The 72,089-nt window shown below is 35.9% G+C and overlaps 1 pseudogene across 1 annotated transcript; it reads right to left on the reverse strand.

The window, feature by feature from the left end:
- Positions 1–28,936: 28,936 nt before the first annotated feature.
- LOC308551685 (RNA polymerase II elongation factor ELL2 pseudogene) lies at positions 28,937–30,832 on the reverse strand (annotated as a pseudogene). Its single transcript has one exon. The product of its transcript is annotated as an RNA polymerase II elongation factor ELL2 pseudogene (transcript).
- Between the last annotated feature and the right edge of the window lie 41,257 nt (positions 30,833–72,089).

Below are 72,089 nucleotides of genomic sequence, written 5' to 3' on the forward strand. Positions count from 1 at the left end.
ACCGTATATTACTTATATTTTTTTACATTATTAGCACAATACTTAAAATATAACCTTATTTAAAGTCTCAATGTCTAAAATTAAATGGATGTTTATATTACAGGCTCATGGACACATTTTATAATTTTGTTTCTAAACCAATACTACTTTCTTTTTCTGAAATTGTTCTCACTTTGGACATTGAGAGGTCTTTTTGTTCCTTTATATTGAATTTATTTGGGTGACACTGGTTAACAAACTTATACAGGTTTAGGTGCACAATTCCACAGCACATCATCTGTACACTGCATTGTGCTTTCAAAACCCCTAGTCAAGTCTCCGTTCATCACCATTTGTACCCCCAATACCCTCCTTCACCTTCCCCCAACCCCCTTACTCCATCTCTTACAATCACCACACTGTTTTCTGTGTCCATGAGCTTTTCTCTTTTTTTTCTCTGTCCCTCCACCACACAGTCCCCCCACATCTGTCAGCCTGCTCTCTATCTATGAGTCTGTCTCTATTTTGCTTGTTAGTTCATTTTGTTTATTATATTCCACATATGAATGAAATCATATAAAAAGAAATTATAGGCAAATTTCACTAATTGGACATTTGTGTGTTTATTTCAAATCTGTACTTCCCATTATTACTATTTTATAGAATGTTATTTAAATTAAGATTTTTTATTGTGCTTATCACTGGTTAATAGAAAAATTTCCTATTAGTCATATCCACTCCATAATTATCTAAGAACTGTACTTGTCTTTCTTGTTATAAGGACAAATTATCACATCTACTTCTTAGTACACTTTACCCAGGTTGTCTTCCAGAAAAAGATGAATTTCCAATACTGTCTTAAGGAGAAATAGAAAACTACTTAAAGTGTATAATCCTTGAAAAATTCAATTAGTTAAAAAAATTTATTCACAGCAAAACATTTTATGAAGACAATGCAATCTCCATACAAAAATCACTAAAGACAATATAAAAAGAAATTATAGGCAAATTTCACTAATTGAACAGGAAGTGGATATCCTCCCAGCCCCACAGAAACAGGCACCATTGTTCTGGTTCCCCTGGTGGAATAGTTTTGGTGGAACAAAGTGGATATCTGATCTTCTAGCCCATGCTTAGTAGAGGCAGGTGATGTTCTGACTGCCTGGCCACATTAATGTAGGTGGGACTGAGCAGGGAGCTCATCTTCCATTCTCCACCTAGTGGAATCAAGTGCAGTTGTCAGCAAAATTCAGCAAGGTGAGCCTCAACTCCTACCTAACAACAATGAGACTTAATGAGGCTGTGTGATTCAGAGCAAATCAGCACTCTTTCTCATTCCTGTCTCAGCTGTCAGTAGGATCAGCCAGGTAACTGAACCTCCACCCTCAATTGGCAGGAACAAGACTGAGCAAGGTGGTATGAGCAGAGTTGAAACTATCATTTCCCCTACAGCTAGTGTCAATGGGACCCAATGGGGAACTTAACATCCACACCCAACCGGCAATAACAGGCTCAGACTGAACGATATTGTTGAGGCAGTGCTAGTCCGCACTTGTATGCTCTTCCTCCCTACCCTTGTGCCAGTGGATATGGAACTGAGTGCCCACACTTAGTCAGCATCAGTGAGGCATAAAGAGGCATTGCAAGTTGAACCCACTCAACCACTAGGGCCTTGCACTATACCTTTTCAGGGGAGCTCCCTACTAAGAGAGAATGTTAAACTTTCTCCCACAGTCTCATAATACAACATCTTTCTTAGTCTGTTTAGACTGCTATAACAGAATGCCATAGGTTAGGTAGCTTATAAACAACAGAAACTTATTTCTTACAGTTCTGGAGGCTGAGAAGTCCAAGATCAAGGTGTTGGCAGATCTAGAATCTGGTGAGTGTTTGCTTACCTGGTTCATAGACAGCAGTCTTTTTGCTCTGTCTTCCCATGGAGCAAGGGCAACATCCAAAAAAATCCAGAATTTGATTTAAAAAACCCCATTCCTTATATCAAGATACAGGGTAAAGAAATCACATCACAAATGAGAAAAAGCAACCAACAGACACCAAAGCCATACAGAGTATATTCTCCAACTACAATGGACTCAAACTAGAAATCAATAACAGAAAGACAACCAAAAGTTCTCTAAGGATTGAAAGTTAAATAACACACTTCCAAATAACCTCTGGGTCAAAGAGGAATTCTCAAAGAAAATAGAGATAATACACACAGCTCAATGATAATGAAAATGCAATATATCAAATTACACAGGAGTCAGCTAAACCAGTGTACAGAGGCAGATTTAGAGCAAAATCTTTATCTGAAACACTTAAATCAGTAATATAATTTTCCATGTCAAGAAATTAGAAAAATAAGAGCAAATAAGCCCTATGAAGTAGAAGTAAATAAAAGGAACTGAAATTAGTAAAATTGAAAACAACCGAAAAGCAATGGAGAAAAGTCAACGAAACTAAAATGCTGGTTCTTTTAAAGTAATAATAAAATTGACAAACCTCTAAAAAAACTATAATAATAAAAAGGAAGACAAAATTCCAATATCAAGAATGGAAAAAGCAATATCATTACATATCCTGCAGCCATAATAAGGATAATATAAAGAATAAATAATAAGTGAATGCTATAAACAACTCTACGCACATAAATTGGACACTTAAAATAAATCGACAAATTTCTTGCAAACCACAAACTACTGAAATTCAGCCAAGATGAAATAGGCAATTTGAATAGTCTTATAACTATTAAAGAAATGGAGTTTGCAATTAAAATGCTTTTGCAAAGAAGTCTCCAGGCCCAGATTGTTTACAGAATTCTACAGATATTTAAATAGGAATTAACTCTAACTTTACATAATCTCAGCCAGAAAACTGAAGAGGAAGAATCACTTTCCAACTCACTTTTATGAGGCTAGTATTACTCTAATAGCAAAACCAGACAAAGATACAAAAAAGAAAAAGGAAAACTGTAGGCCAATATCTCTAACAGACAAGCAAACATAGATGAAAAATTCCTCAACAAAATATTTGAAAATCGAATCGGGCAAAGAAGAATAATCACCATGACCAAGTTAGTTTTATACTAGGTATGCAACACTGGTTCAACATTTGAAAAACCAATCAATGTAATTTACCATATCAACAAGTTTCAGAAAAAAAATCACATGACCATATCAACTGATAATCACCTAATTACTAACTTAATTGCATCTGCAAAGTTCCCTCATAGTGGTATCCGGGTTAGTGCTTGATTGAATAACCAGGTGATGGGAATCTTGGAGAAAAACTTAGATTTATGCCTACCACAGGTAGCAAATTCATACAAATCTCTGTGGACAAGGATAGGAATTCTAAATGGTTGAATTCTACTTCAGTTTTCTTCCTTTATTCCTCTATTCCTATGCTTATTGAATGAATGTGGTAGTCAGACTGTGCTAGATGAAATGGATAAAGAGATGAATAAGAAATAGTCCCTGAACTTGTGAATCTGGTAATCTTGTGGCAAATACCAAGAGGTAAAATTTTGCGGTGAATACCAAGAAGTCATTGAAGAAGCTTTCATTTTAGGAGGAAAAATAGGATCCCAATAGGGTGAACTGTGTAACACTGGGTACTGCAGTGGTTCCTACAGATGATGGACATTTACATACATGCCCACAGATCATAGAAGAACTATTTGGTTTGTGAAACTGAATGTTACCTAACCCTCAATTTCTCCCTTTGTTTCAACAGTTAAAAGAAGAAAGGCTCTTAAAGGAACAGTAGGAGTGACTATTATGACAGACTGTCCTGCATTAAAATAAGTGTTTGATGAAAAAAAAAAAAGGGCTCATGTAAACAGTATCTAGGCCAGCACGAAACATCCTGCTCCCAATTTAGGAAACCATTGTACTTAGGAAGCATATAATTTAAGTTGTAACACTCAAAAGGCATTAGAGTGATTGTTTTAGGTAAAGTGTTTGCCATGATTACTTTCAAAATGACTTAAGGCTTATTCACACTTAAATAGTGCAAAATTAGACAAGTATAAAACAGAGAGAATCTCAATACTCAGTTCAAGTTATGTCTCTTCCAGTAAGTGTTCCCTTACCCTGGTCTCTTTCTGCTCTTAAAGATGAGTTAGGTGCCTCTTTCTTTGTCTTAATTATGTCATAAGATTCTGTGCTTCTATCTGTCCTAGCACGTGTCTCCTGAAGGTTGGAGACTTCTGGTAGTATAAGATGGACTTCAGCTTCAGGGGATGCTACTCATTTTGTGGCAGCTCAATAGACCTTGCTAAATGCTTGAAATAGACTATGTACTTAATAAACAGCTGCTTGAAGTTCTAAGTGGGTACAGAAATGGACCCCAAGTTTTTTGACAGTGAAGGGAAAAAAGGAGCCATAGTGAATTATAAAATTCGAGGACCCATTTATATCTATCCTTACTTGATCTTTCAGAACCAGACACACAAGGACTCATATCCACTTTTTTGAAACACTTCCCTCTCTCATCCTCTTTGACAATATTCTGTCTTGATTTTCCCCTACCTCACTTGTTACCCTTCTTCAGTGTCATTGTTATTTTTCTCCTCCTTATAAAGGAGGATTGACAATTTCTCTCAACTCTATCTTGGGTCACATTTTCCTCTGTATGTTCTTTTTCATGAGTGATATTATTTATCCCTATGGTTTTAAGCATTAATTATGTTCACAAATCTGAAATATATAAGTATAGTCCATATCACTTTTCTGAATTCCAGATTTAAATATTGCATTGTCTACCTATATTTCCAATCGAATATCTAATATTTATCTCCAAAGTAACATTCAACAATTAACATCTTCATCCCAACCTTCTCAATAAAGGCAGTCATGAGAGGCTTCTCACAGACCTCTAATTACAGAGAGTATAAATGACCAAGTCCTCAGATGCTGGGCTCTGAAATCCTTCCACATAATGCTGTCAAAGACTGAGCACAGCAGGGATACTAAGGCAGAAATGGTTATGGGGGATATGGGACTCAACTGATAGCTGGCATTGGCTTAAGTTCTTCCTTAAGTTCTACCTTAAGTTAAGACCTTGCCAAAACTTCCCTAGACTGTACTGCATGATATGATTCCACTTAAACCTCCTTCTTTTATTCTTTCCTCTACTCCAGGTTAAATCTACACTGGGACCTAATGACTCTCCCAACCTTTCCTAGTTCCCTCCCCATTTCTTCTCACAAGTATTTATGCTAATAAAATCCATGTGTGTTTAATACTATCTGGGAGTCTGACTTTTAGAGAACCCAGGTTTATGAAAGTGGTACCAAAAATAGATTGGTCTGAGAAAACAGGCAATAAAATGGAGAACTGGTAATGGCTCATCCATTGTTCTGCAGATGAAAAGGTGGGGCCTGGTGGGAAGGTAAGTTAGACTAGTCCCCAGCACGTGTTGAGGGTTTAATTACTAAAGATTTCTCAGGGGGATTATCTGGAAAAATGCCCCAGTGGAGGAGACTCGTGTCAGGTATAATTATGTAGACATTTGAAGAATACAGGGAATACAATGCCCTCAAAACATCAGTTCATTGATTCATGCTAACTTGTATCCATACACTACAGAAAGATAATAAGAGACTAAAAATGTCAACAAGCAGTTAATAGCTTAGTGTGAGAGGCAGAGACCCCATAGATAACTGGTAGCATATAAAACAACCCTTATCACTTACAGTGAAAGAAGACACTTAGCTGAACAGCAGGTTGAAGACCTAAGTTTGAGAGTATCAGAGATCCAAAGATATTTCAGTGTTTAGGCAAGGAAGGTCAGTTATGCAAAGAGCAGAGTTATGAAGTCCTGATACATGGGATACAGGTATCCCCTAAGGAAGTTGGCTCTGCAACTGCTTGACCCCTAGAACTTCTAGGCTTGAAAGGTAGCTCATCTGTCTCTAAAAGGAGCTAGTACTTCTGACATGCAAGATTTACAAGGCAACTGGTTCTTGTCTCAGAATTTGCCTCCATCTCCTCTCTTGGCTACCAGTCTCATAACTAGAATTAAATCCTAGTATAACCTGATTGGGGATATAGGGAAGGGAAGATATTATACATACAAAGAATTATAATAATAATATAATTATAAATATAATAATTATAATTATTATAATATTAGCTTGTAACATTGGCAGGGACCCCAGAATTGGATCAACATTTCTCAATATTTTCCAAATAAAATTTAAAGGCTTGCACTTTATATGATCATATGAAGGTGCTATAACTTATTTTATCCCATTCCTCTATAGTTAAGGTTTATATTTTTCTGTTTTTTCTTATTATACAATAAGTTTGGGAGTACTATCTTTGTTCATTAATGTATATTTGTAGTTCTGATTATTTCCTTACTATATAATCCTTAAAGTGTAATTTTGATATCATAATGTTTGAGAATTCTTAAGGTTGCTATAGATTGTTGTTTCCATAATTTTATAAAATTTACACTAATTTATAGTTCCACCAACAATATTTGGTACTTGTTTCAAAATGCCTTACCATCATTGAGCACCATATGGCTTAGTATCTTTTATAATTTAATAGAGGGAAAATTGCATATCATTGCTTTTTAATTTTATAATTTTTTATTTCATTTTTCAATGTTTATTTTATAGTTTTAATTTCTAATTTTTGATGTATATAGCCATGAATTTTTTTTAGTTCCTACTTTTAAAATCAGCAACTCAGTTTTCTTATTAATATCTAGTTCTAATCATGAAATAATAGATGCTTGTAACATTTCCAACCAAGTAGTATATAAAGCAAAAATTCTCCTTCCCTATAAGTATCTATTGTTGACATTGTTCTTAATAGTACAATCTTATTTTATTTCATATAACATGTTTGAGCAATAATTGACATTGAATGGACAGGCCAGGGTTCTTACTGCAGACTCTACCATATATTTTTGTGTGACCTTGAAAATGCAGAGAACATGTTTTATTCTAATGCAGAGACAGCAGGTGCCCAACCCCTTCATCCATTCACTCATTTATTCATTCTGAAGACTATTCTTTTAGTGAGTACCCCCTGGGAAGAACTTGGAAATTTTCCATCCCTACCTCTCTCCCAAAGCTGCTGGATGTGTGAAGTTTAACCATTAGAGAATAATTTTAGAGGTGGTTAATCTGGGGACAGAGCAATCATTAGGTTTAACTATAAAGAGTCAAGCAACAGGCTAATAGCTGCCTCCTCTTCATTCCATCACATCCTTTCAGTCCCCTCCAATACACCAAGTGGGGCTTTGGAGAAAATTCCTTTCCTAGAGTTTCTCATCCTTTCTTATTTTACAGCTTTCTAATTTATATTGAGAGAATTATGGTAAAGTTTTATGAGATCATTTAGGGGTAAAGGATGGTTGCTCTCCTGACCATTTGTAGTTAAGAAGCTCAGGGTACAATTTATTTCATGCCAAGTCATCTCATGAAGCATTGGGGTAAGGGTCCCATCACCTTTCTCCTGAATAGGAGTCTTTTTCTGGGTTGTAGGTGAGTCTGGGGCCTGGATGTGTTTGTCCCAGGATAAGGGTGATAGGATCTAACAGATTAGCATGAGGGAAGTGAATGAGTTATGCAAATGCAGGATTAGGTCCTGAATTTAAAATTTTGTTCATCCCAGAGAGTATTATGCTAAGTAAAATAAGCCAGTCAGAGAAAGACGCATGCCATATGATCTCACTTATATGTGGAATCTAAGGAACAAAATAAACAAACAAAATAGAAACAGATTGACAGCTGTCAGAGGGGAAGGGAGAGGGGGCTGGGTGAAAAAGGTGAAGGGATTAAGCAAAACTACAACAACAATATGGTCTTTATCAGAGGGAAGGGTTAGGGGGAAGCAGGAGAGGGTAAAGGGGGATAGATAAGTGGTGATGGAAAGAGAGTTGACTTAGGGTGGTCAACAAACAATACAATATACAGGTGTTGTATTATAGAATTGTGTACATTAAACCTATATAATTTTATTAACCAATGTAACCCCAATAAATTCAATTAAAAATAAAAATGTAAAACAATAAATAAAATTTTATTTATCATGGATTTTTTTTCATTGGTTTTCAATTTGTTAAATATTTCACTAAAATAATGTACACCTTAATTTACTGAGTTTTTTATGGCCCTTAAAATTTTGTGCCCAAGTTTATTGCCTCAGTTGCCTCATCCTAATCCTGGCCCAGAATTCATTCCCTAGAAATGGAGGGGATTTACCGTCATCTGTGAGTTTTTCCAGTTTTTTGGATATTAACCAAAGCCAGATAATCCCCAAATTTGCCCCCAACTGCCACTTTTGAATGTTTTGGTTTCCTTCCATATCCATCTGCTCTAGCACTGGGTATCTTCTATGTGTTTTTGTCTTTTTCCTGGTTTGTCTATATCCTGTGATCACTCAGCTATTACTACTCATTTTTGCCTTAAAGGTGGCAGAACAATAAACAATAGCAAAAGGTATCGTGCTCTCTGGAGACCTCCACAGACTCTTTTGTTCGGCAATTTGGGATAGACGGGGTTGGGGATGGTGAGGATCAGTACATATTCCTCCAAGGCTCTGAAGCAGCAGTGTACCTTCTGCAGCCATATTACAATCATCTGAAGAGTTTTAAAAAATAACTTTGCCTGCGTACTACCCTCAGCTTTTCATTTCATTGGTCTGGGGTAGAGCTGAGTCATTGGGGTTTTTAAAGCTCCTCAGATAATATTAATGTGTAGCCAAACTTGAAAACCACTCTGCCTTTCATTGCTCAGGGGCCCTCTGAGGCTCATTCTGAAGAACAAAGGTAGCAGGTTACTATGGACCTGAAATATCAAGTGAGTAGATTCTGAGGGTATCAGTGAAGAAATGTATTTTACAACCAAATTTGGTACTAGTGGGAAGGAGGGTGCGGAGCAGGGCTCAGTATTTCAAGGAGATTCAGGCTGTACTATGCCCCAGTAATATTTACTATTGAAGCTGGGAGCTGAGTACTTTTTTTCCCCACCAAATGCCCAAATTTTGTTGATCTTTGTTTTTGAGTTATACACCTGGACTGTGATTATAATAAGATTTAAATGTGAAGAATCTCATAAATTGAGATTTCTAAATATATTTTAAACATTTACCAAGGTGTTTCTTCCAAAATATTTATTAAATATGTACTCTTTGGGGCATACCCATTAGGTATTTTGGTGTGTTTTGAATAACTTGAGAGACATATTTCTGCTGCAAGTTTTAGGCTAGAATTTCAAATCTCCGGTGGACATCAGTCTCAATTTCAAATCCATCACCCCCTGCCTTCAGAAAATCCCCTCCATTTTGGAGTTGGAAATAAGAGAGCACCAATGTGCAGAGGGCTGATCTTGCTTCTCAGGTCATCGATGACAATAATGACATCAAGAAGCTCAAATAGTTCCCATCTTCATTATCCTAATAGGACTTTGAATACTATTCTAGTAATGAAGATTAATAGCTCCATTAGTCTTTCACTTTCATGCTCAACCAAAGCCACAGATCATTAAGGAGACAAAGGTATTCCATGTATTAAGCAATTGTCATTAACTGAGAACAAAGCACTACATTTGGTTCCTTGCAGAAAGTTTAGTTTCAGAAAATGATCATCATACTGTCCTCTCTTCTGACATTTATTAAAAGCAGCTGTTGTTCTGTTGAGATGTCTTTAGAGTGGGGCAAAGATGGGATGCCAGGGCTGTTTTTCTCTTCTAACTTCTGGAATTCTTGATACAATAGTTTTTCTGAAACACTGCACTAAGATCAGAGGACTTCCATTGGAAGATGTGGGGTCATATCAACATATTGGAGGTGAACTGCATGATCTCAAAACTCCCATCCAACTCAAATATTTTACACTTTGTTCATTTCTGACTAAAATTGAGTGAATTAATGCATGTAGTTTTTACTTTGTATCTAGGGAGACAAAGTAATTTTTCTGACAACAAATTTAGCATATCAGTGCTATAATGTTGCAATTTTATACTTTTTAAACTTTATTTCCTCTAAAGAGCTTAATGCACTTTGACATTTCTTAGACATTATTATCTCTGAAGCTGAAGTCTAAGCCTTATTTCATTAATTCTTACCATGTTTGTTGGAGCAAAGGTGATAGAAAGGCTATTATGATTGTTTCAAGGATGAGAAAACAAGGCAAGTTAAATTACATTCTTCAAAGCATTGAGAAATAAAAAGTAGAATAAGAACTAGGACTCAGCCAGCATAGTGAAGGGGAAGAAGAAGAGAAAAAGAGACTGCTGGCTGCTGAAGTTGGGTATGAGGTGTAAGGACAAAGCCTATATGGGACCTGTTGCTAGGGAGCTACTTGAAAGTAAGAGTAAGAGTGAAATCATATGGTACTTTGTCTTTCCCTGCCTGGCTTATTTCACATAGCACAATGCTCTCCAGGTCCCTCCATGCTGTCCCAAAGGGTACGAGATCCCTCTTCTTTACAGCTGCGTAGTATTCCATGGTGTAAATGTCCCACAGCTTTTTAATCCACTCACCTACTGATGGGCACTTGGGCTGTTTCCAGATCTTAGCTATTGTAAACTGTGCTGCTATGAACATCAGGGTGCACATATTTTTTCTGATTAGTGTTTCAGGATTCTTAGGATACAGTCCTAGGAGTGGAATAACTGGGTCAAAAGGCAGCTCCATTTTTAATTTTTTGAGGAAATTCCATACTGTTTTCCATAGTGGCTGCCCCAGTCTGCATTCCCACCAGCAGTGCACTAGGGTCCCCTCTCTCCACACCCTCGCCAGCACGTGTCGTTTGTTGATTTGTGGATGGAACCATTCTGACAGGTGAGATGATATCTCATTGTGGTTTTAATTTGCATCTCTCTGATGATTAGTGGCACTGAGCATCTTTTCATGTGTCTATTGGTCAAGTGTATTTCCTCATTGGAGAAATATCTATTCAAGTCCTCTAGATGGTTTGTTTGAATTTGGTGTTGAGTTTTGTGTCAAGCAAAATAGAAACACACCCATAGACAAAGTACAGGCTGACAGCTGTCAGGGGCTGGACTGCGGGGGGCAGGACTGAGAAAAAATGAAATAAAAGAGAAAAAAAACTCATAGACACAAACAGCAGTATGGTGATTACCAGAGGAAAGTGGGGTAAGGGAGTTGGAGGAGGCTATAAGGGGAATAAATGATGACGGAAGGAGACTTGACTTGGGGTGGTGAACACACAATGCAGTGTACAGATGATGTGTTGGGGAATTGTGCACCTGAAACCTGTATAATTTTGTTAGCGTCACCCTAATAAATTTAATAAAAATGAAAAAAAAAGTAATAATAAGATGTAGTAGCAATAGTGTTCACATTGATCATGATTTTGTCTGCCTATCCCAGACTATAAGAATTTTTCTAAAGAAGTAGATGATAAATGTGAAGGTGGACTTAAGTTTTCTAACCTAATGTTTTACCCAATAGCTATTTTACTTTAAAATCTCTAAACCAACAATTATTGCTAAGTCTTACAGTGCTTGATATTTTACAAGCATTATCTTGGTTAAATATTCATGGGCAGGTACTATTGTTATGTTTATTATACAGCTAAGGAAGGTGGAGTCTTGGCCCAGGTTACATAGCCTATAAGTGCTAAAGCTAGCACCTGAATCTAGATCTGTCCCAACTCAAATCTGGGCTTTATAGAACTGTTTTAATGCTTCTCTAATAACTGGTATTCTACCATTTTATAGTACCATAATTTTTGCCTGCATACTATATTGCTTTATAAAAATCCATTTCAATTTCATTATGAGAATATTTGACACCTCTGTCACTTAGTGCACTTAGTTAGAAAAACCTTTTTTTCTATGAAAAAAAAAAAAGAGCAGTGATATTATGAAAAGCATATGAACAAATGGTATGCAATGTCTCAGATCTCCCTTGCCATTCATTTCAACAGGTATACAGGTATGTTTGTACCATACAATATGCAGAAAGCTTGAGGTAAGAAGATACATAATATGGTTTATATCTTCAAAGAATTTGTAGCAGTTGAAATAGGCAGGCCCATAGCTGGGGCAGGGCAGCATGGGAGTTGCACTATTTCCCACTCATTTGGAGTGATGGCATAACTGCTGTCTTTTCTGTCTATCCCAGATATCCTATGGAAGATTCCCTACAGAGTGGCTTCCTTCAACAAATGATTTTATTGGGCAGCCATCACTGGCTGTTTCCCCAGGAGACAACACGCAATAACTAACCAGTTAGCAAAGTCCTGTGTCAGTGCAGTGGAAGAACTTTTTATAACTATTCCAGATGTGAAATAATAGTAGAAAAGTCTGATCATTTAATGGTACATAGTATTAAAGTTGGCAAGAACTGGTTATTGGTAGAGAAGACATATAGTTGGAAAAACCAAAGCAATGCTATAGAAGTATAAGGAGGTATAATGAGAGGATATTTCTTAAGTTCTGGAATGCCATGAAAAGCCACTTTTGATATGAACAAAACTGGAAAGACATTAATCGATGCACACATTTCAGTTCTGAAGGCTGAGATCAGTGTATATGCACTTTTCTGTGCATATGTAGTTATAGTTTTCTATAATCCAGTGTTTTCCAAATGTGGCTCACAGAGCACTTGTATTCTAAAGAGTTCTCTCATTAGCCACCCCTGAAATGTTAATATTTACAAAGTCAGTCCTATCTAGTGTAAAAATAATGTACATGTGGAGATGACAGCATTTCATTGTAAAACACACAGAGGGGTTTAGTAAAAAGGTAAGATAAATTATTCAAAAGCTATAGGAATTAAAAGCTTCTTGTACAATTTACTTAAGCTTTAAATAATTTTTAAATCCATGAACTGTGGAAGTCAAGTAATATTTCCATCATCGCCTAAAGGTATATTCTTAATAGTTGCAAAGCATTCTTTGCTTCAGAAGTCTGTGGCAATAGACAAGATTGATATCAAACTGAATAATTCATCAGCTAAACTTTGCACATAGCCATTAGCAGTAACTCTGATGAGGATACATACAATTTGTTCAAACTTTTCTCCTAACTTTAGCATTGAACTTAAACTGTTTCTGATTCAAATTCCATGTTTTTCAGGAGTTTAAAATATGGGATTTATACAGTGGAGGAGATGTCTAATATTTTATTTTCCATATGAAATATACATGGATTAAAAATGTTTCCTACTATATATTTAACATAACTTTATCTAGATCCTTTTTGTAAACATACATTTTGAATCTCAAAATTTTAATATCTAATTTTTGGCTCACAAGAGAAGCTTAAGAAATATGTACTGAATATATATAGTTTTAAAACTATCTGCCTATATACAGCTCAATCTTCACACAATATTCGTGAGAAACCCAGAAATAAGGAATTGTTAATTTTCTCAATTTTAGATGAGTTTATTAATGCCCAAAGAGTTTGAATGATTATCCTAAATTTACATGAATAATTTGGTGTTAGAACCAGTATAGCAGGTAGGTTACCAAATCCAAGTCCAATGCTCTTATGTAAAATCAGAATCTCCAATATGATTCATATTATCAGTTCTTCAAAAATACTTTGAGGCAGAACTTCCAAGAAGGCAGCAGAGTAGGTGGACCTTGAACTCATCTGCTCCCAAGAACAATAACCCTGAATAACCAACGACCCCAAGACTAGCTGAAGAGGAGTCTTATAACCAAGGATTTACAGGAGAACCCACTTTGAGACTGGCAGGAAGGGTGAAAATATGAAAATGGCTGGCCGCACTCTCATGGCCAGTGGCTGAAGTGCCGGAGGGATAGCTCATCTGTGAAACGTCCCCCTTGGAGGTATGGGGCCTAAATCCCAGGGCAGGCTCCCCAGCCCAGAACCCCAGAGCCAAGAAGAGGCTCCCACATAGCATCTGGCTGTGAAAAGTGACAGAGTTTCTGTTTGCCAAGGAAAGGAGGACTCTACTAGAGACACAGGCATCCTCTTAAAAGGGCCAATGTGCAAAATTTAATTTGCAGCCACTCACCCAAGGGCACTTTGTGTGTTGTTTCTGGGCCTTTTGGGAAGGCCTCTGGTGTAGACTAATGTCAGACACTGTCTTTGCTTGGCCCTTGGCAACCTCTCCGTTCCTCTCTCTCTAAAATAACATGTTACTAAATAATGAATAGATTACCATCATTGTTAATCAAGGAAGAAATCAAAAGTTACCTTAAAAGACAATATTATGGGGAAGGCCTGGGGGAGCCAGATGCAGGGTGGAGGGGATCGATGTGGGGGGGAAAGGGGACATCTGTAATACTTTCAACAATAAAGATAACTTTTTTAAAAAAGAAAGAAAATGAGAATACAATAGCTCCAAATCTATGGGACACAGCAAAAACAGTCCCAAGAAGGAAATTCATAGCATTACAGGCCTACCTCAAGAAAAAAGAAAAACAACCTCAAACAATAGTACTTTATACTTAAAGGAGATTGTAAAAAAGCAAACAAAATTTAAAGTAAGTAGGAGTAAGAAAATAATAAAGATCAGAGCAGAAATAAATGAAACAGAGTCTAAAATAACAACACAAAAAAAATCAATGAAACCAAGATCTGGCTCTTTGAAATGATAAACAAGAAGGACAAACCCTTAACCAGACTCATCCAGAAAAGTACTGAGAAGACCCAAATAAATAAAATCAGAAATGAAAGAGGAGCAATAACTGATCCCGCAGAAATACAAAGGATTGTAAGAAAATATTATGAACAACTATATGCCAACAAACTGGACAATCTGGAAGAAGTGGATATATTCTTAGAATATACAATCTTCCAGAACTGAATCAGAAAACCTGAATAGGCCTATAACAACTGATGAAATTGAAGCAACTGTCAAAAAACTCCCTGCCTGCCTGGCATGGCTCCATGGTTGATCATCTACCTATGAACCAGGAGGTCATGGTTTGCTTCCCAGTGAGGGCACAAGCCTGGCTGGGGGCTGGATCCCCAGTGAGGGGTGTGCAGGAGGCAGCTGATCAATGACTTTCATAGTTGATGTTTCTATTTCTCTCTCCCTCTCCCTTTCTCTCTATGAAATCAATAAAACCTATTTTTAAAAACCCAACATCTCCCAAAAACTCAACACTGCCAATAATTTGTCTGAGCTCTAATCCTACGTTTCTGATGATGTCTGTTACTTAAGACTTATCCATATTCAGGACACCTCTGGTGAACCATAAAATGCTCTGGACTCAAGTACTCAGTACATTGATGAGCGATGTCAGAAAACATGAAAGAGGAAAAAAAGGCATATAGAGATCTCCACCTTCAGGAGGCTGTGACTACCAATAGGCCTTTGGACAAAGACCTAATTTTTAAAAAGCAACAATAATGAGACTTCCCAGTCAGCTATGTCCCTTGTCATTGCAGCAATCATTAAGCAGGAAGCTCAGCCTTAGCTCAACTAAGCAAGGAAGAAAATAATCTCTTTAAAACAGCCTGTCTTTTATCACTTCATCAAGAAACATTTAAAGTGTTGAGCCAGAAAAAAAATAACTACTTTTTTATTCAAATCATCTACCCAGTAGTTCACTGCAAAAAAAGTACTATGGGAAACCACATACCTTCTAGATGTACTCTATTCAACACCATAGCTAAATGCTGACCAAAGAAGCAAATAGAATTATTGATGTTAAATGTGAAGCTATTGCATTGTATACAGCTTGTAAAACAATCTAGCCCTTTGCTGTCAATACAATAGTCACTAGTGATGACACACAGTTATTGAGTACTTGAAATGTGGCCAGTCTATATTGAGATGTGCCATAAATGTAAAATATACACAACATATTTTGAAGAAAAATTATGAAAAGTGAATGGACACCATCTCTTATTTTTATATTGGGCACATGTTTGTGGGGTTTTTTTCTTAAATATATCTTTATTGATTTCAGAGAGAGGAAGGGAGAGGGAGAGATAGAAACATCAATGATGAGAGAGTCATTGATCGGCTGCCTCCTGCATTCCCCCAACCGGCGATCGAACCCATAACCCAGGCATGTGCCCTGACCAGGTGGGTACATGTTTTAAATACTATTTTGAATATATTGAATTAGATAAAATATATTAAATAATTTCACTCATTTTCTTTTACCTTTTTAAATGTAGTTTCTAAAAACTGTAGAATTGTTATTGGTGGGGTGTTCTCTGTGTCCCTACCTGTTACTGGGAGGCTAGTGCAGGTCAGGGAGCAAGTGAGTGCAAAGGAGCAAAACAAGAGGAACAAGAGTGAGAGAACTCTTTGTCTTGTGGTTATAACCAGGAGCTTAAACAATTAATTCTTCAGGATTTTGTGGCTTGCAGTGGCTCTGCCCTCCTAGTCAATGATCTTTGTTCTCCAGGCTAGACTAACAAACGGCACCTTCCCTACATCACCTCAACTTCACTGTGCATGCATCCATCTTCCCCTTTGTTGGACCCCTTCCCCAGTAATTTTCAGGAAATGGACTGGTGGTTCCCTGGGGTTGTATGAAATTGCAGCTTCCTGGTGAACCTGCCCAGATGCCCATGCTTATGTTTGGCCTCCCCTTTGCTTTCTTCCTACTATTAATATTAACTAGCTAGTTATGATGGTAACAATCCCTCCTTAGAGAACATGAGCCTTTTGTACTCTTACAAAGGTAAACGGGTGAAGGTCTCATTCTTCTGGAACTGTGTTGTGTTGTCAAGTGGCATAGTCCTAACTATTCTAAGGCTTAGAGGTTCTACCTATCTGTTAAAGAAAGAAAGGAGCAAAAGGGAAGGGGGTCTTTATGCAGGGGAGAGGGATTTTGCAGAGTCCTGGTCAGTCTGCTGTCCCTGGGAGGTGGCATAGGTGATGTCCAAAGGATGATGCATTGGGCATGTTGGCATTCTTGTATTTTAGAAGTGATAAATTTCACAAGAAGGATAAAAGGCACAATCTAAAAGTGAGGAGAATTATGGCAACCACAGCTCTGATGAAAGGTAAAATCCCATGTGATAGAGGAAAGGACTTTACAGTGTCCCAGATTAGGTTGCAGGAGGGCTTTTCTGGAGGAAGGTGTGTCACACCTATCTGAAGCCCTTCTGTCCACCATACTTAACTCAAATAAGGCTAGGGGAAATATTCTAAGGTTTTTTCCCCTGAAGAATTGTAAGCCTTTTCTGTTTGAATTATTTGGGCAGAAAAGGGAAAGCAGTTTCAAGTGAAGTCAATAGACCACTTCATATTTCATTGACTTAACAATCTAGTCTTGACATTAAGTCAATCCAGCCAAACCGATGTGTCTCGTTTCAGGAGAGGGTGATGTAGATGACTTTTAAACTGTGGCCTATATTGTATAAACAAGTAATCAGGTAAAGAAGGTCATAGGCACACATTTTATGAAAACAGAGGAAAGAACACAAAATAAATGTTAATGAACATAGCAAATCATAAGTTATTTGAGAAGACTTCTAGATGCAAAACTTTTGCTGGAATGAAAGCAAGTAGTGACAATTTGAATGGTCTTCTGAATTGAGAGTCTTACAGATTCTTTTTGTCTGTAGTTTGAACATTTTTGGTGATGTTATTACATGTTGATGTCTGTATGACATACACAGACATAGCCTTAAAAACAAAGGACAGCATGAATGAGCCTGGAGAATATTATGGTAAGCAAAATAAGCTAGGCAGAGAAAGACAAATTTCACATGATCTCACTTATATGTGGAATTTAAAGAACATAATAAAGAGATGAATAAAATAGGTTCAGTGACAGAAGCATGGAAAACACTGATGAATCTCAGAGGGAAGATGGGGGGCAGGAAGAGATTAACCAAAGAATTTATATGCATATATGCATAACCTGTGGACACAGACGATAGTGTAGTGAAGGCCTTGGGCAGGGAGTGGGTTGGGCTGGAAAGGGTCCATGGGGGAAAAAGGGGACATCTGTAATATTTTCAACAATAAAAAAATAATAAAGTAAAAAAATAAAGCATATAAAAATATGTTTAAGAGTTTCAAATACACAGAGATTTGTGTATATTTGTGCAAAAATCATCAAAAAAATAAATCAATTGTTGCCTAATAAAATAACTCTAGAATTTAGGTCTTCTCCTTTTTGTAGGTGGAATGAATAGATTAAATTAAAACATAATGTATGTTAAAGGTGTAATTTTTCTCTTCCCATTTTGTTTTCTACTTCAATTATTCATTCATTTCTTTTTTTCTTGGCTAGAGATACAGATTGTTGAGATAGAGAATAAGTGGATAATAACACAGGGAAAATGTGTACAGTAAAAGAAGATTCAAGAATGAAACTCTGGGGTACACCAACATTTAAGAAGAGACTGAAGGAAAAGGAACATGCACAAGTTCATTCTAAGCAGTGGCCAGGAACAAATAAACCAAATATCGACAGCATCAAGTGCAACGGAGAGGCTGAGTGAGTGAGTCACAACTAGAAGAACAATGGTATCTTTGAATAATCTGCCAGAGTTCAGTCATGAAAACTGTAGCTATTCTAAATACTCTTGTTGCCCAATGTGGACCAGAATCAAAGCGGGTCTGCAGGAATGATCTGGATATAGGACCTGTGAAGTCACAAGGAAAGCATTTTGGGGGGACTCACGTGTGGAGGATTTGAGGTGTAGTGGCAAGGTTTATTGAGCGGCGTACAGGCCATAGATGCCCCTGGAGAGGCTGCCGCTCCACCTTATCCTTTTACCAGGTGGCTCAGCTCGGTCTTGCTGTGGAATAAGTCCAGTCTCTGGGGCTGCAGGTCTGTACTTGTCCCCACCAAGCCCAGGAGGGCCAGGAACCAGACCTGCCATGCTAGTACCCTGGTATCTGAGGCTCTGGTAGTCCAGCACAAGAGAGAGGGTGAGCATATCAGGCCTTTGTTAAACTTCAATTATATTTCCTTGGGCTTGGGAGAGAGCAGGCTTTCTTTTAAGCTATCCAATCTTCTTCCTAATTCTTCACAAGCTTGTGCTGGGCCCTCCCTCATCCAATCCCTTTCTTGGATGGGGTTTCGTGCCCTTATCCTATTCTATTATTCATTGTTGAAAATATTACAGATGTCCCCTTTTTACCCCCATTGATCCCCTCCACCCTGCATCCACCCCATCCCCAGGCCCTCCCCAGACCAATGTGTGTGTCCATGGGCCATGCCCATAAACATATAAGTTCCCTGATCAATGTCCCTCCCCCACTCCCCCATCCCCACCTTCGTTCTGAGATCCCTCAGTCTGCTCCATGCTTCTATATCTCTGGACCCACCCACTTCATTCATGAGTCCATTTTGTTCACTACATTCCACATATAAATGAGATCATGTGGTACAAATACACTCTGATTGGCCTTACCTCTCCAGGCTATGGCACAGCTCTGATCGCTGCAGTTATGTGACTTCTCCAGAACGGCAGACTCTTTAAGGTTACCTGAATCCTTGCTTTACTTTAAAATCCTTGATTTCCGTAAACTTCTCAAAAAAGGGGCTTTCCTAATGGTACATATTTTACTATAGCTTGTTATTTAATCAGCTGGCAAAAAAATAGGATTGATTTCCGCCCTTAAAAATCTATATTGTGACCTAACCAAGATAAATGTATGTCTAGTTTGTCTGATTAGCTTAAATATACAGATTGGAATATATTGTGTATCTGCAACACAGCCACATTATATTAGACAGTTTCCATGATCCCCTATTGAATGTTTTTGCTTATATTATTAATACACAAACACAATGTTACTTTTGCTGCTATAATTCTCAAGCGTCAAACTACTTGCATATTATGATTATTTTGATTACTTAATGACTTGCTTTTGGATGCATTTTTAATGGAACAAGAAACTTTCCCTTCCAATATACATTACAGAGATCACATATAAAACTGTCTTTTAGTCATACTGTGACATTGTTTTTCATAACAACTACCCCATTTTCTTAAGATTTGAGCTATGGTTATGTTTAGATTCTTCACTAGTTCCTTCAAAGTATATATTTCTATTGATATCACCAATTTAACCTTGTAACTTTGAGGAATGTTAATTCTCTTGATTTATATAGGAAATTAAGTTACAAAACAACTCAAACTGAATTTTAAGGATTAAAGATATTTGAGGGATCAGAAAAGCCTTTGAAGTAATACAAAAAGCAATAAACACTGAATTATTTCTATTGGCAGAAACCTCACAGAATGAGGTTAGAACTTGAAGCACTATATAAACTTAATTGCAAGATATACTGTTAATCTATAGAAAAATAAAACATCATACAGAAGCCCAATAAACCATAAAATTACATTATGTTCCATTTGATAATTATATATGATTTTATTTAAGTTTCAAATTGATTTGGTTAATTTTTACTTAATTCTGTTTTGTATGTTTGATGAATCTTCAGTATCTCTTTTAATCTGGCTAATCCTGCATGTCTGCTGCCTAAGAAATCCAACAACTCTATAGCGAAAAGAGTACCCATGCAAAAGACTCCTAATTAGTGCAACCTACATTATAAGGAGGAACAATCACATTCAGTGCTTTCATTCTATGGAAATGAAGGGGAATTCTTTAGAAAGATCCAGTGATTTCTAAAACATGCAATGTATCACTCACTATCTGCAACCTCAGTTCCAATAAAATCCCAAATTATATTTGACCTTGGAATTTAGAATTTCTGTAAGTGCTAATAACCTTTAAACATCTCTGTTCTATGTATTCTTACTGATATAAAAAAAACCCTCATGTGATAATTGTAAAGATACTGAACAGTCAAAGTTTATGAGAGCCCTTAATTAAGACAGAAGTTGGAAGGGTCTATCTGAAAAGCTCTTACACCTTATTTCACTCATGAAAACCCTATAGGAAGACCTCCATAGTTACAGCACAGCTCTATGGTTATAATAGCCCCATCCCTTAACTTATTCTACCCCTCTTTAAAGAACTTCCTTCTTCCATACCTCAAAAAAATAAAATTTGCACATAGCTGGCCATGACTGCATGTACAAGATTGCAATTATTTTTTTCTGAATAAATTCTTTTCACTGATGGAATACCTAGTCAACTTTTTGTTTATGGTCCACAGCACATGTATGTTAATTGAGTTTCATCTATGAAAATCCTTGAAATTTTATTAATTTGTTTTGACATGAATTATTGTCTTGACTAAGTCTTCAATCAAAGGATGACATTCTGCATTTTGGATTCTCTCCATTAAAAATAATTATTAAGAAGTGTGACATTTTTATTTTATTTCATTAGTTTGCTAATTTATCTAATGTTATGTACAATCACTATTAATTATGTTTTTTCCTTTGTGAGTTCTTCACCCTCAATTACTCTAACAAGATTCTCATATAAATGCAACCATGTCCTAATCACAGCTCACTCAGTTTAAACAACAATTATTAATAGGGTATGTAAAAAAAATTCATTATGACCAAATCTGCAAAGTTAATCTTTACTTTCCATGCATTGTATGAGGCCTCCCATTTTAAAAGCACATAAAGATATAATTCAGGTTTTTGACTTGTCTATTCACCAAGCATAAGAAGTTTTTATCTCATATATCTCCAGAGATTTCTCCTTTACCTCTTTCAAGTCTTTGCTTAAATGTAACCTTTTCAGCAAGGTGTGTAATGGCAACCTTATTTAATACCCCCGCACCCGGTTCTCTGTAATCCTAATATCCCTTACCCTGTTCTATTTGTTTTTCTTCTCTAAAACATATACCCAGAAAGGCACTGATTTTTGTCCATGTCATTCATCAGTTTATTACTGATTACTGGCACCTAAAACAATATCTGACACATGATATCTGCTTAATAAATATTTGTTATAAAATTATTAAATTCTGTTCTGAAAGTGTGGCCTGAGATGTCTAAGAATCAAAAATCCATACCACATTTAATAATTTTTTATGGTCAACAATGGTTACAGTTCTCTATAATTTTGTCAATGCTTTTCTATTTTGGGTAAAGCAAAAATAACTTTGTGCCATTTTTAATATTACTTTCCTAGCTTAATAATATTAATTATTCCTCTATCTTTATCAGACAGTTACTTTTGATTTATGTTGCAAGCAATTTTCTTTAGAAATTTAAATCATGTAAGTCCTAAGAAAATAATTCATTAAAACTGAAAAAGAGATCAAATGATATTATGTATATTAATAGTTTTCTTTTTATTTCTAAGAATGTAACACATTGGTGATATTATGACAATAACTCCCTTTGGAACCTATATATAATATAAATGCACAGGTCTGACAAAAGCACAGGTAACCTGGAAATTCTCTCATGACAGAAATCCAGAAATACTAAACAGAACATGACAATTTTATAAACAATGCATAGCTGAATTTACAAGAAAGAAATGGAAATCTCCTGTGATAAAAACAAATAGGGGATTAAAAAAAACAGAAGGAGCTGAGTACATCCATGAACCAGAAAACATCATTCAAAATAAAGGTAATTTAATCAGGAAATTGATTACATAAGGGATCAAGGAGCTGAAAGATAAGCAGGGTATAGTGAGAAAACTAAGAGATTATCTACTACAGGAAACTACTTGCATGTTAATTGTACGGCTGAGGTAATGGAGGCATTAAGAGGAGAAATGAATTGACTGAGTTCTCATAGTTAGTAAATTATGGAAACATAAAGCATAACCTTTCAAGTCACATTATAGAGTTGGATGGTTTAACAAGACCGTGTAAACTTTTTGCTCTTAATAAGTGAATTAAGCCTAATTAAATTTAATGATATGATAGATATATTTGATAGTTGTTTTTTGTACATGCATCTTACCATGTTTATAATTACCTAGTATATATTTGCCCATCTTCTTAATTTTAACATTTCAAGCCACATTTTTAGAGCTACCATATGACCTAGCAATCCCTCTCCTGAGCATATACCCAAAAAACTCAAAAACGTATAGTCGCAAAGATATATGCACCCCTATGTCCGTTGCGGCATGATCCACGGCGGCTGAGACATGGGGACAACCAAAGTGCCCTGCGACAGAGGACAGGATCGAGAAGATGTGGGACATGTGCACAATGGATACGACTCAGCCATAGAAAGGATGAGACGCTGCCATTTGCAACCACATGGATGGACCCTGAGAATATTATGCTGAGTGAACTAAGTCAGTCAGAAAAAGCTAAGAACCATATGATGTCACCCATATGTGGGATGTAAAACTGAAACTCATGGACACAAACAATATTGTGGTGGTTGCCAGATGGAAAGGGGTGTGAGTGGGAGTAGAAAAAAAAACATTAAAAATGAGAGTAAACAACAAAAGAAAGCCAATATCAATTTCTAAACCTAACAATATTACTGGACAATTTAGGTACTAATTTATTTTTATGGAGGTTTTTAACTGCTAATTAATATTTGAATATTGCTTTGTCTGGCATATTTTCTTATATTTATAAATGATCACCATTTTAAAAAGCATCTTAAGAAACTAAAATATTAGCTCATGTCTTTAAAGATTGAGAAATTGTAGGAGGACTTTAGAAAAAGGATGTCTGATAAATGATTAATCCCAATTCAAATTAAGTAGAGCATATGAGCAGAGGAAATTAATAGCAAGGAAATAATGTTTTCCAATTTCTATTTTTTAAATGCCATTTGTGGAAAATAACGTGAAACCAACCATAGCTTGTTTGACCACCTCATCATTTTGGTAATGATGCAAATCTATTCATTTAAAATGTGAAAGGCTGATATTTTTAGTCAATAGTTTAAAATGTTAATGTGTTAATCTGGGAGCAAATCATTTCTTATTTAAATATGTTGATTTTGTTCAAGAGAGAGTTGTAATCTCTAATAATGTGGTAAATCCTTTAGAAATAATTTGAATAGCTATGGAACCAAAGGGTCTACCACTGAAAGAAATCAGAGAAAGGCTCAATACGAAATATGTGTTAGTTGGTGTACATTTATTGTCCTTGGTTATAAATAATACCTATTTATGCTAATAATATGATTCTAAATATATAAAAACAACCATGGCAAGGAAAATGGTAAAGATAACTATACTTGACTGACTTTCCAACAAAGTATCTCCTTTCCCCAAATTTTGCAATTATTCTTGGCAAGAAGCTCCTAAATTGTTAAAATGTAAGGAGAAACAAGGAGCAGTTCTTATGTGATGAGTATGCTGTAGTGTCTGAAAGATGTCGAATTATAAGGCTGTACACCTGAAATTTATATAATATTATAAAGCCATGTGATCTCATTAAACAAAAGGATGCATAATTAGTCTGATGATGCAACTTTTAAACAAATATTTTACCTGCCACATCAGTTTGGCTTATCTGATTTTCTGCCATAATTACTTACAACTCTCATAAAACACCATAAAAGTATCATGCTTAAGCACAAAAGAAACACAAATCATTGTTTTTCATATTATAACAACCACCCCTCCACACATACACACACAAATTATGCACTAGGCTTTCTAGCACCAGGAACAGTGGCAAAGACAGCAAATGAACCGACTTGCTCGGGACAGGGTCTTTAACACATAAGTAAAAGAACGTTCCCTGGCAATATTTGAAACATACCGATACTAAAAAATGCATTGGTTATCTGAAATCCAAATTTAACATGCCATCTATTTGCTTTTCTGGTTGTTGTGTCTGTTGTTTTTGCTTTTATTTGGTTTCATTTTGCATTTTGGATAAATTTGACAACCTTACCTTAGGAACTTTAGCTCTGTTAGTTAGCACTGCTGCTTATTAACACTGTGATCTTGGTTGAATCATTTTCCTTTGGATTTTCAAGTTCTCCAGCTAAAATAATGATTCCAAGTTTCTATTTTTATATTTCTACTTTGAGGAAAATCTCCACACTTAATGATCCACTTTCAGGTCAGTAACAGATGACCACTAAACAATCAATTTGTTCTTTGAACACATGCTATAATTTGGCAACTGAGATTAAAGTGAACCATAGTGGCTACAGTAATTTAGAGGAGGAGCAGGATATCAGATTAATAGTCAACATTTTGTCTTTGTAGTGACCTTGAAAAAGGCATAGCAGCCCCCAAATGGGCTTGTCTTCCGTTTTACAAAAATGGTTTATATCATAAATACTGTGTTGATACGCATTTTTAGTTAATATATAATAAAACGATTTTAATTTGAATAAATATTAATTTACCACAGAATTCAGTCCTTTTAAATTATGGTAGATCATGTCTCAACTTATAGTTGTGCTAGACAGTGTCAGGTCCTCTGTGAAACTTGTCTTTATATCATTAGAATATTTGTGTATGCTTTATGAAGCTATTTGACCATTGATATAGATGAAATGTATCACTTGAAAGTATTCATGAAGTGGTTATTGAATCTGAATTCTGCATACTGAAATAAGTGTTTGCTGTAATGCCTAATTTTGTCAGACATATACTGCTAAATATATTTATTATTAATGAGATGCCCACACTACACTTTAGTAATTATAAATAATCAGGGCTCTTTTCAATAAATCCCTCATGTTTGCCAACTTGGCCTCTTTATATTTACATGTTTTCATGATGCTACTGTGGGACAATATAATACAGCAACGCAATGGATCCCATTTCTAACTCTTGTTACTATGTTACTAATAGGCCAGTGGTTCTCAACTGGGGCCTATTTTGCTCCCCAGGGGACATTTGGCAATATCTGGAAACATTTTTCATAGTCATGCCTGTGGGTTTTGTATTGGGAACTAATGAATAGAGGCCAGAGATGCTGCTTAAGATGTTACAATGTACAGGATAACCCCATCCCCAAGACAAAGAAATATCCACCTCAAAATGTCAATAGTGCTGAGATTAAGAAACCCTAAATTAAACAAATCACTTTGTTTATTTTTCAGTCTTTTCATCTATAAAATATTTTAATCATCTCAAAGACTCTCTACCAATAAGCTCAATATAATAAACTGCACTCATGGAAGAGTACCAAGGTATTCAATACAGTTCAAAATGACTTATAAACAGCATATATTTTCAAACCCATTTCAGAAGAATCTGATACAGAGACAGGGTAAATGACTTGCTTGAGAAAATCTGGTAAAAGAAATATAATGCTGCTCTCTGGGGTCTCTAGTAAACTGGACTGTCAACCTTATCACACAGCTTCCAAGAGACAATGTGACTGGCTGGAAATGCTTGGCTGGAAATATTTGCTTAAGTTTTGGTCACAAACTACAGCAATACCTGTTTTTATTTTTTATCTGTATAGAGTGGGTGAAGTTTTTCTTATTTTTGGGTTGCCTTCAGAGACCTCAGGCACTTGAGTTCATCAAATAGTCCATTTGATTTTCTTCTGTGTTGCTAACTCAAGTGTTTCTCTATAAATCCCAAGCCATAGCACCATTAATAATGTATTGCATATATCTACCTTTCAAGTTTTATAGGTCAGTATCAAATGTTTCATGTTCTATGGAGATCTCTTAAGGAAAATGATTACATTGTATAACATATTTTATTCATCTAGTACTGATTTTATCAATGTCTTATTAAGGAATTAACTATATATACAAGAACTTATAAACTGTAGTCATTTTAAAAGTACTTCAAGAGGAATAAAGCCTGACACACTGGCTCTTCCCACTATCCCATCAGAAGCCTAGTGAAAACACAATATACAGCGCTTAGCTGTTCAAACTGTTTGTACTGTTTATAAATGCTTCTGCTGTGAGAAACAGATGAAAACATATTAGAAGTCTGTCATATCCAGGTAACCAACTTTCTCTGAGGGCTTCACAGGAAACATAGGTTGCCAATATTGGGGTTGAATCACACTTTTCAAAGGATCCTGCAGCCATGGGAAGTTTCAAGACAGTGATCACAAACAAGTAAGCTAGCTGTGCCAGATATTTGGTTTCAATTTGAAAGTCACTGATTACTTGAAAAAAAAAGGTGTCACTGGAACAGGTAGGTGAGACCATCACTATTTCTCATTTTTCATTTTTTGGTGGAGATTAATTTGAGATGTGAAAAGCAAAGGCAGAAACACACTTTTCAGGTTCAACGCCTTCAATGAGTGAGGGAAGCCAATTTTGTATCAAGTAAGCTACTAATTAGACAAATGGTGGACAAAGACATGGATTTGAAAAGGGGTGATTTTAAGTCAGGTTTTAATACCTAACCTTCTTGAGAAGAGGACAGATAGTCCATTGAAGTAAGAGCTTGTTGGACTAATGAAGAGATGTCACTTTAAACCTCACCTATACCTGATCAAGACTCATGTTTGCAACAAAGAGAAAATAAGAGAAGAAATTACTGATTTTATGATCAAAAATTACTCCAAATGACATTAAGATGTAATTAACTAACTTCTAAATTCTAATGTTACATTTTTCACAGGAAGTGTTAAGTTAGGCTAAAAAGAGTGTGTGAATTCTCAAATGAAATCCTACCATTTATGACAACATAGATGGACCTTGAGAATATCATGCTAAGTGAAATAAGTGAGACAGAGAAAGACAAATTGCATATTATTTCATTTACATGTGGAATCTAAAGAACAAAATAAAGGAACAAACAAAATTGAAACAGTTATAGACACACGGAACAGTCTGATGGTTGCTAGATGGGAGGGATGTTAGGGGACTGAGTGAAAAAGGTGCAGAGATTAAGAAATACAAATTGATAATTGCAAAATAGTCATGGGGATATAAAGCAAAGCATAGGGAATAAAGATAAGTATGTATGATGCCAGGTAGGTACTTGAAACATCAGCAGAACCACTTTGTAAAGTATATGATTGTCTAACCACTATGTTGTAAATCTGAAACTAATACAAAGTAATATTGAATGTCAACTATAATTGAAAAAAAAATTTAAAAAATAATAAAATTATTGATGGATTCAAAAAAGCAAGGAAAGGATAAAAGTAAATTTGGAGAATTGTTTAGCACTTTGGGAGGCAAGGGCATAGCATAGATGAGAGGAAAACGAAGGTAGCAGCAAAGGTAATGGGAATGTTTTAATTCTTAAATTTAGAATAAGTTATATAGCCTTCCTCCTGTATATAACTTATTCTTCGGTATGTACTACTTTTCTTTTGGATGGTGGAATTTGTTATTTACTAAAAACAGTCTTGAAATTTTGGGAAACATTTAAAAACTTAGATTTATAAACATAATGCTTCTGTTTCAAATGACAGTCCTTTAAAAATACAACACAATTTGAATCTTGACACAAACTTTTTGCATGTTTAACCATATAACTTGTTTCCTATAATAAAAACAAATTTTGTGCAATTTTAACAAACTTGATGAAATGGAAATGTGTACTATTTGAAGAATCATAGAATTTTTCTAAATTTTTATGTTTTAAGGATGAGCTTGCATTAAAGGTAGAAAGAAAGAGGTTATGTTTATCCAAAAGTATTTCATACTTATTATAGGTTTCTATTTTTTCAGGGAGAACAATTTTGATTGAAAGACACTGAATCCATAATAGTTTGTAAAAAGGAAGTGAAACACAAATTTCAGGGGAGTGAGGGGTAAACGGCATCAGATAAAACAGCTTCAAAGGTACAGGAAAGCACTGTGACTGGGGTGGCTCAGCTGGTTGGAGTGCCACACTGTGCACCGAAAGGTTGAAGGTTCAATCCCCTGTCAGGGCACAGACCCAGGTTGTAGGTTCATTCCTCGGTAAGGGCATGTACAGGAGGCAACCGATCGACATTTCTCTTTCACATTGATGTTTCTCTCTCGCACTTGCTCTCCTTCTCTTTCTAAAATAAATTAAAAAATACATATCCTCAGGTGAGAATTAAAAAAAAGTTCAGAAAAGCAAGGTAAAATTAAATACAAAGTAAATAATAATAATAGAAAAACATAAATCAACATAAAATAAAATAAAAATTAAAATATATATAAGAAAAGAAAAAATTAAAATAGTAATTTTGAGTATTTCAACAAATAAGTTTCATCCCTTTAGAATCTTACAGCAAGTAATTTGGAAATTTAAATAGACATTTATTTATTCTGGTCTCATTAGCACTGTTTTTGGCTCTTACTGTACTTTTGTTGCTGGTCATAATCCTTTATTAATCTTTTAATGTGAGCCAACTTTTCATAAAGATACTGGTATCTATATTTTTCTGCATAATAATTGGGATTGATCTGTCTCATTTTCTGATATTCTAGTGACATTTTTTCAGTAATGTCCTGATATTCTTTTGATTCTGGAGGAAGGTCCTTCCTTTTTGAATCTAGGTTAGTAAATATGCAAGATAAAGTCTGCATCTTGTCATACAAGGCCCGATATTCATCATATTCTGCTTTAAATTCCTTTTTATAATGCTGACGTTGCTCAGAGGAAACTATAGTGACATAGTTAGTCAAATAATCCTGTAGCCCAGATGTTGAAAAAGTTTTCCCAGAGGCAGTGCTAACCTGTTCAACTTCTTCACTAGAGTCTGGGTTTGTACCTTCACCTTGTCTTTCAGGATCTGTATTCTGTTTCTCCATCACCTCAATATGGAAATTTTGGTTATTTACTTTGTGTTCCATAATTTTACATTCAAAGTTATTGGACATCAAATGTTTCTTTTCCATGAAGTTTGGAAACTCTATTTGAATTGAAATAGAGGCTAATGTTTTCAAATAAGTATGTTTATCCCACTGATTCTCACACATTCTACTGTTTTGACTAAAACTGACATCATATGGATCTTGACTCTCATGTTCTTCTGCAGTACTACAAGAATTGCTGTTGGAATGCACAGGCTGGGGACTTGAAACAGAAAAGTGGTTTATAGACAGTGGTGAAAGAATGGGATTGGCAGTAACTTCAGAGGGTGGTGGAAGACCCACAGCTGATATTTTACTGCTGTTATTCAAATAACCTTTAGATGATGACTGTAATGCAGTTTTCACACGAGATATCCTAATTTTTTTTTTCCTAAAAGGATCAATAACAGCTGAATTATAAAGCTGCTCCTGAGAAGATGATGTTTCAGCTGTACTAGAATCTACAGAAGAATCTGGGTGATTGGTGCCTGTGACATTCTGAAATAGACCTTTTTTGGAAAGCACCAACTCCAATGACTGCCTTTCTATTTCATTGTACCCAGGCCAGTCTCTTTGGAGCTCTTTAAAAATATTGTCCCTTAAGGTATATGAAAAATCATGTGTATTCAGATTGGCTACTTGGTGCAGAATTTTTCCAAGGGAGTTCTTGTCCTTTTTTTGGATGCCATCTTTCTGAAGTCGAACAAGGAGTTCAGGTTTCTTGTAGTCCTTCAATGCCAATAAGTGAATAACCCTGTCCCTATATGGCTGCAAATGGACACTATTGGTAACCCGTGATTTTCGAATTGTATATGCAGGGTTAATGGGAGTCGTTCTTTTTCTCTCAAGCATTGGATCTGGAATGGTTTGCCTTGCTTTCTGAATTGGTATTCTTTTCCTTTCATGTGTTCTAATTTTCCCCCACTTGTTGCAGAATTCCTCCTCTTTCTGGGCCCTATTTATTTCTGTCATCAGATAAGAGTTGGTTGTTCTACACACCATTTCATCTCGCATCATGTCCATGCAACTGAGCTGTGAGGGACTATAGCTTGAGACGCTTTGTTGGTTATGGTCTTCATGGTTTTCACTATTCCTATTTGACAACTGAAAGTGAAAGTTGTATATATCAGTGGGTGAATTATTTGGGGGGATATGGACAAGCCCTTGGAGTCCTTGCGCCTGAACAGAGACTTCAAGGGGTACTATGCTGCAGGGGTTCTGATAAAAGTCAATCGCCTGCGTTGCTGACCTGGGAAGCTGCGTGGGCAGCACAGGGGCACTGTCCGGCCTTGGCTCTATGCTGTCGGGCTCCTCCGCCCACACCTCCCCTTCCTGATAAGCTGCTTCTTGCGCTGCTCTGCTTCCAGAGGCTGCCATACAGTCATATCTGTAAAGATGAAAGTTAAACCGTCAAATACTTTAGAAAACAAGAACTCTCCTTGGCAAAAATTATCTGCCTTATTTATATTACTTGTAACACTGTAATTCTTAAGGGTTTTCTCTAATGGAACAAAAACACCTGGTTGAGATTGAACTTGGGATGGTAAAGTATGTTGTAAGATCTAACCACTTTCCATTGTTTTTCCTTTCACATTTTTAGTTTCTCCTCAGGAGGAAGTTCACTCTAAGTAGAAAGTGCTAAACCATTCCCTGAGTTCAGTGCGTAAATGTCATCTCCTCTTTGTAAATCCAACATCAAGTAATAGTGGTAGGTGAAGGGATTAACAGGTGCCACAGCTTATGGAAACTAGAGAAGAAGGCTCCCAGGTATCATGATTAGCATAAGTCCTTATATTTATGCTGACATGCAAGTGAGCTGTTGAGTCCTTCTTAGGATGAGAGCTTGGCTATCAACAGGAGCTCTCACTTGGTAGCCAAACACATAATTTTGTATTAATAGTGGGTAAAAGCCAACATCTTAGAGGTGCTCATTTTTCTTTCTCAACTTTCTAACAATCACCAATGAATTGAAGGAATTTTCATCTTCTTAGCTTACCACTTAATCCATTATTCCACTGCTTTGCACTCCTCCTTCAGCAGATCCTCAGCAAATCATAGGATTATAGCCAGGTAAAACTACCCATGCTGAAAGAAATCTTGCAACTAGGCATGCTAGTGGCATACAATTTAATTATAGAGTATACAGATTACAAGAAATCAGTTCCAACCAGTTTCACCTGAGAATATATTAGGCACAATTCTCTTGCTTTACACACTTTACACTCTCAGTCCATCCAATTCTCATATATGCCCGTCTTAACTGATGGCATCACCTCCCACTTTATAACACAACTAGATAACCTCAGCATCATTCTCTATTATTTCCTCAAACACATTTCCCATTAATTTTCTTCCAAAACATCAAGTTAGCTTTCAAATTTCCCATTCATCCAAAAGATAGTGTGCCAGACAGTGTTCTAGATACTTGGGGACATTGCAATGAGCAACACAGAAACAACAAAAATCCTTGCACTCATTCTTGTCAAGTATTTCCCCATAACATCTCTGACACTTACAGACTGAATATAACTCCTTGATATGATAGTAATATATCTTTCACTGTAGAAATTCAAAGGTATTATTAGTTCTTTCACCCAAAATTTAGAGAGTGTCTTCTACTATGTATCTGCTGCTTCTAGAGTAAGGTACTGGGGACAAAAAGAAGGGTCATACAAACTGAGTAGAATGTAGTTGCCATAGAGACCAGAGTCTAGTGGAGGAAACAAATACATAAGTAATATATGACACACTGTGTGGTGTTTTTCATAGATGTAATACAAAGTGCTCTGGGATTATAATAAAAGGAAGTATTTTTTGCTAGAGAGAGCTCTTACATATGATTTGACATTTGAGCTGGGTTTCTAATGTTGAGTAGAAATTTAACTGGCTGAACCCAATACAAGTGAGATTTAAAAGCAGAGAGCATTGGTATTTTCATTTGTTCAGTAAATATGTATTGAGTGCTTACTATGCCTGCCAGGCACTGTTATAAGCACTGGAGATATAGCAGTGCTAAAGGTTGACAAAACCCAAGCCCTCCTTAAGCTCATATTCTGGTTAGGTGACTTATATTAAAAAATAAAAATCAAATTTGTGTAATATAATTTCAGGTAGTAAATATTCTATAAAGAAAAGTAAAATAAGATAGTGGAAGGAGAGCACTGGAGTGGGTGTGTGAATAGGTCACTTTTTATACAGAATAGTCATGCAAGGACTCTAAATAGCAAAGGAGCAATGCAAGCAAAGATCTAGGGGAAGAACATTTGTGGGCAGAAAGAATATCAAGTGAAAGGCTGACACAGGAACAAGCTTGGAGGCATATTCAGAGAATAGTAAACAGATCAATGTAGCATTTAAACACATGGTACAAGCTTTAGGGTAAGTTGGGGACAGAATAAAAAGGGTTTTGTATACCACAGTTTTAATTTTTTCTCTTCTCTCCAACTTTACTGAGATATAATTTGACATATAACATTCTATAAGTTTAAGCTATACAACATGTTGATTTGATACACTTATATATTGCAAAATAACACCATAGTGTTAGTTAATACCTGAATGACATCATCTAATTACCCTTTTTTGTGATAACATTTAAAATCTCACCAATTTTCAATTCTGTAATGACTATGCTGTACATTAGATCCTGAGAAATTATTCATCTTATTGCTGGAAATGTGTACTCTTTAACAAACACGTTCCTCATGCCCCTATTCCACCCCCAACCCCAGCCCCTGGTAACCACCATTCTAGTCTATGTTTCTGTGAGTTTGGCACTTTTAGATTTGACAGTGTACTTGTATTCTAAAAAGTGAAATCACTGTTGCAGAATGTAAAATACTTCCTCAGAAAAACCAATGAACCACTTAAGTATATTCAGCAATATAATGTTCTAATGTATGCACAAATGCTTTGTTTGATTCTTTCTGAGACCTCTAGTAGGCACAGGAAGAAATAATATATCCTTTAGTATCTTCAACTCTTCACCATTTAAGAAAATAAACAAAATATTTCTAGGATTGTCCTTTTCCAAGTACAAATAACAGGAACAAAATATTCCTTAGCAAGAGACTGAGAAGGGGGCACATTATGACAAAAAGTACAAAATGGTATTTATAGACATAAAAGAAGAGTTAAAAGCATAAAGAAAGATATGATTTCTGAAACAAAAACTCATTGAAAGGATGCCAAACATTTCCAAGTTACTATATACATTTAGTACAATTACAACAAAAACTTGAGCAAGATTCTTTTTAAATTTGTCAAAGCTATTCTAAAATTCAACTGTAAGAAGAGCTAAAAGAATTTCACAAGGAGACTAACAGCAGGGAATTATTCCTACCTGATATGATAACATAAAAGTACAATAATTAACAGAGTAAGGAACTAGCATAAGCAGAGATAAAAACTGAACATGAACAGATACCTGAGATACAGAGCCCAGGAATTTAAGAGATGATTAAAAAGACCGTCAGTAATCAACATAAAAAGGATAGATCATTACAGGAACACTGCTTAAGATACATTGTCAACATTTTAGCAAAAACATAAGAATGAAATATCCCTTCATAACATATTATAGAATGAATTGCAGATGTATCAAACAGTTAAAAATAAGACCCTAAGACAACAAGAGACTTAAAACTTAACAGTAATTGGCAATAATTCCATGCAAAAATAATTTGTTGGATAAAAATAATTATCATATAACGAGCATTCAAATTTTATCTCATCAAGCCCCCCAAATTGACATCAAAATAAGGAAAGCTTGAGGAACACAAGTAAATTTCTGTTTGGAGGCACACAGGACAGTACAATTGTGGCCTAACTAGCACTGCTAAAAAGTTATTTGTTTGCATGGTATTTAAGAAAATGTTAATTGATCAATTTATTGAGTACTATGTTAACTTTCTAATTAAGTAGATGGCAATAATAATCTGAATTGAATTCTAACAAAATTGAATTTCTCCTTTACTACCATGGAAGAGATGTTTAGCTCACAAGGCACTGTGTGGTTGGAGGAGAACAAATAAAATGGCTACGTAACTAATATATTTTGAAAGGCCACTGGGCAATTGCTGTCCCATTTTCACAAGCCATGCATAATTCTACCCAGCTGTCCCATAAATGCTGAAGCAGTTAAAATGACAAAACATCATTAATCAACTTCAAAGTGATACTTATTTCTTATTATACTTCGATAGTGCTTTGTAATCTGCTTTTCACCACTGTGGTCACTGCATTCAAACTAATGAGACCACCAAACTCCAAACTCCTGGCAATTCTCTGTGATAAAGCAGGAGTCATGGGGAGCTGTGCATGCTCATTTACACCAGGTATTCTGGATCTCATTATATCCTTTCTATAGCTTATTTGCTGGTTTTGTAGTAAAACAAAGTAGGAGACAAATCCAATTCAAGTCATTTACGCCAGTTATCAAACCTCCTGAGGTCCAACCTACTTTAGGACTTATTCTACCATTTCTCACCTATCCATTGTTCTTGTTCATGATCCAAACTATAAACTCAAAGAAAGATCTTCTCTCTTCGTGTGTCTTCACACTGCTTTGAACTTCCTTTACTATGCAACCATCCACATGTCTACCCTTCTAGAACTGACATCACAATTAGCAATCTCCTCTAACATTCTATACCTCCAAACTTAAAGTGAAACTTTCCCAATAGATTCTACTTTATCTACAGGCCTCTCAAAATGTGCCCACCTGTTTTCTCTGACTCAGAGTTGGAAAGTGAGAACATTTTCTTTCTTTCTAGGGACATTATAAGAACAATCTATTATTCATTTATTCATAAAGTTGCCTTCTCATCTGAGGCAAAAACCATGTCGTTATAACCCTTATATCATCAATTTCTAACCTTGGTCTAATGTCTATAGTTTATCTCACATCACTCTTCTCCCTGTTCTATAGGCTTCAGTCATATTGACACTTATTTGACCCCTAAAATAAACCAGTCTCCTTCCTGCTTTGAAGCTTTTATGTATGCTGGTCCCATGCTGGCAGTGATCTTTCTTACCAATATATTGTAATAGATGAACATCACTACTGACCCACAATTACTGCTTAAGAAATACTTATTAAAATAATAAATTCTATGTATGCTCCTGCTCCCCAACTCTAAGATCTGTACTACCATCTTTCAAATTACTGTTGTAAACCAGAAACTAATATTGTATTGTATGCCAACTATACTTTAATAAAAATAAAGAATTATTTAAAATAGACTCCAATTCTCTAGTTTTAAATCAGGCAATTTATTTTTACTTTTTCCTTTCATGCAAGATCACTTGCCATGTAGTGAAGCTTTATTTTTTTAAAATAGGAGTATAAGTTAAAATTATTTAATTTGATATTTTCAATTTTTAAGGAGAGGAAATTAATATAAAATCATATTCATGTAAGAACTCACATCACTTTACATGAGTAGTAAAAGTTTGTATATTTTTCTGAATAATATAAATCACTACTTGTAGATATTTTCATTTTTTTAATAAAATCAAGGACAAAAATTACAAAATACAATGTTGACCTCCATTAAGCCAATTAAAAAAGACTGTCTTTTTAAAATATATATATTTATGTATTTCAGAGAGAGGAAGGGAAAGGGAGAGAGAGAGAAACATCAGTGATAAGAGAGAGTCATTGATTGGCTGTCTCCTACGTTCCCCCTCCCGTCCCAGTGGGGATCAAGCCTGAAACCTGGGCATGTGCCCTAACCCAGAATCGAACCTCAATCTCCTTGATCATAGGTCAATGTTCAACCACTGACTCACGCTGGCTGGGCAAAGAAAGACTGTATATTTTGAAATTTTGTTTCACTAGTTGAAGAAATACTAATACTGTGACACTGTGACACCTTTTTTTTTTCCTCTTTTTAAAATTCTTACCCAAGGACATGTCTTCATTGATTTTAGAGAGAAAGGGAGGAATGGAGGAAGGGAGGGTGATACGGAGAGCGAAGGAGAGAGAGAGGGAGGGAGGGAGAGAGAAACATTGATCAGTTGTCACTCATATGAGCCCCAAACAGGAATTGAAACCTGTAATCTTTTGATGTACAGGATGACGCTCCAACCAACTGAGCCACCTGGCCAGGGCAATACAGCGACATCTTAAGTGGCAAGGATTTCCCCTCCAAAAGTGGAGAAATATAAGGCTTTACAGTGAACATAATCAATGGACATAATGTTAGGAATCCTGGGTTTTGGTTCTAACTCAGAATCTCTAAAATTAACTCAGGTAATTTTTTAAACCTCTTTTGGACTCAGTTTCAAATTCTAAAACATTGGGGGGGGTAGACTAAATAGTCTATATAGCCCCTTTTAGTTCTGCAGTACAATGAATGATTATAAATATTTAACTTCCATTTCTGAGGCATCTGCAAAAATTGTTTCAAAAACAAGCTCTGCAGCAGGAAACCTTTCTCTACCATAGCAACTACCAGGATCATATTACTTTGTGACACAGCAGAGCTGGAAATTTGCAGCACAGATGAAGAACTTTATTATCTTAACACTGTGCCATCACAAATCCAAGCAGGTGGCATTCCTGAATCAGAGGTAGTAAAACAAAATGCTTATAAACAAAGGGGAGAAAAAACATGGAATCTTTTTGTTCTACCTGACCAGAGAGCTCTTTGCTTCAACAGGTCAACACATGGACTCTGCATAATCAATAGAGAATTTTTTAATTGTTAGGCATAAAAAGATCAATAGAAAATGTCCATTGCCTTTGAAGATCTCGTATTCTTGTGAGGAGAGAGAAAAAAATGAATTCATCTAAATAGTCAAGAGAGTGTTTATAAATGTTATTAAGGCATTAAAACACAGCTTATATTTATGTCAGTTAAAGACAGAATAAAAACTCCTACTTCATATACAAGAAGGTAACAGGAGTAAACCTCTTTCTTAACTCCAATTATACTAGCCACTTTACTATATGAATGCTATAATTATACTACACTGAAATTTATCTTATTCTCCTTTAACTGTGCCATAACACATGCCATTCCCTCTGTTTTTATTTATTTTTTATTAAATTAATTGGGGTGACAATGGTCAATATGAACATATAGGTTTCAGCTGTGGGTTTCTATGTTACAAGATGTGTATATTCCTCTGTGTGCCCACCACCCAAAGTCATATCTTCTCCCATCACCATATATTAGGGCCCCCTTCGCCCCCACCCCCTTCCCTCTGGCAACCACCACACTGCTATTTGTGTCCACGAGTTTCAGTTTTACGTCCCACATGAGTGACATCATGTGGTTCTTAGCTCTTTCTGACTGACTTATTTCACTCAGCGTAATAATGACTGTATCCCTTCTCTATTATTTCAAAAATTGTTCTCTTGTATGGACCCTGAAATAATCATTCTTGATAAGAGTCTTTCTAGATGCTCAAATATAAATCAGTAAAAATATTTGGAAGTAGCATAAAAACAAACAATTATATTTGAGATAATTCAATAAAATATATTGTTAAAAGTGTTTACCTTCTTTATATTGCTTCCTTATTTTTACTGCAATGAATCAAAAGTAAAAAATATCCTTTAAGAGGTGCTTCTGTAATGTATCTCTAGGGTGACTTTGGGGGAGAACAGGGCTATCAGATGGCTTTTAGAGACTGAGCAAAACAAATCTGTTCTGTCATCCTTTCTGGTTCATGGATTTGCCTGTGTCAAGTATATGTAGCCTACACATGGTCAGCATAAGAGCTAAAGTGGAAACCATAAGATGTTTGTAGTCAGGAGTATAATGTATGGTGAAAAATGAAAGATCTTCATTTCTATACTTTCATTGCAGTGGAAGATTTTCTTTTTTCTAGGTTATACCAAAACTGCTAAGAATTCTCTTCCTCAAAATAATTCAGGGTTTAATAAAACCATTTCATTTACACAGCAAAAATGAAGACAGTGAATATCAAAGAGGGCTCAAAATTGACAACTGGAATTTTAGAGAATGCCTATTAGAGGAAAACCTTAGAAATACAAATAAAGATGATAAAGTTTCTAAAATCAATGTATGACCTTAGGTAACTGCAGGCAGAATGATATAGTATTCCCTGCCTCCAGAATGGAGAAAAAGGTGGTAACAACAGTCATACCAATGCAAATGGTGTTGGAATGAAGATTAGCATGAAGCACAGAAAAAACTGATAGACAACACATAACCAAAACCACTACAGGTTAGATCCAGACTAGAATTGTGTGTGTGTGTGTGAGACAGAGGGAGAGAGAGAGAGAGAAAGGAGAGAGAATATATGTGTGTCTCACTATATATGTCACATAAATATATATTTATGTATTTCATATACATACAGGTGTCCCAAAAAATGTATATACACTTTAACAGCTAATAGCTCAATTTTGAAAATAAAATGTATTTTAATAAACACTGCCTTTATAATTATTCAAAATGTGTGTATGCATTTTTGGGAGACCATATATACATATGCACACACACACACACATATACATACATACTATACATATATGTAGTATTCCACTTTATACATTCATCCAACTAATCTCATAGTAAAGTAATTTAAGATATTGTTAAAATATTGCTTTCAAGAGTCTGGTGAATGAAGGGGTAAATGAGGTAATCAGTCCCCTTTGTAACAAGATTTAACCAAATCTATGAGCAGCACTTATTACCTAGCACTGGAGAATAAATGCTTGGTCTTTGTGCTTCCTTAGGAAATCCCTTAAGATTTATTTCCTCAAAAATGCTGCTGTAATGATTTTTAATATATACTGTGCTGAATGATTTTTGCCTGAAAATTCTGCAAGAAGACTAAGGGAATGGATAACCTTGTCCCTGTTTCAAGGAAAAAGGAGGAATTTCCACATATGTAGGGGTGAGTATAGTGTCAGTTTTTATAGCAGTTTCAAATGATTTGAAGAGTAAATAAATATAATTACTAATGCTATTAAATAAGATGATTGTCAGAATAGATTCAGGTCCAGGGATAGTTTCCGGATCATTCATTGCTAGGAATAAGTCAATAGAAGGTTGAACTTCCTGAGGTACAAAACAAGAAAGATTAGGCAGAGAAGCAAAAGAAATCTGCAAAAGGAATAATGCTAAAGCCCAACTAGGGCTTCCTGCTCTTTCTCTCTCTATGAAGCTTTTGCATAGCTCCATTTTCTGTATAAAATATTTCCCACCTTCCTCATACAGCTAACACCCTTCTGGGCTGAACTTAAACGCCACTTCCTTTGGATAGCTTGTCATAATCCACCAGCTCTGAGTCAGGGGCTCTGTTTTGGGGTCCCTGAGTACCCTGTCTTTTCCTACCATAACAAGCATCAAATGTATTATTTGTTTGTTTGTAATTTTGTATTTAATTTATTGGGGTGACATTGGTTAATAAAATTATATAGGTTTCAAGTATACAATTCTATAATACATCATTTGTATATTGTATTGTGTGTTTACCACCCAAAGTACAATGATCTACTTATTTTTTGTATACTCTACCAAACTATAGTCTCTATGGAAGACGGGAAGACTTATTTCTATCTTATTTACCATTGTATCTCTAGTACCCAGCACAGCACTTAGCCCACAGGAAATGATCAACAAACATTTGCTGAGTGAGAAAGAATGAAGTACTGAGTGTCCACTATATGCCAACCACTGCTTTGGGCACTTAATCTGTTATCTTATTTAAATACTAATGGCCAGATCTTTCAGAGTCTGGTATATTATTAAATTTAGTAAAACTACTTTTCTTAACATTTCACAGCCAAAAATGAACCCAAATATTTTATATTATATTTTACATACAGATACATAAAATATCATGTGAGCAGTGTTGGAAATTCAGGGCACAGGACATTAGAGCAAAGTCACAGTGAACTCTAGCCAGGTGTAAAAGGAAGGGGCCATTTTTGAGGATGAGCTCAATCCAAGATTTGATAGTGTTATAGGAGAAAATACTATAATATGAATTTCAGCAAGATAAAACTTGGAAAGTTATAGTATTTACTAGCTCCATATTTTCTTCTGGGAAATATTTGAGAAAACAATAACCTTTTTGAGGACAAAAAATAAGTATAATATGCTAATGAAGAGGGAGGGATTTTTTACTATCAAAGAGTACCCTCATTCACTAACATACACAAACTTTGGCAAGATAGGTGTGAAACATTTCCTTAGACTGTGGGATTATTTAGCTCTCATTGTGACTGCTAGGGGTTCCACTTCTAATTTATACAGTCAGTTATCTTTGTCACAGCATGAGGTCTTACAGCTGAGCAAGCAGCTTTGACAAAAAGTCTAAGGTATTATGGCTGATGGGGGGGATGGGAATTAAGTTGGCTGGAGGCCTGGGTACCTCAAGGGCATCTAATGTGAAATCAGTTAATTTTCAGTACTTATATAGATGTTAGTAACTCCCTGTCTCTATTTCTAAATGGGATAGGGAAATCTTGGCTGCCTGTGAACTTGTCATAGCAACAAACGATTTCATTCATCTCACCCAGGAATAGTTTCTGGTTTGTATGTGTACAGAGTGATAGAAACTCGTTCAAGTGTATATTGGTCTGGGAGCTTTGGGGATTATGAAAAGAGGGCACAGCTGTGATTCTTCAGTGGTTAGGTGAATGAAGGCAGCCATCTAAGAGGGGTGGAGGAGCCAGCTGGAATGGAAGCAGTAGCACTAGTGGCAGGAGACATAAAGCTTAAGACCCTGGGAACCAATACACACAAACTTCCCTCTAGCTCTCTGCTGTTAAGTAGATGTCCACTGGAGGTCATCCAGAAAGGAATCCAACCTCTTATACAGCCCCTTCCAATAGAGTGAAAAATAGGGAGGGGATTGGGGGAAGCTCTGGAAACACCAGACAAGGAGTCAAGAGAACAGAAGTAAAATTCCTGCTCTCCTTAGAGAGCTTTGGCCAATTCATTACACCTCTCTTAGTGTCACTTTCCTCATAGATTAGAGTTGTTAATGGTGTGAAGTCTAAAGCCAAATTGTATCAGTTCAGGGTCCATCCTTGACAATTGTCAGCTGTCTATCCTATAGCAAATTAGTTAGCATATTTTATAAAATGTGGAAAATAATAATAATGCCTCAAATTGCACTTCCAGAGTTTTAGGAGAATTAAATAAGTGCCTAAAAAGTAGTGACTGCTACAGAAGCATTTGTTAAATTATATAATATTGGGGACATTTGCCATGGAAGAGTCAATCTAGAAGTGTCTATTCTCTCATTATGAGACATAGCCAGGGGTGACAAAAGTGGCAAAGTCCCTTCAAACAAAACACAACAGAGCTGGCAGGGAGAGCTGGGTGAAATCCTTTTCAAGATAACAGATGGAAGATATTTTGTAGGGTATTTTGAAAGAGAGGAACATATCTTACATTCTATGCAATTAAAGATGAAATATAGAGCTAAGGAAGCATAGACATGAAAACTGAGGAATTCAAAGAATTCTCAGCAATTATTACCAACAGACAGAGTACAAAGAGGGAACCATTTCTACATTAGATGGAGTGTATGCATTACAGAGAAGGGTTTCTTAATTCAAAATTTTTTCCAGACACAAAAATTCTGCCTAAGTTACTCATTTAATAACCATTAAAGTTCTATTCACAGAATGGGTTCAATTATTCAAAATTTCTTACTTACTTGATTTTGGGCCATATATTTTGAAGTTTCTGAAAGCTAAAACTTAATATGACACAGTTTATCTTTTCTAATAATCCAGTACTAAATCATCTTACAATTTAAGAATATTACAATTGATTGTATCAATAATAAACAAAATGTAATATATCCATATTATGAAATGTTATTTAGCCATAAAAAGTAATGAAGTAATAATACATGTTATAAGGTGGTGGAAACTTAAAAACATCATGCTAATGAAAGAGGCTAGACACAAAGGCCACACATTGTATGATTCAATTTACATGAAATTTCCAGAATAAGCTAATTCACAGAGACTAAACCATATTGGTGATTGCTTGCCAGGGCAGACTATGAGAGAGAATGAGGAGTGACTGTTACCAAGTGCAGACATTATTTTGGGAGTGACAAATATATTCAATTTTTAGATTGTTATGATGGTTGCACATCTCCATATATATAAAAAATCACTGAATATACATTTAAAGCTGGGTGAATTTTATGTTATGTCAATTATTTTTCAAGAAATCTGCTTAAAAAAAACAATACAACCCTAGCAATTTGTATACAATATTGTTTTTGATTTAGAAAGAGAAAATAAACTTTACCTATTTAAAAAATAGGTAAGTCCACATAAAAATCTAGATTTCCATCTTCACCTGAAAAATTGGAAGTCATTACAACACTCAATCTGGATTTTATCTTAAGAAAAAACAGACAAGCCCAGTCAGTGTGGCTCCTTGGTTGAGCATCAACCTATGAACCTGGAGGTCACGATTTGATTCCTGGTCAGGGCACATGCCCAAGTTGCGGGCTCCCCCAGTAGGGGGCATACAAGAGGCCACCAATTGATGATTCTCTCTCATCATTGATGTCTCTATCTCTCTCCCTCTTTCTTCCTCTCTCTGAAATCAATAAAAAACATATTTAAAAAAACAAAAAAATAGACAGTCAAAATGAGTAACTTTGGCTCTTTTTATTTTAATTATTTTTATTGATATAGTATTACAAATATGCCCCACATTCTTCCCCTTTGCCCCCCCCCTACCAAACCCCACCCCCACCCTAGGCCATCACCACACTGTTGACTGTGTCCAGGGACTATGCATATATGCATATATGTTCTTTGGTTAATCTCTTCCAGTCTCCCCAACCCCCTCCCCTCTGAGATCTGTCAGTCTGTTCCATGCATCCATGCCAATGGACATATTTTGTTCATTAGTTTATTTTGTTTATTAGATTCCACATATGAATGAGATCATGTAATATTTATCTTTTTCTGACTGGCTTATTTCACTTAGCATAATAATCTCCAGGTCCATTCATGCTTTCCCAAAGGGTAAGAGATCCTTCTTTTTTACAGTTGCATAATATTCTATGGTTTAAATGTACCACAGCTTTTTTTGTCCACTAATCTAGTGATGGGCACTTGGGTTGCTTCCAAATCTTTGCTATTGTAAATAACGTTTCTATGAACATAGAGGTGCATATATACTTTCTGATTAGTGTTTTGGGTTTCTTAGAATATATTCCCAGAAGTGGGATCACTGGGTCAAAAGCAGTTCCCTTTTTAATTTTTTGAGGAAACTCCACAGAGTTTTCCATAGTGGTTGTACCAGTTTGCATTCCCACCAGCACTGTTCTAGGGTTCCATTTTCTCCACATCCTCACCAGCACTTGTCTGTTGATTTATTGGTGGTAGACATTCTGGCAGGTGCAAGGTGATACTTCATGGTGGTTTTAATTTGCATCTCTCTGATGATTAATGCTTTGAGGATTTTTTCATATGTCTCTTGGCCATCTGTATGTCCTCTTTGGAGAAATATCTATTCAGGTCAGTTGTCCATTTTTGAATTAGATTGTTTGTCTTCCTGGTGTTGAATTGTATGAGTTTATATATTTTGGAAATTAACCCCTCATCAGATCTATCACTGGAAAATATGTCCTCACATACAGTGGGTTCCCTTTTAATTTTGTTGATGGTTTCTTTTGCTATGCAGAAGCTTTTTAGTTAAATGTAGTCCCATTTGTTTATTGTTTCCTTTGTTTCTCTTGCCCTAGATATATCAGTGAAAATACTGCTATGTAAAATGTCTGAAATTTTACTAACTATGTTTTCTTCTGGAATTTTTATGGTTTCATGACTTACATTTAAGTCCTTTATCCATTTTGAGTTTATTCTTGTGTATGGTGTAAGTTCGTGGTCTAGTTGCATTTTTTGCCTGTGCCTGTCCAATTTTCCCAACACCGTTTATTGAAGAGACTGTCTTTACTCCATTGTGTGCTCTTGCTTCCTCTGTCAAATATTGAGTATAATGCCTCAGGTTGATTTCTGTGTTCTCTGTTCTGTTCCATTGGTCTACATGCCTGTTTTTGTGCCAGTACCAGGTTGTTTTGATTACAATGACTTTGTAGTATAGTTTGACATCTGGTATTGTGATCCAGCCAACTTTGTTCTTCTGTTTCAAGATTGCTGACACTATTTGGGGTCTTTTTTTGGTTACATATAAATTTTTGGAATATTTTTTCTAGATCTGTGAAATATGCTGTTAGTATTATAATAGGGATTGCACTGAATTTATAGATTGCTTTTGGTAGTATGAACTTTTTTAAAAAAATATATCTTTATTGATTTCAGAGAGAGGAAGGGAGAGGGAGGCAGAGAGATAGAAACATCAATGATGAGTCATTGATTAGCTACCTCCTGCGCATCCCCGACTGGGGATCAAGCCTGCAACCCGGGCATGTGCCCTGACTGGGAATTGAACCATGATCTCCTAGATCCGAGGCCAACACTCAACTGCTGAGCCACGCCCGGTCAGGCTAGTATGGACATTTTAATGATATTAATTCTTCCTATCCATGAACACGATATATACTTCCACTTGTTTGCATCTTCTTCTATTTCTTTTTTCAATGTCCTATAGTTTTCCGAGTACAGATCTTTTACCTCATTGGTTAAGTTTATTCTTAGGTATCTTATTTTTGTTGTTGCAATGGTAAATGAAATTGTTTTTTAGTTTCTCTTTCTGAGAGTTCATTATTGGTGTATAAGAATGCCATCAATTTCTGAATGTTAATTTGGTATCCTGCTACTTTACCAAATGTATTTATTAAATCTAGTAGTTTTTTGGTGGAGTCTTTAGGGTTTTCTATGTGCAATATCATGTCATCTGCAAATAATGACTGTTTTATTTCCTCCTTTCCAATTTTGATGCCTTTTAGTTTTTTTTCTAGTATTATCCCTTAACTAGGACTTCCAGTACTATATTGAATAAGAGTGGTGAAAACAGATATCCCTGTCTTGTTCCTGATCTTAAGGGAAACACTTTTAGTTTTTGCCCAGGTATGGCTCTTTTGAAACTGAGTCTGTTGTCTACATTTTGCCAGACTCACACCCCATCATAAGTCACTCATGTATTTGATTTGTTTGGTCCCTTGTCTGGAGAATGGTTAAATGCTGGGGAATGTGTCAAAAATCTCCAAACTACAACAGGCTTTCTAAATAAGTTTCATAATTGTCAAAGTGTGTATTACTTACCAAATTTCCTAACACAGTGTCTAGCACGTTGTAGGAGCTGCAAAAATTCTTGTTGATTATATGTTTATCTAGGATCTTTCCACGCCCATCTTCCTAACTGGATAGTAGTTAGACTGATTTCTGGTTTTCTATCTAAGCCTGATTACCCTCTCTTTTGATAAAGTTGTACTTAATATTTGAAAACAAGGACTTCGCCTGGCCAGCATGGCTCAGCTGGTAGGGGGTGTGCAGAAGGCAGTTGATCAATGACTCTCTCATCATTGATGTTTCTATCTCTCTCTTTCCTTCTCCCTTCCTCTCTCTGAAATCAATAAGACATATTTTTTAGAAAAAGAAAAACAAGGACTTCTAATAACTTCTAATAATTTTAAAGTCTCAAAAAATTCAAGAAATGCCAATATATTTATTTGAGCTAAATTTTTATCATTTAGCAATACATGTAAATTTATTCAGTTTGGAAAACCTGTTCACCAGTACAGATAGAGCATTGCTAAAATATTTATTGAGATGATACTAAAGAAAATTACACTAACAATTACATGGTGAAAACAATCCATCTTTTTTATTAAATACAAACATTATCTTTTAAAGACAGAATAGCATTATATACCTCAGAATAGAAATTATAGTGATTTGCATTATATTGTTTGCCACCTTTTAAAAATCCAATAAGATGATTTTAATAATTAATTACACAACAGGAACTAATTGCCAGTCAAGGGGTGATATGTGGTAGGAGTGCTAGATGGGAACAAAGTGAATATTTTATTACTGTCATAAACATTAACTCAATTCTCCTGCACTAAAGTATACACACACACCCAATCATGAAAGGATTGCATGTAAAAAGATTTTCAATGGAAATATGCAGGTATTGACTAAAAAACTATAAAAATAATTCTTAGATAACATGTTTATTACCTAGAAAACAGAATTCAAAACCTATATCTCATTATCATCCAAATAATATAACCATTAAATACACTACTTATATTTCACATTGTAAATTTCTTTTGTATATATTACTAAACATATAGTCCTACATATAACAAAACTAACAGTGTAATAAATTGACAATGGGTTCTCCCTGAAGTTTCTATCAAAATAACCTTGGACAAGAATCTAATAATTTCTGGAAAAAGTTCTATGGAAGTATATGTGAAAATATATTATTTTTAAAAATTTAGTGAATTAAGTTAGTCAGAGAAAGATGAATAATTATTTCACTTATATGCAGAATATAAAAAAGAAAATAAAAGAACAAATAAAATTGACACAGACTGATAGACACAGAGAGAGCTGGTAGTTGCCAGATGTAAGGGTGTTCGGGGACTGGGTAAAAGAGGTGATGGGATTAAGAAGCACAAATTGGTAGTTATAGTATACTCATGGAGATACAAAATACACCATAGGAAATATAGTCAATATTGCAATAAGTATGTATGCTACCAGGTGCGTACTGGAAATATTGGGGGGAACACTTTATCAAGTATGTGATTGTCTAACCACTAAGTTGCACACCTGAAACCAATACAAAATAAAATTTAAAATAAAAAAAGTAAAAATTTTAAAAAGCAAAAATCACTAAGTAATATTTCTTAAAATAACCTTGTAATATTCCTTTTGCTTCCCAGAGAATTATAACATTAGCATTCAACCATGATGAACAAACTAACAAATTATCTACCATTATCACAAGTCATAATCAAGTAGAATAAAAATGGTACAATATATAAAATTGAGTGTTCTTAGGAATAAATTTTGACTTTGGAATCCGACCAGTTTATGGAGTACACAAAACATGAAACAATGGAGGCAAATGTCGGCAAAAGAATAGAATATATGAAAGACCATTAAAAGTTGAATTTCCTTAAAAGGTGAAGGGATTAAGAAGTACAAACTGGTAGCTACAGAATAGTCATGGGGATATAAAGTACAGCATAGGGAATATAGTCAATAATATCATAATTAACTATATATGGGGCCAGGTGGATACTTGAAGCAGAGGGGGGAACCACCCTGTAAAGTACATGATTTTCTAACCACTATGCTCTACATCTGAAATTAACATTGAATAATATTGAATGTAAACTGTAATTGAAACATGAAAAAGTTGAATTTCCTTAATATACTTCAAGTTACTTCTGAATGGCCTCAAAAGCTTTCAGAAAGGGACCAATTCCTAAAATGTAATTTATGAATGAAAAATTACAATGCAAGAAATTGTGTCATTCAAAATAAACAGTTCAAAAGAGAATATATCAAGTCTAGAGGGAATGCTTGGGTGAAGAGAAAATTAGAGAAACCAAAGTGATACCATTTTCAAACAGATTGGAGTATAAACTCTTGAGACAGGAATAATATAAGGGACAGTAGAATCTAGTAGATTGTAAAACTGTCAATAAAAAAACAAGTAGTAATGGAAAAGGGAGTTTTAGCTTTCTATATATCAGAGAGAATCTCATACTTCTAAAAGCATGGCACTCAACAAGATTTTTTCTGAAAAATCTTTGTCACCAAAGACAGATGTTTTTGTTTTGAAGTGAATGAACAGAAAATCATATAAAATTAGTATAAAACAAAGTCAATTGCTTGGCTCAAATGACTAAAAATGTAGTGAGGTAGGATAGTCATCAGATATGGTAAAAGCAGGATCGGTATTCTACTTCCAGACCTTACATATGCACATGGCAATGTCCAAAGGAAGAGAGCTTCTCTCTTATGCTGGTTTTCTCTTAAGTAGGAGAAAATTTCCTAGAATTGCCCACAACCACAATCCCCCCCCCAAAAAAAAAACCCCAACCCTTGCACCTTTTAGATTGAAATTTGGTCACACACAAATTTCCTATGGCCAGGGCCACTCTTTGTCCTGATTGATACATGCCTGATTTCTATAAGCATATAACTAGCAAAGAAATGGGGCTGCTTTATAGTAAATTAAGTTCACTTCTGGAGTTGGGCAAGGACATAATAAGACCTTGTGTGTGACCTCCTTCAGCATCAGCAGGAAGTTCAAACCTCTCAAGGCTTGCCCACGTGTGGGAATCCTCATCCAGCCCTGCCTCCTAACCATTATTAAAGCAAAAACCAGGTGTTTCTCCTAGAACTCTCAAGCCATATTATGACCTGTTTGGGAGCCACCCAGCTCTCCCCAGAAAGCCTCATTATATCATTAATTAATTCTCTTCATATTCTCTTGGTGCCTATTGGCATTATCAGCCTTAACATTGGAAAGAATGTTGAGTGGGAATTTATCCCTCCACTGCAAGGAGATCACAACAAAATGGGTAGTGGATGCCGGATGAAAATTAACCCTGTACTCCAATACACAGCATGAAGAAGGGAATCATGACTCTTTTTTTTTCTTTTTTAATTTTATTATTGTTTAAAATATTACAGATGTCCCTTTTCCTCCCCAATGACCCATTCCACCCCGTTCCTTCCCCCTCCTCAGTCCCTCTCCCCACCATTGTCCATGTCCTTGGGCTGTGAATACATGCACATAAATTCTTTGGTTACTCTCTCCCCCTCCCCCCACCCACCCTCCTCCATCATGACTCTTAATGCTGACCAGAAATGGATTAAAGACTTAAATGTAAGACATGAAACATTAAAACACCTAGGAAGAAAAATAGTGAAAAATCTCTTTCACATTGGTCTTGGCAATGATTATTTGGATATGACACCAAAAGAGCAAGCCACAAAAGCAAAAATTAGCAAATGGGACTACATCAAATTGAAAAGTTTCTGCACAACAAACAATGTTAAAAAAATGAAGACCACCCTACAGATGGGAGAACATATTTGCAAACTATATACTTGATAAAGAGTTAAGATGCAAAATATATAAGGCACAAATACAAATCAAGAGCAGAAAAACAAATAACCTGATTTAAAATGAGCAAAGGACCTGAACAAACATTTTTCCAAAGAAAATATACAAATGGCCAAGAGGCACACGAAAGGGTGCTCAACATCACTAAAGATCATGGAAATGCAAATCAACACCACAATGAGACATTACCTCACACCTGTTAGGATGATTATTATCAAGATAAGAGATAATAAGATCTGGGGAGGGTGTGGGGAAAAGGGAACCCTTGTACACTGTTGATGGGAATTTAAACTGTTAAAACCATTATGGGAAACAGTATGGAGATTCCTTTAAAATAAAAATTGAACAACCATATGATCCAGTAATCTCACTACTGGGTATATATCCAAATGATATGAAATCAGTATTTTTAAGAGATATCGACACTCCTGTTTTCATTGCAGCGTTATGCATAATAGCCAAGATAAGGAAACAACCTAAGTATCCATTGACAGATGAATGAATAAAGAAAGTGATATATACACACAATGGAATGTTACTCAGCTATAAATAGAAGGAAATCCTGCCAGAAGCTATTACTTGGATGAACCTCAAAGACATTACACTAAGTAAGCTAGACTGAGAAAGACAAATACTATATGATCTCACATATTTGGAATTCAGAAGCTCAAATTCATAGAATCAGAGTAAAATATTGGTTACCAGCATTGGGGGTGGGTGAAGAAAACCGGTGAGTTTGGTAAAAGGGTACAAACTTGCAGGTATAAGATGAATAAGTTCTGGGGATGTACTACGCAGCATAGTGACCATAGTTAACAATCCTGTATTGTATATTTGATATTTGCTAAGAGAACAGATCTTAAGCGTTCTCACCACCGGAAAAGGTAGTTATGTGAGGTGATAGATGTGTTAATTAGCTTGATTGTGGTAATCACTTCACCACGTATACATATATCAAACTATAACATTGTATGCCTTAAATATATACTATTTTTACTTGTCAATTATACCCCAATAAAGATGGAGAGAAAAAAGCAAAATTTTATTCATTGAATTTTTAAATTTTATTCTATTTTTCAGTTCTAAAACTATATTGGGCTGTTCTTTACATTTTCTATTTATTGTTTGAAACTTTTTTTTTCCATTTGAGTTAAGCATGTTTATAAGTGCTGATTTTTATGCATTTTTATGATGACTGCTTTAAAATATTTGTCAAATAAAGCTAGCATCTCTGTCACCTCAGTGTTGGCATCTATTGATTCCTGACTCTTTTCTTGTTCACCCAGTATGATATTTCCAATGTCCTTGGTATGACTTATTTTCAATTAAAACATGAACAGTTTGGGTAAAATGTTATGAGACTCTGAATACTCTTTAAACCTTCAGTTTTAGCTGGCTTCCTTTGAGGACGTCCCAGCAGGGAAAGAGAGGTATGTTTCCTTGTTACTGACAGGTGGCAGTAGAAGTCCATGCTACACATTTGGATTCCATTGCCACTGGGGGACCGAGCTCCTCCTGACCGGCACCCATGGTGAGATGTCTGATTCCTCATTAGGCTTCCATTGAGCCTTCTCTGGCTAGAGGGGTAGGATTGCCCCATTACTGCTCCCCAGGTGTCCTCCACTGACACTGGGGTGGAGGGTAGCCTTGTTATCACTGTGAAGTGGTGAAAGTCCTGAGACTCCACAGGGCCTCCTCTGATACTACTCTAACAGGGAGGCAGAGGGGCACCTTATTACTTCTTGGTGAGAATAAAAGTCCTGGGTCTCCGAATGGCCTATAATGACACGATGGGTTGAGGGAATATCTTGTTATCAGCTGGAGGGGATGAAAGTTCAGTGTCCACTCAGCTTCTCTGAGCCCATGTTAGCAGGAGTGGTTGGGGTGCCTCATTACAGACTAGTGAGGTTTGAAGTCTAGGTTCACCATTTAACTTTGACTGGCATTAATAAGGATGGACCCCCAGTTTTTTTCCGTGGTGTTTAGCTGGGGTGGAGAAGTTATTTTCTATTTATTTGGGTGTGTGTGTGCTAGGCTACCCCTTTTCCAAACTTTTGGCTGGAGAGAACAACAGGCTTTTGTGGAGGTTATTTGTCTACACTCATTTGTATTCTGCATTGTTGGCTGCTTCATATTCAAGTCTGGGTTATATGAAGCAAAAATAAAATCCAGGAAACTTACCACTGTTGTTCCTTGGTCTCAAGGTCCCTAGCTAGTCTACCTTCTTCTCTCTACCTCTAGGAATCTATTTTTGTTTGTTTCATGTATGATGTCTTGGGGTTTTGTTGTATTTAGTGGGAGGAATAGGAGAAGGTATACTCCATCATCCTGTAAGCAGTAGTCTCAATTACATTTTATTGCCAGATCCATTCCTCGCCACCCTTGCAGCAGGGCATGGATGTGACTAAATCCTAGACAATGACACCAAGAATAAGTTTGCTGGGAGGTTTCTGAGGTAGATTTTCCTCCTTCATAGAAGAGATACATGAGGCAAAATTTGTGAACATAATCAGTATTTCCTGCCTATGAATATGATCACTGAGAATATACTTGACAGCTATTTTATAACTGGGAAGGTCCAAGTCTAAGTTGAAAACCAACAAGCTGAAAATGGCAGAGCAAAAACACAGCAAGAGCCTAGGCCCTTGAAGTTGTCCTTTAGCCTTGAATGAATCAAACCTGCTCCAGAGTTAATGTTATATGAAATAATAAATTTCTTTATTTTTAAATACGTTTTAAGTTGGATTGTCTGTTACTAGACAGCTAAAAGCACCTTGATACTCTAGGTAATGCCAAATTCTGGATTTACAATTTTTGTGTGAATGTTCTACCTAAACTAATTTCTAGACACTTAAATTTCATTCTTTAAAAACAGAATGCCTTCTAAAATACATCCTGATATTTGCTGCCTAAGCAACCCTGATATTGAATCTCTAGTCAAAACTCTAGTAATTAAATTTTAACCTATTACTGAAAACATATGCTTTAATCATTTTTCAGAAATTCAAGATGAAGTCTTTAAAATGTTAGTTGCTTTTCTGTGATTATACTAAACTCATTATATGATACTAGATATGAATATTTTAATCATAATATGATGGTTTCCTATACTATCTTAGATTTGCTTTCATGCCTTGATAGGTTGATAATCTATCTTAAATTTAATTTTTCTCAGAAGATGAAATAAGGTTGGCCTAAATTTAACAATGCTCTGAAAAGATAACATTTTGTCATCTCTTAAAATATCCCAGTGTAGAATCATTAATGAACAGTAAACTTTTCAGGTTAGAATCATTAACTGAAGTAAAATGTAATAAAACACTTTGTTTCTTTGTTTGAAATGGAAAAATAAGCATTTCTTGATTTTGTAAGGGAAGAAAGCCACTTAAGAAATGCAGAAACAGCTTCTAAGTTCTCTTAAACTTAGTGAATAATTCACAGAATCAATTTTTATATCATTAACATTATATTACACAAATTGCTCAGAAAATAGAAATTCATTTGAATATTGCATGAGCCATTGTTCTGTGAACTGTATTCTATGCATAAAACAATAAAGATAAGTCATGCTAAGTCTGGCTGTATAGAATGATGTCAGTATAGGGACACTGTTTTAGTACTGAATGTATCTAACAAAAGCATAAGCAATGGGCTATTATCATCTAATCACTTGCCCACATTAGCTAGGCCTAATATACATTAGGTAGCTCTTTTGGAGCTATCTCTAAACTTCTAGGTGTTTCTCTTGCTTCAGTTTTGGTACATGATAGAGGGCAAATAACAGGGTGCCAGGCCAAGCCTAAGAAGTCTGACCAATTAAGGTAATAAAACCACCATCTAAACCACAACTCATGAGGAAAAGTATAGAGCCAAATGAATGTGAGACTGACAAGATGAATGACAATGAGAAGTGATGGGTCAAAATGAAGGCAATAGTATGTGTTCTAAACTCATTATGGAGAAAAGAGATGATTAGTTTTTATAAACTTATAGAGTATGTTTGTGTGCATAGGTAAGGACCATTTAAAGATGTAAGAAAATGGAAAATAATATATGCTATCTTTTCTGATTAAATAGATGAACTCAGAGAAGACTTAAAAGTACTCCAATTCTCCAAACCATGAGTTATTCCAATAGAAATAATTTAAAATATCACCTTTTTTAAATTTCACAGCTACTATGAAACATATCAATCATCTATCTATATCTATCTATCTATCTATCATCTATCTATCTATCTATCTATCTATCTATCTATCTATCTATCTATCTATCATCTATCTATCATCTATCTATCTATCTATCTATCTATCTATCTATCTATCTATCTATATCTATCATCTATCTATCTATCTATCTATCTATCTATCTATCTATCTATCTATCTATCTATCATCATCATCTATCATCTATCTATCTAATCTATATATATCTATGTATCTATATATATATAAAGGAAAACATGACATATATATTGAAGGCCTACTATAATCTTAGTTGCTTATCTTCACTTGCATAAAAATAGAAAGTTAAAATTATCCCAATTAAAACCATGTGTCAGGTGCTTTCAGGAACATTAGAAAGTAGCAAGCACAATTCCTATTCTGAGGATCTAATATTCCTACACTTGGGATGAGACACACATATACAGCTGGTAAGTAACAATAAACATCAATTTCAAAATTTCTACTCAAGAGCAGAATGATAATAAGTGAGGATGGAGAGAGTGAAAGAAATGGTGGTAACTATGGGTTGGAGGGGAGGAGGCACGCTTGAGGCAGGGAATGGAAGTGGAGGTGACTTTTTACAATGGGTAGGACTGAATTAATTATAGGAGAAGATAAGTATTTCTGATTGGATAAAGAGCATGTAGAAAGGCAAAGAGGCAACTACAAACATGTTTTTAAGAACCCAGCAGTAGGAATTCTGTTAGTAAGAAGAGGGAGAGAAGACTGGGAAGATAGGCTGGGGTCAAACAATAAATAAATCTGAAGGCAAGGGAGAGGGGGGTGCTTTTGACATAAAACCAATGGGGAGTCATTGAAGAGAAGAATAATGATACTATCAAAGTCGTTATAGTATGGTTACCTGGCAGTATGAACTAGGTGGATGAAAGTTTGTGTGGTGTGTGAGTAGACTTAAAATACACTGAGAGATTAGTAAATTTCTGTGATAATACATGCAGAGAATGAGGAGAGCTAACCTACATGTGGATGGTAGTACTTAGGAACAATGTATCATAAAAACTCATGTTATAAGTGGAAAATGACACAGGGCCTACTATAAGTAAAGGTTCTTCTGATGTTTCTTGACACTATCCAGGAAGGACAAAAGTGATTGCAAATTTGGGCCTCCAACAAGTGACAAAGTAGGGATATGTTTCAGCATATGATGCAAGGCAAGATCCAAAATTGTAGAAAGAGGAGATCCAAGCAGATATGACAAAGATTCTACTAACATAATAGTGAATGGAACAAAAACTTGATCTTAAGTAAAATTATAAAGCTTTCTTCCATAGATATTTTTTGGAATAGTGTGTGTGTGTGTGTGCATGTGCACAAGCGTTCACAGGAACCCACACCCCAGAGCATTCCCACTTTGAATGGAACAAATCAAGAGAAATTAACTTGATGACATCTTTAGGTGGTTTCGAGCCTATGATTCCTGGGTACCATATCTGTTTAATTAAGAAGCTATTCAAAATGCACAAAAGATATTACAAAGGATGTTAATATTAAAATAAAGAAAATTGCAGAGTAATTTTAAAATCATTATCAAACACTTAAATTTCCATTAAAGAAAATGGAACAATGAATCTTTAAAGGCTCCTAAATGGGTGGCACTCTACATTGTATATTCCAATACTTATGAATAGCCAATTGTAAGTAATCCAAATTCCAAAAGACAACTGGCCCGAGGAGGTGTATACAAGTGATTAGAATTTCAAAGAGCTCAGACTAAATACCAGCTCTTTGATAGGATAATTTATGCATAAAGTGGCAGGAAGAGGTGTCTTAGTTGTTCTAGGAAAGTTCACACAGTTATATTAGGAGTTGAAACCAATCTTTGGTAATTTCTTATGTGTAAGGAAACTGTAGCAGAGATTTTTTTTTTATATATTAAGATGTTATTGACCGATGGTATACACAAAGAACATCTAATGGTCATATTGCTTTAACATAAGCTGTAAAACTATAGTATTTGGGGGGAAAATATAAGTTGTGATCTGTTTGCTAGGATATCATTTAAATTGATGAATATCATCAAAACAAGCCCAAAGAAAACCAAGATGAATTACCAATTCAGAGGGATACTTGTGCTCAATGTCTTTTTGTAAACACAAAGAACTCACAGGAAACTCTAAATCCTTGAATGTATAGAGCTATTTAGTAATCCGTAGCCCTTTGCGAAGAAAAAAAAGACTGAAATAGCCATTATATTTTGTAGGCCAGTTGAGGGTTTACATAGGTAATGTTAAAGAGGGCACCACAAATGGTTCAGTCTTAGACTAACATTTTTCCACAGGGTAAATATTACAGAATGTAAAAAAAGGGCACTATTAGGCAGAAGAAACCACATTTATTCTGAAAGTATATAAGATTTATGGTCCGGAACACTTAGTAGCAATACTCCCCAGTCCTGAATGCTGCCATTGAATTTGTTCCTTATGGGTATACTGGGGAGAATTTAAATTCCAGTGATCTATTTTGTTTTGGGAACTAAAACTGTGATTTATAGAGTGCCTATTGCTGAGTCAACAAAAAAAATTCCCAAACTTAAAAGCTGCATGGCTAATGTGGAACATTTTAGGGAGATTCATGGGAAACCTCTCTGAAAATTTCTCATCCCCCAGCTGGTGCAGCTCACAGTGCAGCATAACTGGGTCTGTATCTAAACTCAAGTGCATCACTTTAGGCCTTGGTCCTAGTGTCTCTACACATGAGCTGTGGGCTGGCATCTCTTCCAGAGCTCAAGTCCATAACTACTGCTTACATTTCAGAGCAAGTGAAGTGGCTAGGAGCATGCAATTGAGGACACTTTGGATTTTGGAGCTAAGCCAGAAAACCCTTCTTAAAAATCCTTATGAGGAACTGTCTTCAGATTGTACAGTGTGTAAAGCAAATTAATCATCTTCTCTTTGCATTCTCTTAACACAAATTAAAATTACTTGCTTCTTTTTTTTATTGTTCAAAATATTACAAATGTCCCCTTTTTTCCCCATCAAGCCCTTCTACCCCACCCCCACTCCCCTCCCCAGGCCTTCACCACACAATTGTCTGTGTCTTTGGGTTCTGCATACATGCATATAAATTCTTCGGTTAATCTCTCCCTACCCACCCACCCTCCCCCACCTTCCCTCTGAGATTCCTCAGTCTGATCCATGTTTCCATGTCACTGAATCTATTTTGTTCACCAGTTTATTATGTTCTTTAGATTCCACATAAAATTACTTGCTTCTCACGGTGAGTGGGACGAAGGTTGTATAATTCATCCAGGCAAGGATTTATGGGGCCTGAAATTTGAATGATGAAAGGGGAACAGGAATAGATCATTGATGTGTAAGCCGGGGGGGGGGGGATAGAGAAGGTGGGTAGAATACTGTCTAAGAGAAGGTAGGATGGCAGAATGTTTGTCCTGTGGTTTTATTGTCTTCTAATTTCAGATGTGAGCATATAAAATACGGCTTTGGTTGAGTACTTCTGATTTTAATAGGGGGGTACTGAAGGCCTGTGCCTCCTTCAGTGCCTCCTGATATAACACCTCTTAGCAAGGAGGATAGGATGCTGTAAAAATGAAAGACGGATAGCAGCAAGGGCTGAATTAACCCACTCTCATATAGTTCTGAGCAGCAATTGAATATGGCCTCCACCAGGAAACCTGAGTTAAAAATGCCTCTTTTGGGGCCTCCCTGAAGAGTCTGAGACTGGTCAGAGCTCTTACTGGGATTGCTATGCTGAGAGGTTTCTATTCTGGCTTTTAAGAAACAAAACAGACTATCCAGAAAAAAATATGGTTTATATTCCTGATAATAAAACTCAAACACATGCTGGAATCATATTTTGTGTTGCTGTGTCTGTTTCATGTGAAACTAATATACTTAGTAAAGTTGAAAGATAAAAGACTGCAGTGTCTGCTTCAACATAGAAAAAATCTGGTAAGTGCACTGGACCTTGACACAAGGAAGAGTACTGAGCTTGCCGGCTGGTACCCACGTAAAAGAGCTCTAACCAGGCCTTGAATCCAAGGCACGCAGGATAACTAGCCTCCTCCAGTTCTGATATCTAAGGGAATCTAATACTTTCCACAATATTTTGTACAGGATTATTTGTTATGGTTGTAGGCCTCATTACACACAGCATAGCATAGTACATAAGAGGGTAGGATGACAATTTCATCCACTGGGGTTCAAGTATAAGTTTCAAATGTCACTTAAGCTCTCTGAACCCATTTTCTCATCCTTAAAATGGCAATATCATTAGCAATGTTCACACAAGGATGTTGAAAATGGTAGTAGCATTAAATATGTTAATAATATAAAAGCAGAAAGGACACACTTAAAAATGATCTATATTCTTCTTTTTTCCAGATGACAGCACTAGAATATTTCTGCTTTTTCATCACTACAAGATGGTTCACACACAAGGAACAAGCTACAGCTCAACTATATGAGTTTTCTCACATATTTCTCAAGGTTTCTCCAAGAAAATAAGAGCTCACAAAAGGAATCAGTGCTCTAAAAACACTTTTTGTTATAACAACCATAGCTAACATCTATGCCGTGCTTACTATGTGACAGACACTATGCTAAGCACATTTCTCGCAGTATCACATTTAATGTCCACAATCCTATGAAGCTGGTATTATTTTCTTTTTATAGCAGAAGTCACTGAAACTCAAAGAATATAAAGGAATAACATTTTTATTTCAAAACTAATACCTTTAAGAATTATATGTTCCTTTCTCTGGGAGGAAAAAAATCATTAATTCTATCCATCAGAAAATTTATGAAGTTTATTATTTATAAATCACTGTCCAAGTCACTTAATCTCATGATCTTTGATTTCCCCATCTGTAAAGAAAGAATTAAATGAAATAGCCTATATATATAGTGCAAAGATGATATCCCTGTTTCGGGAGAAGGTGACATTTAGCTGGTCTTTGAAGAACTAGCAGGATGTTCACAAGCTGTTATAGGGCAGGAAATCATATCATAAAGAGGTAAATAAATGGAGAGCTTGAGCAGTAAATGAAAGTGTTCTAGAATTAGTTGACCAGTGATTAGTAGTTTTATGCCTGTGGGGCAGATATTAAAAGGGAAAAGAAGTTAAATTCTGAAGACTATTCAACCACTATTCATTTACTTAGGACACCTAAGTAATACCAAGTCCACAGCCTACAGTGAGCTCCATGCCATCTTTGCACACAGAGTAGTTTTTGCATAAAGTGGTATTACAAAAGCTTCTCCACCTCTGATCATTCATGATTTAAGTTGCACTCGTCTAAGCAACCATATAATCAAAGACTTTTAACAATAGAGGTTTTTAATTCAAAATTTCTTTGGCTAAAATTTTCCAGTGTTAGTGTTTTATGAAGATTCTGCAGATTCCAGGTGTAACAGGAAACAATAAGAATCACAATCTCAATAATAGTAATAATTTATTTTTGTAGTGTGCTTTACAGCTTACATAATACTTTTATACTCATTATCTCATTCCATAATATTCCACACATAGAGTTTAGGAAAGACGAGCTTGGAGAAAGGTATGAGCACAGCATGCATCATACTTTTACATATGGCTATTTATCCCAGATTATATCTATCAATCACTATAAGATGCTCAGCATTCCCAGAAGCTCCCTCCCTCCCTTCCCCAGATATCCCTTTATTTTACATTATCACTCACTCTTCTCTAATTTCTAAAACCTTTCTACTGCCTTCTGGAACTTATCAGCAAAATCTTCAATATCCTCTACCTCTTTCTCAATGTTTTCTTTCCTTTCCTGCTTTAGAGTGTAATTGAAACCTGGACACTTCTTTCCCTGAAAGTTTCTCACATAGTGCCTGTTTTGTTTCCCTCATACTACTGGACCTAGAGTCTACAGATGAATGAATATGGCAATCTGATATTATGGGGTTTAAAACTGGTAGGGGAAGGATAATTATGAAAGAGGTCGGGGATGGAAGTGGCAGTTTGGAACAAGGGGAATAGCTCTCTCTCCTTCAGGCCCCATAATCTTTGAGGAATTTAACTCTCAGATGCCTTTCACTATTTCTAATACTACTCCTGTCATAAATTTTGGTGATTTCAATCTCACATGGATGATATATTATCAACACACTGGACTTTCAGTTTCTTGACCTCCTCTCTCTCAAATAATTGTATCTTCCACCCAATCTCATTCATTCACTTCCATGGCAATGTTCCTTAAATTGTATCATTTCCAATAACTTCAGTCCCTTTCTAATTACAATTTTGAGTATTCCAATCTCATTACCATCTCCTATCTTTCCAATTCACTCTCTCCAGTACCTCTAAATTCAACAGCCCTTTACCACACAAGAATCTACAATCCCATAGTCCTACAACCTTGGTATCTCCTTCACTCCCTTGATGCCTTCACTTCCCTCCTTACCAACTTTAAAGTTCACGATTAAGTTGCATACACCTCTAACTCTTGAATCTCTCTTTCATCTTCATATTTGCTGAAAAAACGTCAAACCTGGTTAAATCAAACCCTCCACTTACTCTGTACTCATACATGTACACCCAAACATTGATAAAGAAAAACACAAAATTATGTTGACCACTTAATTGTCATGATCATGAAGCTCAACAGGTGACTTACTACTGCCAGAGCAATTAACAGTATAGGTAACCATTTCATCTAATCTTTCACCTTCCCAAATATCTATTTTAAGCTTTCATCTCACCTTAAACCTCCAACTCCTCCCTCAAACTTACTCTTGACTGATGACTTTACATCCTATTTCAGGAAGAAAAGAAATGATCAGAAGACAAATTCTAAGATGAGTGCCTACCATTACTGCTCCCACCTGCCTGAATCTTTTCCTGTATATGGTGTTTTCCCTTCTGTTGCTAAGGATAAACTCTGCTTCTAGAGAAGGCTAATACCTTCACCTGTGCATTAGATTCCATCTCCTCTCACCTACTCAAGGATCTCACATCAGCAATTAATTATTCCTTCTCTCTCTCTTCTTTTTAATCCTCAACCAAGGATATTTTTTTCCATTGCTTTTCAGAGAGAGTGGAAGGGAAGGAGAGAGGGGGAGAGAGAGAGAGAGACATTGACATGAGAGGCACATTGATTGGTTGTCTCCCACATGCGCCCCAACCAAGGCCAAGGATTGAGCCTGCAACCAAGGTATATGCACTTGACTGGAATTGAACCCAGGACCCTTCAGTCCATGGGCCGACACTAACCACTGAGCCAAACCAGCCAAGGCATTTCATCTTTCTTTTGCATAATCAATTTCTCTCTCATTATTATGTAATTCCCATAAACATACAAATGTTCTGCAAACTCTCTTATCTTAACAACAAAAATTTCTCTTGTTCACCCTTCCCTCTTCAGCTCCTGACCCACTTCTCCCATTTCTATTATAACTAATCTCCAGAAAAGAGTTGTGACTCATTAATTTCAGAAGTCAATACTATATATTTTCAGTACCAGAAAGAAAACTTACGTTCTCTTTCAAACACACCCAAATCAGGCATTTGCCCCCACCACTGTATTAAAACAGCTCCTTTCAAGGTCGGCAGTGAGCTTCATGCTGCTAAATGCCTTGGACATTTCTCAATATTCAATCTTACTGAGCCATCAACAGCACTTAATGCAGTTGTTACTTTTTAAAATTGATTTTAGAGAGAGAGAAAGGGAGAGGGAGAGAAAGAGAAAGAAACACTGATGTGAGAGAGAAACATCAACCAGTTGCCTCCCATACATGCCCTGACTGGGAATTGAACCTGAAACCTAGGTGTGTGCCCTGACTGGAAATAAAATCCACTACCCTTAAGTGTACGGGATGATGCTCAACCAACTGAACCACACTGGCCAAGGCCAGTTGTTACTTCTTTTAACTTGATATACTTTCTCTATAGATTACCAAGACACCAAACTTCTAGTCTTCTTCCTAGTCAGAAGACTTTCCATGTCAGAAACTAAACTTACACTACCTTGCAGTCTTTGCTATGTCTGTTAATGACAAGTTATTCCTTCAAATTCCTCAGGACAAAAACTGAAGTCATTTTTTGACTCCTCTCTCTCACACCTCATATCCAAATTGTCAGGAAATCTTGTTGGCTCTTCCTTGGAAATATATATAGAATATAATCACTTCCTGCTACCACCCTGGCCTATCTACCTTCATGTCTTGCCTAAGTCATCACAAAAGCATACTTATCGGCTTCTCTACTTCTACCCTTTCTTCCTTTACTCTGCGACACCACCGCAAAAGAATATCCTTGTTACATATAACAGAACCTTCTAGTGGCTTCACACTTATGTGTAAGTCTTTAATCTATTTTAAGTTAATTTTAATATATGATGTGAAATAAGGTTTGTTATTTCATTCTTCTACATGTTGGTCTTCCCAGCACCATTTATTGACAAGACTATCCTTTCCCCAGTGTGCGTTCTTGGTAACTCTGGTAAAGATTAGTTGATTATATATATGGGTTCATTTATGGGCCCTTCACTCTGTTCCATTGGTGTATGTCTTTTTTTGCCTTTTAATTGAATTTCTTGGGATGCTACTGGTTAACAAAATTATACAGGTTTCAGGTGCACAATTCTACAACACATCATCTGTACACTGTATTGTGTGTTCACCACCCAAAGTCAAATATCCTTCCATCACCATTTATCCCCCCCATACCCTCTACCTCCATCTACTTGCTCTCCCCCTGACAATTACCACAATGTTGTCTGTGTCCATGAGTCTTTCTTTCTCTGTCTTTTCTCTTTTCTTTCTGTCAGTACCATACTATACTAATTACTATAACTTTGTAGTATATTTTGAAATCAGGCAATGTAATGCCTCTAGCTTTTATTTTATTACTCAAGATGGCTTTGGCTGTTCAGGATCTTCTGTGGTTCCACGGGTATTTTAGAATTGTTTTTTCTATTTCTGTGAAAATGCCATTGGAATTTCGATAGGAATTGCATCCAGTCTATACATTGGCTTTGGATAATATGAACATTTTACCAGTATTTTTTTCTTCCAATCCATGAACATAGGATATATTACCATTTAAATGTGCCTTCTTCAATTCCTTTCATTAATACTTTATAGCTTTCATTGTACAAATTTTTTTACCTCCTTGATTAAGGTTAATTTCTAAATATTTTATTCCTTTTGATGCTATTTTAAATGGAACTATTTTCTTAAATTCTTTTCTGATAGTTCATTATTAGTATATTGAAATGCAACTGATTTTTATATGTTAATTTCCACCCTGAAATAACATCAAAAGTATTTGCATAGCTTGTTAATCTATTTAATTTGTAGTTATTTTAAGAAATGTTAATAAATTAAAATGTTTCATATATTTGTTAAGTATATGGACATTAAAAGATTATTTATTAATTAACTGAGTTATAAGATATTAAAGTTAGGTAAGGATCTAAAAATTACAGTTAACCCATTAAATCTTTATGACTGATAGCATTTTAAAAATTTCATAAAATTAAACTATTTAAACAGACATCCATTATCATTCAATTTAGTTTAATATCATTTTCTGCATAAAATTTTAAATTTTACATAATTTGTGGGAACAATGATAACTTTTAAAACTCATTTAACCAATATAGAAAATATTGAGTATTTACAAGAAATTTAGCCCTGGTCTTGAAAAATCAAATTATTATGTTAACATTATTCTTATGTGGCAAACTAATTTTATAAAGACTCTGAATCATGCTAGAAATCTTATTTTATCTTGAAACCAAGGCCTTTTCTTATTATCATGTAACTATAATAATAAAGGCTATTATGTATATATAATTTTCAGTGTCCACAAAAAAATCATCATTTAATAACTTTTTTACATTTTAGACAATTCTGATTATCTAGATTAGATATCCCTGGAATACATGCAAAATAACTGAATTATTTTTTAATCAGTTAACCTTTAAATTTCCCTAAGAGGGGAAAGAGAAGTGGGAGAGGGGATAGAAGGGAGCCAGTTCCAGACAAGGAGAGGAAAGAATGTTTAGATACAGAAAAAGAGATTTTACATACACACACAAAAAAAAGAGTGACATGCAGCTGGCTTTGAAATAACTTGGAGCCTTGAAGATTTTATCAAATTATACAGTTAAAAAGCCAGTATTTACTAATTCTCAAAGTACAGAAGAGAGAATGTCTTTCACATTTAAAGAATTATTGCTCTTTGAGACAAAACAGACAATCTTCTCATGAGGGTTCTTTGCTTTTTGTTCTAAGGTACCCCTCAAATGAACAATGCTGTTCATATCAAAAGCTCCCAAAAGTAGCCTCTGCTATTCCAAATCATCTCTGCTGAAATTGTTCCAGTTAGAGAAATAAAGCATGCGACTTAGCCCTATAGTGAGAAAATATAATGAAAGCAGGTGTTCAGCCTGTATAAGGCATAGCTGTACAAGGGGAATACCCCCATGAGAACTGAACAATGTGTAAGAATGGTGCTTGTGTAACTTAGTATCTCTGGTGTTTGGCCAAAGGTTGATCAACACCAGTCAGGGGCCAAAGAAAACCTCCTAATTCTGGATAGATTAAACTCAACAGGGCAATTCTCTAGGACACAGAGATAGCACTAAGAAAGAAGTTCTCTTAATGTTTTCAAAGGATGTTCCATGAAAATATTTGTCCAAAGTACACTGATCTGAGACCTTCTGAACTCCTCAGTCTTTAGGACCAAGTCATGGATGATTTATTGGAATACACTCATCTTATCCCTAAACACTCTTTTTCTTATGGACAAACAATATTCAAGACACTAGAAGAACAGACAGACTACAGGAGGAGGTAGTCAAAGGCTCTAAAACAATTTTACCAAGGAATAATACAAAGCTGATGGGGTAACAAAGATATCCCAAGAGACCTTACTCCTAAGGGGGAAAAAATATTCAGAAGTTCTTCATTGAAATATTGGAGTTAATTCAGCATGAACTTATTTTTCACCCATGGACAGTGTAGCATATTAAACGGAGAGAAGCATAAGGGACCTCAGATATGCTCATTTTTACTGCATTGAGTCCTGATCCAAAGAAGAGAGTAAGTACATCAGCTGAATCTCAGTAGAACCTCTATTTTTGTCAGTGCCCTCTATGAACACACCATTGTTTAAACAAGTATGTATATTACACACTGCAAGGAGGAAGAATATGTCATGAGGGACCATTAGACATTTCATGGAGAGGGCTCAGAAAAATGTAATTATAGAAAGGACTTATGTGGAAAGGATTTGGACTTGTTAGGTGATTTTGGAGAGGCTTTAAGGAAGCAGGGCTAGATTGCATGCTATCAGGAAATGGGATAATTCTATGATTGGCTATTTTAATACATCTTATGTATGTGGAGAGTAGACCAGTATTGGGCTAAAGCTTTAATTGGTTAATAAACATCAGTCCCTCATATCAGCCAGGATGGGAGACTATTTGATACTCTGTGGCATAGACAATGTTCATGTTTTGTCTATGTTCAGACATGATTATGGAATGGTCTTCTCTTTAACTTGATCCACCATAATCACAGAGTGATCTTATTGGGCATTTATGTTTTGCGATGTTTTTTTACGTTCACCAGAAGAATATGAAGTCCTAGCAGTAAGTGCCAAGCTATCTCATGGCAACACAAAAACATACCAATCATACCAGTCTAGCTTCTGGATTTCAGATTTTCTTTTCTCATGTTAATCCAAGTCCCCCTTTCTTTGGGTCAACGAACATGTTGTCTGAAGACAAAGGTAGTTAATAGAATAAGTAATAGATAAAAATTCTTCTGTTAGAGAATAAATGTTAGTAGTGACAAGCAAAACCTATGTCAAAGGTATGCTGTTAAATTATCAAAAATGTCTCCAACAGGCTCCTGTGTAGGAGAATGGAAGTGGGGAGAGATAAATATATATTAAGATGTTCTTAAGTCTGCCTTTTTCATAAATAGCCAAAAAAGCTTATTTAAGTGCCTAATTTGAGCTGGATTTGTAGTTAAAAGTAAAAATGTCTAAATGAAAACAATGTAACTTTTTTGTTCAGCACAGAAAAGCTCTACAATTTGCCAGAAAGATAATAGAACTATTGTGCAGACAAAACCAAAGCTTGTCAAAATCTGTTTACCACTGGCCTACTCCCCTCTTAGTCTTTTCATTTGCAATTGAATTCTGGAGGTTGGAAACAAGTTCCTGACTCAGGAGTTTAAGACAGTCAGTATAGTGAATTTGATGCCTCAGTTACTGAGGCAACTCCAGGTAATTTTCTGCTCTGATCAGTGAGCCTAGCCTAAAGGCTTAGCCTTGAAGGACAGTTTATCTTATGTGAGACTTCACCAGAAGAAAGCATAAAGAAGATCCAAACAATGAACTGCTGAATAAAATTTGACAGTTGAGTTTACAGGAATTTTAATTTCAGTGTTTCTTAGGTTTCCTAAAGGCCAAGCTTTCTAATTTAATGCCATTTTATACTTACTCAGGAAATAAACATCAAAGAAACTTTGTGCATATTAAAGGAAAGTAAAATTTCAAATAGATCCTTCTCCCATCCAAATTAAAAGGAAAAACAGTTCATTTGAGATTTGTGGTAGCAGGATTAAACTAGTGCAGCTGCCATCATATGGTTTATGAAATTATTATAATCTCTCTTTAGAAGTTTAGCTGTGTTGGGCCAATTTGTTCTATTTTAATTTAATATAACACTATGTCTCTGACTAGGTATAGATATTTTAAACTGCAGACTGCAATCCCTCCTACACACATACATACCTTTTAAAAACTTGCTTTTTGAATGATTACATCAATTAACTGGGAACAGGTTGACGTTGAAGTGAATAGGGAACATCATAACCATTCAATTATTTATTTCTCAGAAACCAGAAAATAAAGATGCCTTTACCAAAACAGACTTCAAAGGAGAGAGAGGAAAAAAAAGTAGATGATCATAAGATCAACCTGTGAGGGCAAATGCTGCCCAGTTTCCATCTGGGAGACAAACAGTGCCTGCTTTAAAAGTCCATGATGGAATACATGTGGAGGGAGGGTGTGAGTGTTTGAGGTAGAAAGGCAGGGAGAGAAAAGCAAAGCATAGGTTGCTGAAGACTGGAGGTAACCCACTGCTTGTTTCCAGAGACTAAAGTGCTGTATATACCACCGGCATCAGCCCAAACCCACGGACCATGGGCTGTGTGGACAGGAATCTCTTTTGTGCCAAAGGCAGATAATAATGTTTTATGCTCTAATAGAGGTGTCTTTTTTCTTTTCTCCTTTAAAATAGCTGTCATTTTGAAATGTTCCAAAGATATGGAAAAGAACAGAAAAGAAAAGAAGCAGACACCCATGTGCCCACCTACATTCAACAAATGTTAATTAACCCTTTGGATGTTTACCTCAGATCCTACCCATTATTCAAAGTTCTGCTTTTATAGTCACACAATATATGGCACTGTTGCCAAGTATACAAGAGGCACTTATGATCTTTTGAAAAATCTCTGATTATTTAACTGCCTCCAGATCTGAGCCTTCTCAAGGGTGGTACCTGCAAGTATGAACATTCCATAGGTAGCTAGCACCCATGTTCAGGAGGATCCTGCTTTGGTATCATCTTACCACCCTACTCCACAATGAAATCCAATAAAAGAAGATCCTCTCAAGAGCACGTGATCACCGAGCATTGTTTTCCACTCCCACCTCCAGATACATTTCCTCTCCTCTAGGTTACAGTTCTGTGATTTGTTGTCACTCATCCTCCCTGTGCAGCACAATATGCATTCTTTCCAAGTGCACATGGAACATTTTCTAGGATATACCCCATAAACAAGTCTCAATAAATTTAAGAAGATTGAAATTATATCAAGCATCTTCTTTGACCACAATGGTATGAAACTAGAAATTAATCACAAGAAAAAAAAAAAAGACACACTGAAAAACACACAAAGACATGGAGGCTAAATAACATGTTACTAAACAATGAATTGGTTAACAATGAGATCAAGGAAAAAATCAGAAGTGACCTTGAGACAAATGAAAATGGACACCCCAAATCTATGGGACACAGCAAAAGCAGTCTTAAGAGGGAAATTCATAGCAAGACAAGCATACCTCAAGAAGCAATAAAAATCTCAAACAATTTAACCTTACACCTAGGGTATTAGAAAAAGAATATCGAACATTAGATTCTACATGTAAGGGAGATCACGTGATGTTTGTCTTTCTCTGCCTGGCTTATTTCTCTTAGCATAATACTCTCCAGGTCTCCATCCATACTGTCCCAAAGGGTACGAGATCCTTCTTCTTTACAGCTGCGTACTATTCCATGGTGTAAATGTCCCACAGCTTTTTATCCACTCACCTACTGATGGGCACTTGGGCTGTTTCCAGAGCTTAGCTATTGTAAACTGTGCTGCTATGAACATAGGGGTGCATAGATTCTTTGTGATTGGTGTCTCAGGATTCTTAGGATATATTCCTAGAAGTGGGATCACTGGGTCAAAGGCAGTTCCATTTTTAATCTGATTTTTCAAATATTCTGCAATTAAAATATCAGTTTCAAATATAACAAAAAATTACCTATGAAAAGAAATATCCCTGGAAATGTTATTGTTTTAGAAACTACAGTAGGAGGATGGGGAGAAAGCACTTTTCACCTAGAATCCTGTATCAATTTAGGTTTAATCAGAGAAATAGAAGCCACTTTAGTGTAAAGCCTCCCCACCCCCATACATAAGAGCAGATACTGGCCTCAATGACAGTGAGTAGATTTAAAAAATAGACAAAAAAATTTAAACTTATTAACCTTTAGCAGAGCAACACCCTTCCTCTCCCCTACCTCCCCTAGAGCAGACTACCAAATGTAATTGCTCGTAGGTGTTCTAGAACAGGTCAGATGATTACTTGGCAGTGATTAGAATAGGGCATCTCAAACATTAATGTGCACAGAAATCACCTCAAAAGTTGTTAAAATGCAGATTCTAACACTGGGCTTGGGCTGAGATTTTGCATTTCTAACAAGCTCAAAGGTGATGTAAATACTGATAGGCAGGACCATATTTAAAGTAACAAAATACTATAGCTGTGTTTCCCAAATTTGCCTTTAATAACAATCACCTGGAGTAGTTGTTAAACTGCATAATTCCATCCTTGGGGCACAAACGACTCCCAGGGATAAGCACAGGCCCTAAATTACACATCTGGATAATGGAAGAGGTAGGATTTAAACACAAGTCCTTTTATTCCTGAGCTACTCTTTCCACAATATCTTACTCTAAGAGGAGGCAACTTTGCAACTGAAGCAATTGACTGCATGACCTTGGGTACATCAGCATTACCAATAACCTCGAGTGACTCACCTACTACCATGAATTCTGAATACCAAAAGACTATTCCCAAATGGACTCCTGTTTTCTCATTACCTCTTTTGACACACTCCACAGTGGAACAGTGCGCCTGATATTCAGCTTTGTTCTGTCCCAGAAAACTCCCTCAGAGGAGCCTCAATTCCATAATTCAGATCAGGCCCCAAGAGCCCAGCAAGACCAGTCCCCTAAGCTCTGCATTTGCTCAGGACCCCAGTGTTCTCCTGGGCATGGGAACAGAATTTGAGCAGATGACTGATGAATAAGGACCTTTTCTAGGCATTTTAGAAAATGCATTGTGTTTCACGCATCTGCTTCTCAGAAGCTGAGCCACCTGCCTCTTTCCAGTTGATTAGCAGGACCACCTTCCTCATATTTCCTTCATCCGAGTCCTTCCAGTAGGTCAGCAGGAAAGAAAAAAACAGACAAATGAAACAGAAATAAAATTCATGCTAAATGTTACCACATTAAAGAGACACTAGACAAGGCACTTTTACCAACTCCCTTAGAATTAATATTCTATTTTATTATGTTGATTCTTCTTCAAATGCCAGAAATATCAGCAGGACAAGAGGTGAGCCTCCCATTGGCTCATTGCTAACAACAGCTTTGGCACCCACTGTTCTTTTCCTAGATAACCTGAACTACTTTTTATTCCCCCAGAAGAATGTATTTAAAAGTAAAATGTGTTCTTCCTGCTGCCTTAAGGTCTAGAGACTTTCCTAATACAGACTTATGTCATCTGGAGGTTTTGATTTAAAGAGATTTTCCACAGTAGCCTTAGGCAAATCACTTAACCACTAATGGGTAAGCCATCACAGCCTTGAAATAATGCCTATTTAAAGGCTCAATGAACTGTGAGTGGAACCATTTCAGAAGCAAATGTAAAATTTCAAGTGAACTTACCACATTCATTAGCTCTGCATTCAAATGTATTTTATGTTTAGCCTTCTTAAAACTCAAAGTGGGTAGGTGGGTGGAAGTGAAGAGACCTCACGGCTGGGTAGGTTAGTTAGCTCACCATGGAACTGAGACCAAGGAGCATGTGTTTATGACTGGGGGCAGTGCTCTGGAGTCCCAGCACAGCCCAGGGACAGACATCTGCTCCAGTCATCTACTAGCTCGGCCTTGGCAGCAGTGTGCTGGAGCTGGCTTGCACCAGCTTATGAGAGCCTATCAAATTTGTACAATTTTTTCAGCTGGTCAAAGAAATATTGTAGCTTGAAATGGACCATAATGAGAGTCATGGAAACCACCAAATGCCACGTTATAGTTTTTCAAACCCATGGGTCCTGTATAAGTTTTCTAGTGTTATTGTAACAAATTATCACAAACTTATTCTGAATGAAACAAATTTATTATTTTACACTTCTGTAGGTTATAAGTTATTAGTTAATAACCAGGTTATTAAAATGGTATCAATAGTACTGTGCAGGCTTCAACCAAAGAAAATTGCGTTTGTAAAAGAGTTAACCATATGTGCTTGTTTTTGTATTACCACTGGATTCTGTGCTAACTTTTACTATTACCATAGACTGGTGAGAGAGGAGAGTTCCTGAACAAAGGGACTAGCAAAAGCTAATGCCCCAGAAGTACTATGACTATTTTAACTACCGAGGACATCTCTGCTTTCATAGGTTTTAAGAATAAGCAGAATTAAATAAAATTGAGATTTATCTAATAGAAGACAAAGAAAAACAATCAACAAATAATGGTCCATAACAGGCTGGCATTCATTTAATATCTTAATCAAAGTGTTCCAAGATCATTTTGGCTTCAAGCAACCTATTTTCTCTCTTTTATTGTTCTTATTTTTAAAACTATCGACACGTTTGGGAAAATTGATGTTTTCACCATTCTCATTAAATTCAGCAACTTAGGAGTGTGTGAGGACCAGACTATATACTTCAGTGACTTAGGAATTTAAAGGACAGTTCAGCAGCTATGCTTCCCTTTCATCTTCATTGTTTATTTAAAATCACACATCTGGGAGATCAGTTTTGTGTTGACTTTCATTTATTTTCCCCAATACAGAGATGATTAGTTAAGGCAACTAAATTCAGATCTGGAAATTTGTACTGTAAACACTTTGCTAAGCAACATCTGTCAAATTAAGATGGTTGATTTGGCCTTGAGTGCCCTTTAAAATGAGGTTTCTCTGTCTGGGTTTTTCTTTTTCCTTTTCTTTAAGGGGCTCAAGTGATTAGAATATCTTTTTGAAGAAAAGAAATAGCCATGATATCTGACTAAAGGAAGAAAGAAGTGACAAATAATGATTTGTTGCTTGCTGACAGTACAAATACCTCAAGCTGTGGAGGGTTTTGTATTCTAAAGGGGTTGGTAACCAGGACTGACCTGGGCATTCACCCCAAAATCCAACTAAGTAATGTTAGGCAAATTACCCAACCTTTCTGAACGTCAGTTTCTCCATTTGAAAAATAGGGATAATAATATTCTCTCATTCAAGGGTTGCTTTCAGGGTCAACTGAAAAAATGACTGAAAATGCGTGTATCTGTCCAATTTTCCCAGCACCACTTATTGAAGAGACTGTCTTTACTCCATTCTATGTTCCTGCCTCCTTTGTCAGATATTAATTGACCATAATGGCCTGGGTCCATTTCTGGGGTCTCTGTTCTGTTCCATTGATCTATATGCCTGTTCTTGTGCCAGTACCAGGCTGTTTTGATTACAGTGGCTTTGTAGTATAACTTGATATCTGGTATTGTGGTCCCTCCAAATTTGTTCTTCTTTCTCAAGACTGCCATGGCTATTCAGGGTCTTTTTGGGTTTCATAAAAATTTTTGAAGTGTTTGTTCTAGCTCTGTGCAATATGGAAAAGCATTACTTTTTGACGTAAGAAGAAGTCTTGGACAAGCACTATTAAATGATGTCTGATGGGGCCCCAATGTTCACAGTTTGGACACTTGACACTATTATAGGCTTCAGTTTAGCAGGATTCTTGAAGAGACAAGAGGACACATTATTAAAAATTAATCAAACTTGCAATAGATTAATACAACTGGCTTAACTGAATCT

Source organism: Miniopterus schreibersii (genome assembly GCF_964146895.1).
Source record: "Miniopterus schreibersii genome assembly, chromosome: X".
NCBI classification, from domain to species: domain Eukaryota; kingdom Metazoa; phylum Chordata; class Mammalia; order Chiroptera; family Miniopteridae; genus Miniopterus; species Miniopterus schreibersii.